Here is a 53,149-nt window from a genome sequence, read left to right on the forward strand (position 1 = left end):
CACAAGTTTTGACAATTTGCATAGAATCTTGATTCATACTCGGCCAAAAAAATCCTGCTCTCACAGCTTTGTGTGCCAACATTCGAGCTCCTGAATGACTGCCACAGATTCCTTCATGGATCTCTCGGAGGATATAATTACCTTCTTCTTTAGAAACACACTTTAAAAGAGGTAACATAAAGCCCCGTTTGAAAAGAATACCATTGTCCAAGGTGAACCGAGCAGCCTTTCGTTTTAATTGCACTGCCTTCCTCTTGTCTCCTGCAAGAACTCCCATTTCTAAATAACCAACAATCTCTTCTGCCCAGGCTGGCACGACTTCGATAGTTAAAACCATGACTTCCTCGGTGATGGAGGGTTGTTGCAAAATTTGTATTGGTTGCTCGGTTTCCCCCACTTCATCCTCGGTTGCTGAACCTAACCGGATTAAATGGTCTGCTTTCTCATTCTCTTCCCTCGGGATTTTAACAATACAGAATTTTTTGAAGGACTTTTGCATATCCTGGACTTTAGTCAAATATAGCTTCATTTTGCTGCCCATAGCCTCAAATTCACCACGAATGTGACCGATAATCACCTGAGAATCACTCCGCACTTCCACGAATTCTGCTTCCATCTCTTAGGCTAAGCCGAGCCCAGCTATTACCGCTCCATATTCTGCTTCATTGTTAATAGTCTTGAAGTCTAGTCTCAAAGAGCTTTTCAATTCCTTCTCGTCTGGTGTGACCATTACTACCCCAGCTCCACCTTTCTTCTTCGTAGAAGAACCATCAACATAAATTACCCACATCTTTTCATTTGGCCATGCCTCTAAGTCTTGCATGTTAGTGAACTCTACTAAAAAGTCTGCAAGTGCTTGGCCTTTGATAGCATTGCGCGACACAAAATGGATGATGAATTCACTAATCTCAATTGCCCAGTTGACTAACCGACTAGATAGATCCAACTTCCGAAGTACTTTTTTTAACGGATACTCGGTTAACACATTAATCGTATGGGCTTGAAAGTACGGCCGAAGCTTTCTAGATGCGATTACCAAAGCGAAAGCAAGTTTTTCTATTTGTACAAACCTCTCCTCAGCACCATGCAACACTTGGCTAATGAAATAAACAGGTTTCTGAACTCCTTCCTCTTCCCGAATCAAAGCCGCACTGATCGCGGTGGGAGATACAGCTAAATACAAATATAATAATTCTCCAGGGATAGTTCGGCTAAGCAGAGGTGGACTGGCCAGATGCTTTTTAAGCTGCTCAAATGCTTGTTCACATTCCTCAGACCATTCAAAAGCTTTCTGGAAAATTTTAAATAAAGAAAGGCATTTGTTTGTGGATCGAGAGACGAATTTGTTCAATGCCACGATTCTACCCTTCAACTGTTGAACCTGCTTTGTATTCTATGGAGATTGCATGTCTAACACTGCTTGAATCTTCTCTGGATTGGCTTCAATCCCTCGGCTTGAAACCATATAACCGAGGAACTTCCCAGATGAAACTCTAAACGCACACTTCGTAGGATTCTGCTTCATTTTGAATCGTTTCAATCTCATGAACGCCTCTTGTAAATCTGCCACATGACTTGCCTACAGCTTGCTCTTGACCAGCATATCATCGACATAAACCTCCATATTTCTCCCGATTTGTTCCTAAAACATCTTGTTTACCAATCGTTGGTAGGTAGCACCGGCATTTTTTAAACCGAAAGGCATAACTTTGTAGCAATATAAGCCTCAGTCCGTGATGACTGCTGTTTTATCCTAATCAGATGGGTGCATGAAGATTTGATTGTAACCAGAAAACGCATCCATGAAACTCAGCAACTCATACCCGGCTGTTGAGTCAACCAATGAACTAATATGAGGCAGTGGAAAACTATCCTTCAGGCAGGCCTTGTTAAGATCGGTGAAGTCCACACACATCTTCCATTTCCCAGAAGACTTCTTAACCATCACTACATTGGCTAACCAATCGGGATAGTGTACTTCTTCGATAAACTAAGCTTTGAGCAATTTGTCTACTTCCTCGGCAATTGCCATGTTTCTCTCAGGAGTAATTTCTTCATTTTTGTTTCACCGGTTTCACGTCTGGATTGATATTCAAATGATGAACAATGCCTTTAGGATCAATCCCCGACATGTCCTCAGGAGACCATGCAAAGACTTCTAGATTTTCCTGAAGGAAATGAATGAGAACTTCTCTAATTTTTGGAGTTAGTTGAGAGCCGATCTTCACAACCTTTCCTTCAGCTATTGGTATATCAACCAATGGCTCAGCTGGTTCTTTCTTCAACTGAATCTTCTTCTCATTACCCAAATGGCCGATCGTCAACAGTGCCGACTCTGGGCATTTTTTCAAAGATGTGTTATAACACCTTCTGGTGACAACCTGATCACCTTTAACCTCGCCAACCCCCTCGACCATCAGAAATTTCATCTTCAGATGATAGGTAGAGGTTGCAGCTTTTCAGTTGATTCAAAGTTGGATGACCGACGATGACATTGTACACCGACGGTCGGTCAATTACCAGAAATTTCACCATAATAGTGGACTATTTAGGGGCGGTTCCTACTATCACCGGAAGAGAAATCATTCCGATGGGTTGAACACATTCCCCTGCAAACCCTATCAATGGTGATAGGAAGGGCTTCAACTTCTCTGGGCCAATGCCCAATTGCTGAACAACTGTCCAATACAGAATATTAGCCAAACTTCCATTGTCCACCAGAACTCGGTGAACAACATGATTAGCCACTGTTAAAGTTATCACCAACGTGTCATCGTGTGGCATTGAAATGTCTTTCGCATCCTCCTCGGAAAATGTTAGAACACTCGGTTCCTGTTTCTGCACTTTGGAGGGTTTCTCAAGCAAAAAGATTTCTTCCATTCTTGCTTGCTTAACATAGGCTTTCCTTGCCGAGCTAGATTCTCCTCCGCTAGCCAAACCTCCCGAGATTGTCTGAATCTCACCAACAATGCTTTGGTTCTGAGGACTTTGTTGATTGTTCTGAGACATCCTCGGTTCATCACGTCTTTGCCTTTGGTTGCGCAAGCGATCATTGTTTTGCCTCGCCTGTTGACCCTGACTGTCCTGAAAATCTTTTTCTTTGCCCTTCTCCTCAGTAAAAAAATTCAATAACTTCCCATTTCTTTGGAATTTTTCAATCTCGAACCAAAGACTAATGCAATTCTCGGTATAGGGCCCATGATCATTATGGTATTCGCAGAACTTCTAGGTGCTGCGGTTTTAGGGCAGGGCTTTCATCTTTCCTGGCCATCTGAAGCTCGGGTCTTTCTTGACCTCCATGAACACCTTGTAAACAGTTGTATTTAAAGGTGTTCACCCCACATATTGTTGATGTTGGTTCTGCCTAGGTGGTAGCTCAATCTTCTTTTATGGAGTTCTTAAATTTCGATGATCTTTTTTCTTCTGTTCGACAAAGGCCCTTGGTGTTGCTCTAATTGAATCAGGAACAGGCTTACTCCCTTCAGCTTTGGACTTTATCAGAGCTGACACGGTTTCTTCTTGATTAATGAATTCTTCAGCTTTGTGGGTGAATTGCCGAAGAGTTCCCAAAGTCGGTTTCCGAGCTAATTCGGCCATCAATGGCCCATCAGCCTTTATGCCATGCATTAAAGCTAAAAGAACAGTCTGTTCATTCAGACTTTCCACCGTCAACTTCTCCCGATTAAACCATAACATAAAATCTTTTAAAGATTCGGTTTTTCCTTGCACGAGAGACAATAAATATGCTGGATTTTTCTTTCTTTTCCAAACAGCAAGGAATGGACCCAGGAATTGTTGTCCGAGAGAATCAAAATTATCAACAGATTTGGGGCTCAAGCCTCCGAACCACTCCTTAGCAACCCCTTTCAGAGTTAAAGGGAAAGCTCGGCAAGCTATTTCGTCTGGAGTATCGTGAAGAATGATATGAGCTCGGAAACTCTCCATATGATCGGAAGGATCTCCACTTCCATCATATTTATCAACTCGAGGCATCTTAAATTTGTCAGGCATCTTGAAATTTTTTACTCGATCAGTAAAAGGTAGATTGGTATGCTGCATAAGATCCTCGGTTGCAGATCAACCTTCGCCATTTTCGATTAACAGAACCATCTTCTCATACTTTTCTTTAAGATCTTGGACATCTTTATTTACAACAATCTCTGCAAGGTTTACATGGTATGACTGATCATGATGAGAATGGCTCCGCCGAGATTGGCTATGATGAGATTTTACATGACTAGATTCGCTATGATGTGATTTGTTACTATGACATACATCATTACCGGATCTCCCTCAGTGAGAGCCTTCTTTGGTTCGAACAGTACGATGGCTTCCTTGTATCGAACTCTCGGCATCTTGTCGAGTTGACTGGTATCAGGTTAACGGTGATGGCTCCCTGAACGCTTCTTCTCGCCTTTCTTCTCGTACTGGATCTTCTATAGGAGGTAACCTAGAGATGATTTCTTCATTTTGCTTCTTCATGGCTTCAATAGATTCAGCTATTCGCTTCATAAAACCTTCCAGTAAAGTTGTTTGAGGATTTGGCTCGTGTGATGTTCCAGGAATATCAGATTGAACATTTAGGATGGGGTGTGGAGGTGCATCAGGGTGTGGGGGTGTGTTCACCATGTCGGAATTTTTGAAATTAGTAAGAACCGATAAAATTTTGATTTCCCACAGACGGCGCCAAACTGTTTGGACAGTTTTCCGAATGCTGATGTGGAATGGGCCTTGTGAATGGCCTGATATTTGTGAAATCTCCTGACTATGAAATAACAAAGAAAAAGGATCAAAGCTGCCGGCGTTGTCCGGCAGGGGATAGCTCTAATGCCTAAGTTAGTCACAGTGTTTAAGAGAAATATAACTTCGAAGATGGTAGATAAGATTGGGAGAATAAAGGATATTTAATTTTGGAAAGGAATAGAAGTTACCAAAATCTGAGAGGGGACCCCCCTTTTATAGACATCGGGTTGTACCTGTTTACTTGACACTATGGACTTTACTGAGGATCCACGTGTCAAACAATATATATATTCAAAGAAGGATGAAAAAATATCATGCAGATATATCCACTACCGAGAGTAACACTCGGTAGTCCACGTAAGACTCGGCATACCGAGTCTTGGGACCGAGCGTTGTTTATACCGAGTTCAGTTAAGTATAAATTACGGAGCATAAGTTTGATGAACAGTAAAAATAACCGAACTTTAGTGATGGGCCAATGGATCATTTTACCGGGCCCAATGTAGCTGATCCATGATCCAACAATATATATGCCTCCACACTAAATGTTTCGGCCAATAAGAAGTATTTTTGTACAATTCAATAAATTTAACTTTTCTATGATAAAAAAAAAAAAAAAAAAATGTTCATAATTAAATCAGTTGAGGGATCTAAAGAAAAAAAGAAAACAAAAGAAAATAAGAGTTCCTAGAATACTTACTTGGATCAAGAAATTTGAGAGGGAAGTTTCTTTGCGATTTTCTTTTGAGAGATGGTTGAGAGAAAAATAAAAATGTGTTATGGAGTTGAGTGAGAGTATGCGTGTGTTTTGATGAGTGAGAGAAGTGAGAAAGTAAGCAGTTCAACCACTAACACATGGGATGGGTCAGCAACATACCTTCGTAGTAGCGACACATGAAAGACATTGTGAACTCTGGATAGATGTGGAGGCAATGCTAGTCGATAAGCTAACGAACCAACTCGCTCCAAAATTTCGTAAGGACCAATATATTGAGGGTTTTAATTTACCCCTCTTTCTAAAACAGGTCACTCCCCACAGCAAATTCCAAGTCTCTATGGCTATTATTCGCATAGCTTTTCTATCGGTTTTGAGTTTCGGTTAGTACTTGTCGAATCAATGCAATCTTCTTTGTAGTATCTTGGATTATTTTCAGCTCGGTCAATTGTTGTTCTCCAACCTCATCCCAATGAAAAGGTGATAGGCACTTCATTCCATACAATGCTATGTGGGGTGCCATTCCAATGCTTGTTTGATAGCTATTGTTGTAGGCAAATTCTATTAGGGTGATATACTGAGTCCAACTACCCTTGAAGTCTAAAACACATGCTCTCAACATATCTTCTAATGTTTGGATCGTTCTCTTTTATTGTCTATCAATCTAAGGATAGGATTTCATACAAAAACTCAACTTTGTACCAAAAGCAGTTTGTAAACTCTGCCAAAACCTGGAGGTGAAACACAGGTCACAATCCGAGATGATCGTTACTGGTACACCATGCAACCCTACAATTTCATCCACGTACTCTTTTGCCAAGCTCCCCACATCATAAGTTGTCTTAATGGGCAAGAAATGTGCCTGGCATTGTTCAATGATCCACTACTACCCAAATTGCATCTAGCCCACTTCTAGTCTTAGGCAAACTTGTGACGAAATCCATTGTTATGTGCTCCCACTTCCATTTAGGAAAATGGCTTAAGCGTTCCTATTGGCTTTTGGTGTTCCACTTTAACTCGTTTATAGGCATTGTTGTACGAATTGTGCTACTTCTTTCTTCATCATGTTCCACCAATAATGCTCCTGTAAATCTCGGTACATCTTAGTGCTACTCGATGTATCGTATACAATGATTAATGAGACTCTGACAAGATTATCTTCTTCAAGTCAGAATTATTAGGTACACACAAGCAACTTCGATACCTCAACGTTCCATCCCTCAGCAATATTAAAATCTGGTCACTCACCCTTACTAACTTCTTCCCCGATACTGATTAGTTCAGTGTCTGATAGCTAGGCAACTCTAATTTGCTAAAGCAAGGTTGGTTCCAAGGTTAAATTGCCAAGGTAGGATTGAACTTCCTTTATTGACATTTCTATGCCCACTCACTCCATATCCAAAAGTAATTCCTTCTGTGTGGTGAAAGTAGATGCCATCCCTCCGACTAACATCTTCCTACTAAGGGCATCGGCCACAATATTTACTTTTCCTAGATGATAGTTGATTGAACAGTAGTAGTCCTTGATAAGTTCCTTATGGGTGAAGGAATATTTTAGACTCTTATGATCTGTGTAAATTTCACAATGATCTTCATAAAGATAGTGTCGCTAAATCTTCAAGGCAAAGACAACAGCGGCAAGCTCGAGGTCATGAGTAAGATAATTGCGTTTATGAGTTCTCAGTTTTCTCAAGGTATAAGAGATTACTTTCCCATGTTGCATCAAAGCGCAACCCAAACCTTTATGCGAGGCATCGCTGTAGATCACAAAGCTGCCGGTTCGTGATGGGAGAGTAAGAATAGGTGTTGTAACTAATTAAGCTAATAATGGATTAAGTTCTTACAAATGTCATCAGTATTAGGCACCAAAACAATTATGTAATTTTTTGGGTCCAGTAAATATTAATGGATATATTTGATCCAATTTTTTCTAAGAGTTGGGTATAGTCAAGATAGACTTCTAGTTAAAACCTATGTGTTTAGCCTAAGGCTGATATAGTTGAATTTTATTGGTTCATGTGTTTAACAATACGAATCAAACTTTTTAGATACAATATCAGGCAATGGGAAATCATTAACCCTCTCTAAGTGTTATTCCATTGCATAATTTTGATAAAAAAAAATCTCTTACTTGTTTTATTTAAATGCCTATGTTATGTTAATTAAATGCTTATGCTAGCTTACAAGAATTTATGTGTTACAATAAATATTTGTATACGAAGTTTTTAAGTTAGAAAATTTATTTATTGTCACTCAATTTTTAAGGGTGCAATGCTTTCATTAATGTTTATTATGAAAGATGTTCCAATTCAGTTTTGCAAAGTAAGAGAAGTAAAACCCTCCAATATGTTGCCCAAAGTTAAGTTAAGAGAAAAAGAGTATAGGAAAAGAGAAAAGTTTTATAAGATGAGGCAAGACTGTGGAGGATAATTTTGGCCCAAGAATTCAGAGAAACACAGCAAGGTACCAGACCTAGTGATGGAAGCGCAACCCATTGAAGGACATTTGAGAAGGTGAGATCCATCATTTCTGCCAAGCTGAGTGCACCTTGAGTTAATCGCCTAGCCTAGAAGTCAAGTCTACGGCCACAGGCACTGCCATGGTCACAAAGGTCGCGCAACCCTAGTACGCATGGGTAACAGTGTACGTGGGCCCTACTATGAGAACAACTATATTAAGTAATTATTATTATTCGTTTGATAAGTATTATATGTTGTTCTATCTCCAAGAAAGTATTTTTCTTGGAGATTTCATAGAAAAACTCAGTGTTAAAGAAAATGAATTTAACTCAACCATTTTATGGTTGAAGATCTTCTTACTGAGCATTTCTTTCGCTTGCCCTTATTATGTTTTGTTTTCAGGGTATCAGCAAGACGGAATAGAATGCCGAAATGTAGACTTAGGAGGACCATAGACTCGTTTCTTGGACACATATATATATTTTTTTAATAAGTGCACTAGAACGGAGTATTCATTATTGGATTTTAAACTATGTTATTAGCCACTATTTTGTTTAGGCCGAATGTATCCGCACTTAAAATTTTAATATTAATTTCTTGTTATGTTTTTATATTTTTAAAAATTCAGCATTTAGATAATTGCTCTAATAGGCCTTATGATACTTTGCGTCTCTAAGAGTTCAGGTTAGCAAACCTAACCTTCACAGGTTGGAGGTGTTACAGTTGGTATCAGAGCAAAATATCTGTGAAGGTTAGGTTTGCTAACCTAATCTCTCATAGACGCAAAGTATCATAAGGCCTACTAGAGCAATTATCTAAATGCTGAATTTTTTAAAAATAAAAACATAACAAGAAATTAATATTAAAATTTTAAATGCGGCTACGTTTGGTCTAAACAAAATAGTGGCTAATAACATAGTTTAAAATCCAATAATGAATACTCCATCCTAGTGTACTTATAAAAATAAAATAAAATAAAAATAGAAAAAATGTTACATGAAATGAATTTATTGTCCTCCTAAGTCCCTATTTCAGCCATCTATTTTGTCTTGCTTATATCTGAAAACAAAACATAATAAGGGTGAGTGAAAGAAATGCTCTGTAAGAAAATCCTCAACCATAAAATGGTTGAGTTAAAATTCATTTTCTTTAACATTGACTTTTTCTATGAATCTCCAAGAAAAATACTTTATTTTCAATAGAACAAGTAATGCTTATCAAACGAACAATAATCATTACTTAATACAGTTGTTCTCATAGTAGAGCTCATGTACCTTGTTACCCATGCGTACTAGGAATGCACAACATTTGTTACCATGGCAGCGCTTGTGGCCACATACGTGCCTTTTGGGACAGTGGATTAACGTATGGTGCACTCACCTTGGCAAAAATGATGGATCCCACCTTCTCAAATGTCCTTCACTGGGTTGCACTTCCATCTCTAGTGCATGTACCATGCTACGTTTCTCTAAATTCTTGGGCCAAAATTATCTCCCCCACAGTCTTTCCCATCTTATAAAACTCTTATCTTTTCCTTTACTTCTTTTCTCTTAACTCAACTTTGGGCAATATGTTGCAGGGTTTTTACTTCTCTTACTTTTCAAAATTGAATTGGAACATCTTTCATAATGAACATTAGTGAAAGTGTTGTAGCCTTAAAACTTTGAGGGACAACAAATAAATTTTCTAACTTAAAAACTTCTTATACAAATATTTCATGTAACACATAAATTCTTGTAAGCATATAAAGAACATAACATAAGCATTTAAATAAAACAAGTAAGAGATTTTTCATCAATATTATGCAATGTAATAACACTTAGACAGGGTTAAGGATTTTCCCTTACCTGGTTGATACTTTCGTACCGTTAAATACCTGAACCGATAAAATTTAGCTATATCAGCCTTAGGCTAAACACGTAGGTTCTAACTAGAAGTCTATCTTGACTATACCCGACCCTTAGTAAAAACTAGATCAAATATACCTATTAATATTTACTGGACCCAAAAAATTACTGAATTGTTTTGATGCCTAATAGTGATGACATTTGTAAGAACTTAATCCATTATTAGTGCTTGGCTTAATTAATCTAACAAAATATTTTTATTTTATTTTATTTATTTAGAATCCAAATGGGCCACTTAACACATGGCTTTATGCCATATAAGTTTATGCAAATCTTCTATTTTTTTCATGACAATAGTTCTTTTTAAAAAATAAAAATAAAAACAAAAAATGTTACCCGCATCCTTTTTCAAATGGGTCATGTACATAATCCGCTTTTCAAAAAGGGCCATTTATATGCCTTAACATATACATATATAGTCGGCTTTTCATTCTTGTATATATTTCCTTCACAAATCATGTTGTAGATCGACTAATAACCATACAGGCCCAGCACATGATTTTATCAACTAGCTCATCCTTATAATTTCTTACGAGCATTTGAAATAAGAACATTATTAAATGCGTCTACTCGGTTCCCAACAAACTTCATGATGTTTGTCATTTTAATCTTATGTTTTTATTTTCAAAACCAGATGTTGTACTCTCTATTTAAAATATGTATGTATGAATTTATATATATATATCTTATGTTTTTATTTTGAATTCTAAGAAATCCTGCATTTTTTATTTTATAGATTTAGATATAAATTCAAAATTTAAATAAGCTGAAACAACTTGCATTACGAAAAATTGCATGATTTGTGGAATATTTTAAATTTTTATAAGTGTCTATAGTTAAATTAACAAATAAAATATTTGACAATTATAATGCAAAATAAAATTTTATTAATTCATTCATGGGCTTTTGATCAATGTGTTTAGCCTAATAGATATGATATGACCTATGTGTTTAGCCTAAGGCTGATATAGCTAAATGTTATTGGATGAGTTGGTTAACAATACAAATCAGCCTTTATATCTGCAGTTTCAGGTAAGGAGAAGTCCTTAACTCTTTCAAAGTGTTATTCCTTAGCATAATTTTTATGTAAAACTTCTTACTTGTTTTATTTAAATGTTTATGTTGTGCTAATTAAATTGTTAGGTTATATATTAATTTATAAGCTTACAAAGATTTATATGTCACTTTAAATATTTGTATCAGAAGTTTTCAAATTAGAAAAATTGTTTATTGTCACTCGAAATTTGAAGGGTATATCGTTTTTATTGAGGTTCATTATGAGGTAAATAAAATTTAATTAAGTAAATAAAATTCTACCAACTGTATGTGGGATACTTCTCATCTTTTTAATATGAAACTGAGATGTTACAATATTAGTCATCCCCATTGGTCCCCTCCCCAATCCTCCCATCCAACTTGAGTCTTACAAATTTCATAGTAAATTTGTAAAAGTTGGGCAGGAAAAAGACTAATGAAAAAGAAAATAATCATTTATCAAATGCAAAAGGCGACATGAGGCATGAGGGCAAGGAAATGTTTGATGAATTTAGGTCTCCCACTATTATGGGGCAATTGGTTTCCTTTTATTAACTATAGCTTACACGTTTCTGTGTGGGTACTCTATATCTAATCATTATTCATACCATTTGACACCAGGGTTTCACAGCTCATAGACTTGGATGCAGAATCAAAATAAGGGCATGCGATACCAGGTCAGGGGACACAACACCAAAAATTCAAACAAATTTTATTATTAATCTTTGGAAAATTGTTGAAAATTTTATAAAGAATCCACTTACATGACTTTCAATTGTACTTCCTTTCATATTTTAATGCCAAGTTTTATTCGATCATATGTCATTATTTAAAAATGTTACATATTACAATTACCTCATTTTTATGAGTTATGCCTGAATGTGATTATGAATGAGAGGAGCTGATCACAAAGTTTTATGGTATATTATACCATTATAGAAGAGCTTACAAGATCATATGAAATATTACATGTACATTCATGTTCATAAATGTTTAACTCTGGGGCACGATTATAGTCATGATCGGTACCACCTTGGTAGCATGGCAAGCACACCGAAGGACAATTATGAGAAGGTGTGTGCTATCGACTGGGTGACTTTCATCTAGGGAAGTTTCCAACCCAGTAGCTCTCCCCTGTGACGACAGGATGAGCATATAGGTCCTTTGGGACAAGCCAACGTGCGCCACTCATGGTAAAATTGCAGTGTCGAGTCAAAGGGTGAAACAGCTATTTTGAAAGAAAGGTAAAAGGAAGTGCTTACTACCACATTGGTAGCATGGCAAGCACACCGAAGGACGATTATGAGAAGGTGTGTGCTATCGACCGGGTGGCCTTCACCTAGGGAAGTTTTCAACCTAGTAGCTCTCCCCTGTGGCGACAGGATGAGCATATAGATCCTTCGGGACAAGCCAACGTGCGCCGCTCATGGTAAAATTGCGGTGTCGAGTCAAAGGGTAAAACAACTATTTTGAAAGAAAGGTAAAAGGAAGTGCTTACTCATTTTATAACTAGCTATTATTGCTTTAATTGTAATCATTTTCTTAATTATTGCTGTACATGATTGAGATTATGACATAAAAATTTGTATAGCATGTTTATAACATCTTGGTGTTGTGGCTACTTACTGAGTTGTTGAACTCACCCCTGCTCCCTATACATCTTTTTCATATTGCCCTATATATCGTAGTACTGAGGACAGGGGTACCGGTGGGCCTTTTAGTTGTTAAAGACCCGATCATCTGGCCCAACGGCTGGGACACTTAGACTTATTGCTTTGTGGACTAGCAGGAGCAATAGCAGTAGAAGTGTTTGGGACTCCATTCTATAAAGTAGATCGCTTGGGAGGAGCATATACTGTAACTTTATTGCTTATGAGATTATTAAATACTAGCACATTATGTGTTTGTGATTTCATAATGTGAGTTTATACTACGTTGGTGATGTTATGTTTTTGTGGTGATCATATATAGGAGAATTCTTATTTTTATTAAGAATATATTACAATTGCTCCCAGTCGCTTTACCTCTAGAACTTCGGGCGTTTCAATACGTAGACGAGTAGCCAATTTATATGCTTATTTTAGTGGACTATTGTTGTAGTGATGTGTGGAAAATTGTGTATTTATGCCTTTTGTGGTGTATGTGATGAGAAATAAATGATAAAATTTTTCGAAAACTTTGAAGGAAATTAAGTCTTTATTTTTCAACATCAATTGTTTATGCTTCTCATTCGGTGATTAGTTATCATAATTTTCTTGTCTTGTTGTTCTTACTAATTACGTGACTTCTCTTGTATACTCCTTGTATACATAAAACATCTTACCTTTTTTTAATAATATTTCGATTACTTATAACAAAAAGATAATAAAAATTCTTACAAAGTAGAGAATTTATTCCATGATATTACAAATCACAAGACGAAGAGTAGGAGTAGGAGGAACAAAAGTTACATTGGAGGACTCAAGTCTGAGTACAAATCCTCCCCTTGTTGATGCCCAAACAACCCCCTCTCCAACACCCACTCTTCAATCATTGCCTGAGAATGCAATGCCTGGTCAGTAGGCACAAGATGCCCTGCCCCTAAAACCACAACATTACTCAAACTCCCCCATTTCTGTACATACCCAGCAAGCTCTCCTTTCACCTTCCAAACCTTCCTCTCCGCCATTACAAACTCCTCAATCCCCTCCCATTTCATCGTCTTCACCCAAGCCTCCGTTGAAACCACTCCATCCCTCAAATCAAAATGCCCTTGATACAACAGCACCCTGCTCTGCTTCACCAGCGCCTCCACCATATATTTCATACTCTTCATCACATCGTCGTGCAGCGCATCCCCAACGATGTCGCTGCACTCCTGAAAAGCCACCGATTCGTTCGCCCCCAAGGCCCTCATCACCTCCTCGCTTTGTAAAAGTTCGGTCACCATTTCTGTCTTGTATGGAGCTTTCCGAGTGAAGTCGTATAATGTCGCCAACCCTGTCATGTTCTGCAACAAACGAAGGACCCCTGTTCTAGCATTTGTTGCCTCGCTCCAATTCCTTGATTTTGTCAGCTCAATTGCCTTCCATTGCGCTTTCTCCAGCTCCCTCTTCTGCCTCTCATTGATCAAACCAGAAAAGTGAGCATTCACGGCATGCGTACCCACTTGGGTCACCGGGTCGGTCAACCCGTTTCCAATAGCAACGCCTGCTAAGTTGACCCGCTCGGACGCCGGCAAATCGGCATTCTTCCTGATAATATAGTACCCAATTGCCGGAACATACTTGCCTGCGTAGCTTTCACCAGTGATGTATATCGGCCGGGACTTAAGCGATCGGTCCGATTCAATAAAGGAAGTGATCGCGGAGAAAAGATGCTTGGCAACAGAATGTTGATCTCTTGGGATTTCTTCGGGTGTGGTGGCAATGCTGAATCCGGTTCCAATCGGGTTATCGAGGAAAAGAAGGCCGAATATGCGGTTCCAAGAGCCTGGATTGGGTTCGAGAGCAAGTGGGTCGGATTTGGCCTTGTGGAAGTTGACACGCCAGGGGCCGAGCTCGAGGAAGTTACCGATCATGGAGGAGCAGCCTGGGCCGCCCTGGAGCCAAATAAGAAGAGGGGTTTGGGAGAGCGGTGAAATGGGTTTCTGGGCTTCGTAGAAAGAGTAGAAAATGGCGGAGCCGGTGGTGGGGTTGACGGGGAGGTAGCCTGATTTGGTGGGAAGAGCTTCCTTTGAATAGGGAGTGGTCGAAGTGGGCGATGATAGAGCTGGGATGGGGTGGAAGAAGGAGAAGAGGAAGAGGAGGAGGATGGAGTAGGAGCCTGTTGACTCCATTACTGTGGAGAGCTGCCTGGTGAGGAACCGAGACATCTGACAAGTGGTTGTGAATATTTGTAGAGGTGTAATGCTATATATAAAGAAGATTAAAATTCTTGTTGTCTTAATTTTAAATATGATTTTTTTTTTTATCCCATCTTATAAATTAATTATTATATTTATAAACTTATAAGGATTTTATATAAATAAATGGTGGACATTATAAATTTAATGATTAATTTATTAAATTTATTAAAAAATATAAAAAATATGTAGACAAATTATTAACACTAAAATTTTTTTGAATAGAATTATTATTATTTAATTTTAAATTATTTCCACATGACATTTAAAAACAATAAAAAAATAAAATAAAACTTTAATCCTTTGGGAGTTCATGTGCTAAAGCCATATAGAAAAACCAAAACTGTCAGCTTTGGGAATCTTTTTTTGTTTAATAGATTCACTTTTCGAACTTTTTTTTTTTTTTTAGATCACTTTTCGAACTTAAAGCATGTAAAAAGTTAAAAAGAGATGTTCCGGAATCCGGGATTGTAGTTAAATTTTTGGTGTAATTATCTTTTGCTCCCTTAAATTACCGTGTCTTGGTATTTTTTTTATGAACTATTAACTATAATATTTGTCCCCATCCAACTACTATCTTATGACACTTTTTTCCTCTTTGATCAGTTAAAGGGGTTAAATTTAACGCTTAAGAGTCATGTGACTTGCATGTGCCATTTTAAATTTTTTTTCCTTCCATTTTTGCCCTCACTTCAAATTTTTGGATTAGGATTTGCATAAGCGTCATTTTATTGATATGAAGTGATGGCAAAAATGGAAGGTAAAAAATTTAAAATGGCACATGCAAGTCACATGACCATTGACCGTTAGATTTAACCCTTTTGATTGACAAAAGGAAGGAAAGTGTCAAAAGACGGTAGTTTGATGGAGTCAAGTGTCATAATTGGTAGTTCATGAGGGAAAAGTACAAAAACGCTGTAGTTCAGGGGGTAAAAAGTAATTACTCCTAATTTTTTTTTAAATAAAAAAGAACTTTTAAAAAAACGTGCTTCTTCTTAAAGAATAAAGTTAAATGTTAATTTCTTTATTTTTTATTTTTATTTTTAAATGATATAATTTTTAAAACTACATTATTTATTTATTTTTTTAAAGACGACTCGACGGCAGAGAAAACTGTCAGCGAAGATTACTAGGCTTTGGACCTCTTTTTTGTTTTTAGTGGGGTGCGCAAGTAATTACTCAAATTGCAATTCGAACAAATAATTTTATATTTTTTTTATTGGAAATAATGTTAGATATTCATATAATGTTTATTTGTCTAAATAATTTTTAAATTGCTAAATCAGTTATTCATGTATATATATATATATATATATTTATATATATATATTCAAACTATCACTTTATTTAATTATATTATGCAATGTAATAACACTTAGAAAGGGTTAAGGATTTTCCCTTATCTGGTTGATACTTTTGTACCGTTAAATACTTGAACCGATAAAATTTAGCTATATCAGCTTTAGGCTAAACACGTAGGTTCTAACTAGAAGTCTATCTTGACTATATCCGACCCTTTGTAAAAACTAGATCAAATATACCTATTAATATTTACTGCACCCAAAAAATTACTGAATTGTTTTGATGCCTAATAGTGATGACATTTGTAAGAACTTAATCCATTATTGGTGCTTGGCTTAATTAATCTAACAAAATATTTTTATTTTATTTTATTTATTTAGAATCCAAATGGGCCACTTAACACATGGCTTTATGCCATATAAGTTTATGCAAATCTTCTATTTTTTTCATGACAATAGTTCTTTTTAAAAAATAAAAACAAAGACAAAAAATGTTACCCGCATCCTTTTTCAAATGGGTCATGTACATAATCCGCTTTCAAAAAGGGCCATTTATATGCCTTAACATATACATATATAGTCGGCTTTTTCATTCTTGTATATATTTCCTTCACAAATCATGTTGTAGATCGACAAATAACCATACAGGCCCAGCACATGATTTTATCAACTAGCTCATCCTTATAATTTCTTACGAGCATTTGAAATAAGAACATTATTAAATGCGTCTACTCGGTTCCCAACAAACTTCATGATGTTTGTCATTTTAATCTTATGTTTTTATTTTCAAAACCAGATGTTGTACTCTCTATTTAAAATATGTATGTATGAATTTATATATATATATCTTATGTTTTTATTTTGAATTCTAAGAAATCCTGCATTTTTTATTTTATAGATTTAGATATAAATTCAAAATTTAAATAAGCTGAAACAACTTGCATTACGAAAAATTGCATGATTTGTGGAATATTTTAAATTTTTATAAGTGTCTATAGTTAAATTAACAAATAAAATATTTGACAATTATAATGCAAAATAAAATTTTATTAATTCATTCATGGGCTTTTGATCAATGTGTTTAGCCTAATAGATATGATATGACCTATGTGTTTAGCCTAAGGCTGATATAGCTAAATGTTATTGGATGAGTTGGTTAACAGTACAAATCAGCCTTTATATCTGCAGTTTCAGGTAAGGAGAAGTCCTTAACTCTTTCAAAGTGTTATTCCTTAGCATAATTTTTATGTAAAACTTCTTACTTGTTTTATTTAAATGCTTATGTTGTGCTAATTAAATTGTTAGTAAAACAATGAGACACCAAAATGGTAGTTTATTATTGAATGAGTAATCACATAGGATGTCTTACACATATATACATGTATACAGCAGTATAACAAAAATAGAAAACAAAACACTGATTGCTAATTACATGGGATTGACTCTAATTCCTTCTTTATCTTGATTATTCTCTTTCCTTTTTATATGAGCTTGAGCAGCACGTTAGTGTATCAAATCTTGGACAGATTTGATATGTATGGATCTTTCCTCATTGGCTTGTTCACATCTTTCCTTTCTTATTGAGATATGATACTATTGACAACAACTGGCATGATCTTCTTTTTATTGCACGAACACAGTCTGTGAGGATTTATTCTCAACTTAGCCTTGGACAACACATTCCAAATCAGGTGTAGCTTGAGTAACTGATGGAGGTGTATCACAGGTTGCAGTATGTATTCTAACAGCCCCTCGCAAGCGAATGGGGGGAACCACCATGAGCTTGGACTTGAAGAACAAAAATTGAGTAGAAGAAAGTCCCTTTGTAAAAACATCAGCAATTTGATCTCCAGAGGAAATAAACTTAACTGTGATATCACGGTTCACAACTTTCTCACGTACAAAATGGTAATCAACTTCAATATGTTTTGTACGGGCATGGAAGACCGGATTTGAGGCCAGAGCAATAGCACTAACATTATCACACCAAAGGGTAGGCACGGAGGGAAGAGGAATACCAAGATCTCTAAACAACATACGAATCCAAAACAAATCAGCAGTTGTAAGCGCTAAAGCCTGATATTCGGCTTCGATACTTGAACGAGAGACAATAGCTTGTTTCTTAGCACTCCATGAGACAAGACAATTACCAAGAAAGATGGCAGAGCCAGAGGTGGATTTACTATCATCAGGGCTGCCAGCCCAATCAGCATCACAATAGGCAGACAAAGTAAGAGGGCCCTTGGTGTAGAATAGTCCATGATCAACAGAATTCTTCAAGTAACGTAAAACACGTTTGGCAGCCGTCCAGTGAGTGGTAGTAGGAGAATGCAAATGCTGACAGAGTTGATTGACTGCAAATGCAAGTTCGGGCCGGGTCAAGGTGCAGTACTGAAGTGATCCCACAACATGCCTATAAATGGATGGATCAGGAAGAGGAGACCCATCAAATTGGGACAGTTTGCTGCTGGAGGAACAAGGAGAAGTGGACGGCTTAGCTCCTGTCATTTGAACACGATGTAAGAGATCCGAGATGTATTTTGCTTGGCAGAGATGAAGGCCGACATCAGTCCGTGTAGCCTGAATACCAAGAAAGAAGCTAAGTGGACCAAGATCCTTAAGTGGAAATTCCTGCTGTAACTTGGAGATGAGTGACTGAATTACTGCAACATGAGAACCAGTGAGTATAATATCATCTACATAGATAAGCATGAACAACCGAATGCTCCCATGAGTAAAGATAAATAACGAGGGATCAACCAATGAAGCTATAAATCCAAGTTCAAGCAAAAATGAAGATAACCGATGAAACCATGCCCGGGGAGCTTGCTTGAGACCATACAAAGATTTGTGTAGCTTACAAACAAAGTCTGGATGTAGCTTGTCGACAAACCCTTGAGGTTGTTCCATGTACACTTCTTCCCCAAGATACCCATGTAAAAATGCATTAGAGATGTCCAATTGTCGAATAGGCCAATTAAATTGAACAGCCAAACAGAGAATGATACGAATAGTAGAGGGTTTGATCACAGGACTAAACGTTTCATTATAATCAATACCACATTGTTGTTCAAAGCCACGGGCTACCAAATGAGCCTTAAACCGCTCAATAGAACCATCAGGCTTTTGTTTAATCTTGTAGACCCACTTGTTGCGAATGATATTATGATGCAAAGGTCTTGGACACAAGGTCCATGTGTCATTGGAAACCAAGGCTTGATATTCTTGAAGCATAGCTTCCTGCCAGCGTGAATCAGCAGCAGCTTTAGTAAAGCTGCTGGGCTCCTTCTCGGTAAGAATAGTATGAAAGGAATGAAAGGGTGTTTAGTAGAGTGATAGAGTTTGAAGTTGGTAAAGGGTTTAGGTTTAAGGGAGCCAGTTTGGGAGCGGGTAGTCATTGGATGATGAGGTAAAGGTACAGATTGTTGAGGAGGAGGCAGGGACGGAGAAACAACAAGGGAGGTATCAAGGTGATCAAGAGGGTGTGAATTGAAAATGGGGGAGACAGATTCAGTGTGGTCTAATGGAAGGGTGAGGGGTATAGGGGAGGTAGGTGGGCTTGTTGGGATATGAGATGAGGGAGGGGAAAAGGAAGTAGATGGTGAATGAGGAGTTAGGGGCGGATCCAAGGGTGCAGGTACATGAGGAGAAGCAGGAGGTGGGTTGATAGTTGAATGAGGTGTATCAGTGGGTGCAAGTGATGACTGAAATGAGGATGGCAAAGAGAAACTTACCGGGTTGAGCAAAGGAATATCATTCTGTGCAATGAGCTTGGAGGGTAGCAGCATGGCATCAGGTTCCTTGGCTGGAAAATTACTCTCATCAAACACCACATGTCGAGAAAGGTAAACTTTGTTGGTGGTGGGATCAAGACACTTATACCCTGCATGATGATAACCAAGAAACAAGCATGGCTTTGACCTATATTCAAGCTTGTGTAGACCATGAGGACGCAAGAGAGGAAAACATTTACACCCAAAAACCCGAAACCGTTGGTAGTCAGGTGCTTTCTTATATAATTTAGAAAAATGGGATTTGAAGTCTAGAGTGGGAGTGGGTAGCTGGTTGATTATATATACAGCAGTTATAAAAGCATCAACCCAATACTTGTTAGAGAGATGAGCATGCGCAAGGAGAGTTAGGCCGGTTTCTAAAATATGTCTCAATTTTCTCTCAGCAAGCCCATTTTGTTGAGATGTGTGGGGACATGATTTTCGGTGAATGATCCCATATTGGTTAAAGAATGATTGAAATCGAACTGAGTTATATTCTCCACCACCATCAGACTGAAATTGTTTAATGGTGGTAGAAAATTGGTTTTCAACCATGAGTTTAAATTTGACGAATTGATCAAAAACTTCTGATTTGGCATATAAAGGATAAATCCAAGAGAAGCGCGAAAAATCATCAATAAACACCACATAATACTTGTAACCACTCACAGAGGAGACGGGTGAAGTCCACACATCTGTGTGGATTAATTGAAGGGGATGAGTTGAGACACGGTTGGATGGATGGAAGGGTTGTCTTTTGCTTTTGCCCAACTTACATGAAATGCAAACATCACTTTTATTCATATTATGAAAAGACAAGGGTAAAGAAAAATTCTTAATAACACGTGAAACGATATCAAAGGAAGGATGTCCTAATCGAAAATGCCATCCCATTGAGGATGTCTTTATTCCAAGAAATGCAGTGAAGGAGTGATGATCTCTAAGAGAGGATTTGTGAAGCCGAAGGGGGTAGAGGCCATTCTCACTTCTGCCCTCCAGCAGCACCGCATGAGTCCGGTAGTCCTTCACATAAAAATGATGAGCAGTTAGAATAAAATAATAATCATTGTCCATACAGAAACGTTGAATAGATAACAGATTGGCAGTGGCTTGTGGACAATGAAGAACTTTATTAAGATGAAAAACAAAATTAGAGGGAGATTGAAGGGTTGTAAGACCAGTATTTGTTATTGTGAGCCCAGAACCATTACCAACAGCCACTGTATCATCACTCTGGAAAGGTTGTTGTAAGCTCAAGTACTCTAGGTCATTGGTGATCTGGGCATTGGCACCACTATCAGCAAACCAAGGTTGTTCTTCAGTGGCGGCATTAGTTTGAGCCACCATAGCAGCCAACTGAGGTGGTGGATGCTTGCCTTGATAAGCATAATCCATGCGGTGGAAACAATCCAGTGCTTGATGACTGATTTTTCCACAGATTTGACAAGAAGGCCTACTGCTGCGAGTAAACTGGTTGTCATATGCTCCTGGACGAAAGGCCAAAGGACTTTGTCCTCTATTGTTGTATGGTGGCCTGACAGGGTGGCCAGATGCAGGGGAGTACCCATACTGCCGAGGGTGAAAATTGTTTGATCTTGTAGCAAATGAATAGCCATGTTGACGAGGAGAGAAATTGGATTGAGAACCCCGTGAGAGAAATTTCATGGGCTGCTGTGATGGGGTTTTGTTCCTCTGCTGCCAGTTGCGGTCACCTGTAGGTTTGTTAGTAAACAAGGCAAAACTAGCTGGGTCTGTAGAATGAGTTTGCTGCTGCTGCAAAAGTGTCTCATGATTGAGTAAAAGATCACGAAAGACATCAAATTTCAAAGTTTTGTCATGTGTAGCCATTGCATATGAAGTAATAAAATTAGTGAAGGAAGGATTCAAACCACCAATGATAAATGAGATGAGATCCTCATCAGCAAGAGGACTACCAACTATAGCCAATTGATCAGAAATCCCTTTGGCAGTCTGAATAAATTCTGCACAGGTTTTATTTTCTTGGCGAATGGTCTGAAGTTGGCGTTTCAACTGAGTGATGCGATACTTGGATTGGGACGCAAATCTGTTTGCCAAAGAGTCCCAAACTTCTCAAGATGTGTTGAGTCCAAAGACAGTAGACACAACATTTTCAGACAAAGTTACAAGGATCATACTAAGAAGACATTGATCCTTCTTTGTCCAATCCACAAATGCTAGATTAAGTACTTCTTTACCTTCACTATTAGGAGGTAAGAATTGAGGAGGGCAAGGCTCTGAACCGTCAACTATGCCCATAAAGTCATGACCACGAAGGATTGGCCGGAATTGAGACAACCATGTTGGATAGTTAAGGTTGTCAAGCTTAATCTGAACTGTGGGAGTGGGATTTGGAAAAGAGAAAGCAGTGCTGCTAGAGGCGGCCATTGAAGGATCGAAATTCAGCGTTGGCTATAAGGCTCTGATACCATAAAACAATGAGACACCAAAATGGTAGTTTATTATTGAATGAGTAATCACATAGGATGTCTTACACATATATACATGTATACAGCAGTATAACAAAAATAGAAAACAAAACACTGATTGCTAATTACATGGGATTGACTCTAATTCCTTCTTTATCTTGATTATTCTCTTTCCTTTTTATATGAGCTTGAGCAGCACGTTAGTGTATCAAATCTTGGACAGATTTAATATGTATGGATCTTTCCTCATTGGCTTGTTCACATCTTTCCTTTCTTATTGAGATATGATACTATTGACAACAACTGGCATGATCTTCTTTTTATTGCACGAACACAGTCTGTGAGGATTTATTCTCAACTTAGCCTTGGACAACACATTCCAAATCAAGTGTAGCTTGAGTAACTGATGGAGGTGTATTACAGGTTGCAGTATGTATTCTAACAGGTTATATATTTATAAGCTTACAAAGATTTATATGTCACTTTAAATATTTGTATCAGAAGTTTTCAAATTAGAAAAATTGTTTATTGTCACTCGAAATTTGAAGGGTATATCATTTTTATTGAGGTTCATTATGAGGTAAATAAAATTTAATTAAGTAAATAAAATTCTACCAACTCTATGTGGGCTACTTCTCATCTTTCTAATATGAGATTAGGGTGTTACAATATTAGTCATCCCCATTGGTCGCCTCTGTAACGACCTAGATTTTAAAACTCTTATTTAAATAATATTAAGTAGATTAAAAATATAATCGATAAATTAGAACAATGATATGTGGATTAATGATATTAAATAACTATTTAGTGTTAAAGGTATATTACATTGATTTTTGACCTCTTATGTATATTACTTCAATTCTAAAAATTTAGCTTCACTAATATGTTTATGGGCATAATCAAACCCAATCTAGTGAATAAATTATTTATATTGGTGTTTAGCGAAGTCATAAATTAATTTGAAGCTTTTCAGTTTTTTAGCCTAAAAAGCAGTGTCTTAATTTTCATACTGTCTAAATGAGATTAAAACTGCTAAAGAAAGATACCAAGGCTAGCCACCTTTGTTGAAAGCTTAAAGTCTTCTAGTAATTATGGTTATAGTATATATCATGATTATAATGATTTAATAAGACAAGTGGCCAAGTGGGAATGCAAATAGTTAAAGCCTAAGTTGAATTGGAAACTTTGTATAGGCCAAAAATAGACTCAAACAAACTCGGATGAAGTCGAACCGAAAATATAAAATGTTTGTCTCGGAGTCCTCTATCTACTCTCAAAATTTCATGTCAATCGGAGTAGGTTTGGACATTGAAAAATGGATCGGAATACACTGCCCTCATTTTGGACGAAAATTATAATTGGTATAGAGCATGAAATATGGACTAGGTTCATTCTTTTGGTTAAATACATCTCAACCCTTAGATGAAATGTGTAAAAATAAATCCTAACCATTCATTCTCTTATAAATAGAGCCTTAGCTAAATTCACTTTCACTTAAGTTTTTACAATCTTAGAACAAGTAAAATTGTTTGCTCCTCCTTTCATTTTATTTCTTAGTTCTAGTCAAATACCATATAGCCTAGATCTTTCTTGTAGTGTTCAAGCGTTTTTCTAAAACTAGCTACCTAGAGAAGATTTGGTGGAGTTTTACTTCTAAAGGATTATTGGGTAAGTGTTTCTTGTATAAATATCATAATTTATTGCTTTTATTACTTGTCCTCATTTAATTGTTTAAAGACCCAATAAGCGTATAATGTAAAATAAAGTAATGGATACAAGTGAATTAATAATAAAGAGTTAGTGGACAAAATCAATTAAGGACTTATAATATTATCTATAGATTATTTACTTTACAGTATTTACATTCAGTCATTTCTTTTATGTCATTTAAATTTCTGTTCATATTTCTGGCGATAAGGACCATTTGATCTCATCTCCGAAATATGCATTATTTACATTCAGTTATTTCTTTTATGTCATTTAAATTTCTGTTCATATTTCTGGCGGTAAGGACCATTTGATCTCATCCCCGAAATATGTATTATTTACATTCAGTTATTTCTTTTATGTCATTTAAATTTTAATTCATATTTTTAGCGGTCATTCCCAGAATATGAATTCAGTATTTACATTCAGTCATTTCTTTTATTGTCATTTAAATTTTGATTCATACTTTGGTAGGTACGGACCATTGGTCTCATCTCCAAAATAAGAGTCATGTTTTATATATATTATTTATAATACTTGTTTGTATTTAGTGATACTGGCCATTAGCCTCGTCACCAAAAATGAATTCAGGCATAAAGCTAGTTATAAGTAACTATCTTAGATTAATATAATAAAATGAGTAAGTAAAGATGAAGTGACGGATAATAGATAAATATAAAAGACGAGGGTCTTTAAGCAATGATATTATTGGAGAATGAACTAAGTATTGTTTGTATGTATGTATTATATGCAGAAGTGGAGCAAAATACTACACTAAGGAGAGTAAGTATGGATATACTTACTGAGTACTAGCTTTGTTTTATTGTTATAGGAATTCTTATTTTGTCTTATTGATATAATTTTGCAATACAACTGCTGCATAATGTGTCTAATAAAATGGCTGATAAGATAGCCACCTTAAGAACAAGCTGGGTGGATTGCCGCGAGGAACTGTCGGTATCTCAGTGGATGGGGGTATATAACCGTCCAACAGGCCTAATATATAACTAAGCTGGGACGGTGTAGTTGCCAGCACCAAACAGGTAAACCTCTAAAGTGTGAGGGACATAACGGACGTAAGCGGGCTGAGAGCTCATGAGAAGAGGTCTGAAGAAAGATTATCATAAAACACAAACTAATCTGTCATTACGCTGCATTTACAACTCATTCATTATTATATATTTTAGTCTTTAATCTTATTTGTTCAAACTAGTCTTTTTAGTCTTTATATCTAGGAAAATAGATTACTCACTTGTTTGCCTATGTAAATATGATAACGTCATCTTTACATAGATCTTGATGCAGGGATAGAAAGTGAGGACGATGGTCATTTTACTGGTTTTGATGGTTGATAGACCATCTGCTACAGGATTTATGCTTACTCTATGGAGCAAGTCTCATTTATGTTAATTGCTTTTATTATGTATGGTGATTTGTGTAAACTTAATAGATATTACTATGTTAATTTAGGTGCCGTCTGTGGCATATATTTGGTACACCTAGTGTGTACATATGTTGTAATGAAAACCATGTTTCTATTTTATTTAATAATATATCACCTCGAGGTATTTCAGTCAGCTCAACTGTGTTGTGTAAGTTATTACTAGGTCATAGAAAAAGAAAAAAATATACATACTCCGCTGTAAGATTGTATTTTCTAAAGTTGCAGCGTCACGACTTCGATATTTGCTAGTTCAAATATCGGGGCGTTACAGCCTCCTCAATCCTCCCATCCAACTTGAGTCTTACAAATTTAATAGTAAATTTGTAAAAGTTGGGCAAGAAAAAGACTAATGAAAAAGAAAATAATCATTTATCAAATGCAAAAGGCAACATGAGGCATGAGGGCATGGAAATGTTTGATGAATTTAGGTCTCCCACTATTATGGGGCAATTGGTTTCCTTTTATTAACTATAACTTACAAGTTTCTATTTGGGTACTCTATGCGCTAATCATTATTCATACCATTTGACACCAGGGTTTCACAGCTTATAGACTTGGATGCAGAATCAAAATAAGGGCATGCGATACCAGGTAAGGGGACACAACACCTAAAATCCAAACAAATTTTATTATTAATCTTTGAAAAATTGTTGAAAATTTTATAAAGAATCCATTTACATGACTTTCAATTGCACTTCCTTTCATATTTTAATGCCATGTTTTATTCGATCATATGTCATTATTGAAAAATGTTACATATTACAATTACCTCATTTTTATGAGTTATGCCTGAATGTGATTATGAATGAGAGGAGCTGATCACAAAGTTTTATGGTATATTATACCATTATAGAAGAGCTTACAAGATCATATGAAACATTACATGTGCATTCATGTTCATAAATGTTTAACTCTAGGGCACGATTATAGTCATGATCGGTACCACCTTGGTAGCATGGCAAGCACATCGAAGGACAATTATGAGAAGGTGTGTGCTATCGACTGGGTGACCTTCACCTAGGGAAGTTTCCAACCCAGTAGCTCTCCCCTGTGACGACAGGATGAGCATATAGGTCCTTTGGGACAAGCCAACGTGCGCCGCTCATGGTAAAATTGCGGTGTCGAGTCAAATGGTAAAACAACTATTTTGAAAGAAAGGTAAAAAGAAGTGCTTACTATCACATTGGTAGCATGGCAAGCACACCAAAGGATGATTATGAGAAGGTGTGTGCTATCGACTGGGTGACCTTCACCTAGGGAAGTTTCCAACCCAGTAGCTTTCCCCCGTGACGACAGGATGAGCACATAGGTCCTTCGGGACAAGCCAACGTGCGCCGCTCATGGTAAAATTGCGGTGTTGAGTCAAAGGGTAAAACAACTATTTTGAAAGAAAGGTAAAAGGAAGTGCTTATTCATTTTATAACTAGCTATTATTGCTTTAATTGTAATCATTTTATTAATTATTGCTGTACATGATTGAGATTATGACATAAAAATTTGTATAGCATGTTTATAACATCTTGGTGTTGTGGCTACTTACTGAGTTGTTGAACTCACCCCTTCTCCCTATACATCTTTTTCATATTGCCCTATATATCGTAGTACTGAGGACATGGGTACTGGTGGGCCTCTTAGTTGTTAAAGACCCGATCATTTGGCCCAATGGTTGGGACACTTAGACATATTGCTTTGTGGACTAGCAGGAGCAATAGTAGTAGAAGTGTCTGGGACTCCATTCTATAAAGTAGACCGCTTGGGAGGAGCATATACTGTAACTTTATTGCTTATGAGATTATTAAATACTAGCACATTATGTGTTTGTGATTTCATAATGAGAGTTTATAGTACGTTGGTGATGTTATGTTTTTGTGGTGATCATATATAGGAAAATTCTTATTTTTATTAAGAATATATTACAATTGCTCCCAGTCGCTCTACCTCTAGAACTTAGGGCGTTTCAATACGTAAATGAGTAGCCAATTTATATGCTTATTTTAGTGGACTCTTGTTGTAGTGATGTGTGAAAAATTGTGTATTTATGCCTTTTGTGGTGTATGTGATGAGAAATAAACGATAAAATTTTTCGAAAACTTTGAAGGAAATTAAGTCTTTATTTTTCAACATCAATCGTTTATGTTCTCATTCGGTGATTAGTTATCATAATTTTCTTGTTTTGTTGTTCTTACTAATTAAGTGACTTCTCTTGTGTACATAGAACATCTTACCTTTTTTTAATAATATTTCGATTACTTATAACAAAAAGATAATAAAAATTCTTACAAAGTAGAGAATTTATTCCATGATATTACAAATCACAAGACGAAGAGTAGGAGGAGTAGGAGTAACAAAAGTTACATTGGAGGACTCAAGTCTGAGTACAAATCCTCCCCTTGTTGATACCCAAACAACCCCCTCTCCAACACCCACTCTTCAATCATTGCCTGAGAATGCAATGCCTGGTCAGTAGGCACAAGATGCCCTGCCCCTAAAACCACAACATTACTCAAACTCCCCCATTTCTGCACATACCCAGCAAGCTCTCCTTTCACCTTCCAAACCTTCCTCTCCGCCATTACAAACTCCTCAATCCCCTCCCATTTCATCGTCTTCACCCAAGCCTCCGTTGAAACCACCCCATCCCTCAAATCAAAATGCCCTTGATACAACAGCACCCTGCTCTGCTTCACCAGAGCCTCCACCATATATTTCATACTCTTCATCACATCGTCGTGCAGCGCATCCCCAACGACGTCGCTGCACTCCTCAAAAGCCACCGATTCGTTCGCCCCCAAGGCCCTCTTCACCTCCTCGCTTTGTAAAAACTCGGTCACCATTTCTGTCTTGTATGGAGCTTTCCGAGTGAAGTCGTATAATGTCGCCAACCCTGTCATGTTCTGCAACAAACGCAGGACCCCTGTTCTAGCATTTGTTGCCTCGCTCCAATTCCTTGATTTTGTCAGCCCAATTGCCTTCCATTGCGCTTTCTCCAGCTCCCTCTTCTGCCTCTCATTGATCAAACCAGTAAAGTGAGCATTCACGGCATGAGTACCCACCTGGGTCACCGGGTCGGTCAACCCGTTTCCAATAGCAACGCCTGCTAAGTTGACCCGCTCGGACGCCGGCAAATCGGCATTCTTCCTGATAATATAGTACCCAATTGCCGGAACATACTTGCCTGCATAGCTCTCACCAGTGATGTATATCGGCCGGGACTTAAGCGATCGGTCCGATTCAATAAAGGAAGTGATCGCGGCCAAAAGATGCTTGGCAACAGAATGTTGATCTCTTGGGATTTCTTCGGGTGTGGAGGCAATGCTGAACCCGGTTCCAATCGGGTTATCGAGGAAAAGAAGGCCGAATATGCGGTTCCAAGAGCCTGGATTGGGTTCGAGAGCAAGTGGGTCGGATTTGGCCTTCTGGAAGTTGACACGCCAGGGGCCGAGCTCGAAGAAGTTACCGATCATGGAGGAGCAGCCAGGGCCGCCCTGGAGCCAAATAAGAAGAGGGGTTTGGGAGAGCGGTGAAATGGGTTTCTGGGCTTCGTAGAAAGAGTAGAAAATGGCGGAGCCGGTGGTGGGATTGACGGGGAGGTAGCCTGATTTGGTGGGGAGAGCTTCCTTTGAAAACGGAGTGGTCGAAGTGGGCGATGATAGAGCTGGGATGTGGTGGAAGAAGGAGAAGAGGAAGAGGAAGAGGAGGAGGATGGAGTAGGAGCCTGTTGACTCCATTACTGTGGAGAGCTGACTGGTGAGGAACCGAGACATCAGAGAAGTAGTTGTGAATATTTGTAGAGGTGTAATGCTAAATATAAAGAAGATTAAAATTCTTGTTTTGTCTTAATTTTAAGGGTTAAATATTAAATACCTTGGGTTTTGTTGTTTTATTTTCTCTCTTAAGATTTGATTTTTATTACAAGAGGTTCATGTGGTTTTAATAATAGACTAAATTAATCTTCTGTCGGTTGAGCTTTAGTTGACTTAACGAAAATTCACGTGAATCAATGAAATATTGATACGTAGCACATATTTATTTATTTTTTTAAAATTAAAAAATAATGTATTTTAAAACAAAAAAAAAATAATAGAAAAAAAAAATTGGGGGTGGATCTTGGCTCCAAGGGGGTCGCTCGGCCACTCCATTGGGCCTTGGCCACCCCCACTTCATTTTCAATAAGACAAAAATATCATTACAAGTTCAAAGAAAAAAAGAAAAAAGAAAAAAAAAAAAAAAATCCTCTCAAACTACCCTTCGATTGGCTATATTTTCAAACTTTCAATTGTGATAATGTCCACTACATAAACTACCAAAAATTGACAATGTACCTCCCAAGGCCAACAAAACCGACCCTAAATTTGTTTTAATAAGATAAAGATATTCCAATAAATTTGAAAAACAAATTATTTGTTTTCTTGAAGAAAAAAAAAAAAAAAAAAGAACGATTGTTTTTAGATTTTCAATACTTCTTGTTTTTTTTTTTTCAAAATGTTTTAATTTTTAATTTTTTTAGAAAATTATTAAAGGTATTTACAATATTGGGGTAACATTGTTAATTTTTTGGTAGTTTAAATGACACATTGTCGCAATTAAAAGTTTAAAAATGACATTGACAATTGGATAGTAGTTTAGGGGTATGCGAATTTTTTCCAAATAAAAATAAACAAAAAAATTAATTAAAAAAAATTAAAATGATTCCCTTGGTTTTTCATTTTGTTTCTTTTTTTTTATTTTTTATTATTTTTAGTTTAAAAAAGACAAGGATACAATTAATAATTTGAAGAAAGATTGATAATAAAATAATAATTTGGACCCTATCTAAATCGTTAACCACATGAGTAAGTAAAATGGTCCCACAAAGAGCCGTGAACTTTGTCAAGTAGTCGGTCAATGAAGCTAAAGTCTAACACGTGTTGCTTGATTTAAGTTTTTCAATCCTGTACGGTTGGTGGGTTCTGGAAAATTAGTCTTCTTCGACAAAATTTCTTAGCAATCCCAAGTTGTTTTTTATTTTGTCCCACCCTCTTATTATTAATGCAAAACATATAAATAACACTCTTGAAGTTTTATATGATTGTTAATTTAGTCCTTGTATTTTTATAATAATACCTATTTAACTCTTTCAAACTACCACTTCAATGACAATCTATCCCTAAACTATTAATTTCGACAATTTAACTCTCAAATTACCAAAACAATGACAATGCACCCTCCCAATGCTAGCAAAATGATAAAATTACCCATATATAATTTTTAATAAGACAAAAATACCCTTAAAATTTTGAAAGACAAATTAAAATTTTGTATTTTTATTTTAATTTTAGTAAGGGTAATTTCGTTATTTTTTTTCAAAATTGAGACTACATTATCATTGTTTTAATAGTTTGAGGGGTAAATTGTTGCCATTGAGAATTTGAGAGGCAGATTGTTAATGGAGTGATAGTTTAATAGGGTTAAATGACTTTACCCATATTTTTAACTTGAACAATTTAACCCTTACAAGTTGTATTTATGACAAATCAAATGAATAGAAAAAAAATGCACATTGCATTCAGAAAATAAAAATAGTATGAGTAATTTCTATAATTTCAAAAAAAAAACAAAAAAAGAAAGTAGATTTTCAAGTTTAACAATGCCAACTATTAAAAAGGTAGCATATTATTGTTGAGTATTAAATATATTTTCATCATGTTCTTTACTCTTTATTTTGTTAAAAAATTTTAACTTAAAGAACTGTCTTTCGGTTTTTTAAAAGAAACAACAATGCAAAAAAGAAAAAGAAGCTTTTTGGAAGAAAAATATATACTTGTTTTTATTTATTTTTCTAATTGAATAAAGAAAATGGTTATAAAGGAGGGGTATCATTTTCAATCTTGATCCAAAAAGAATAGAGAGTGGACGATCCTAAAATCGAAAGATTGGTTAACTCCTCAACGACAGACCCAAAACGAACTAAAATAGTATAGAAATACAAAAAATGGTAGGAAATGAGTCAAACAAGTGACAAAGTCCTTTCAAGGAGGTGCACAAAGTGGTTCAAAAAAAAGGCACAAATTAAGGCGAACCAACATGAGCCCTCACTTAGAAACATTAACAACCATAGAAGGATATTGAAGCTAAAGAGTTGCCACCAACTCTTCAAATTTGCAACTTTTTTTATTTTTTTATTTTTTATTCAAAGCGGGAGAGAGAGAAAAGGGAAAATTTGCACTTCAATGATTGAAGAACTTTGCAAATAGAGACCAAGAAGCAAGTGAGCTGTTTGAGAAAGTAGAGTAGAATGGAAGACACAGCACAAATAGGTGAAATTCCGTTCAGGAAATAATTAGGTTTTAATTTTTTTTCTTCTTAAATTAACCTGGGGTCCAGATCATTTGGGAAAAGATATTTAAGTCTTTAACATTTCTCATATAAGAACCATATATAAATCTCATGTTAAGTAATGAAAAATTTTTTTGGAAAGAAGATGCTGAAGTTGGGGAAGAAACCAAAACGGGGACAGGGGAGCTAAAAGATAAAGAGCATGTCTCAACTCACTTAGTTCCAAAGAAAAGTTGATTATATATTATATCTTAGAATCATGGTCATTATTGGGCTATGAATATCATGCCACCCTATTAATCATCCCAGTAAATGTTCATCATAAACTAAGGCCTAATGATTGAAAAGTGCCATAAGCTGAACAAAATTGTTCCCAAATGGTAATAAGCATATCAAAATAGCAACTTGCATTTCAAAGAAGATAATTAGTAAAAAGGAGTGAGAAAAGAAGAAAAAAAAAAAAAAAACAGTAGCTGAGCATTCGTTACACCGATTAAAAACTCATGTAAAAGAGAAAGAAGCATTTCAGCTTCTCCGTGGAGCTCACATACTAATATCCAGAATGGGCGCCAATGCTTGTTATTCATGAGGTTAAACTTTGTAAACGAAGTGCATATAATAATACCAATTTACTGGTCATAGCAACAATTTGTTGTAACCTGCGGAACCAAAAAATCTGCCGATTTCACCAAAGTCGAGCAATTCAAGAAAGAAATAAAATGAAATAACCCATGTAAAGCAGATTTTTGAGAAGTGAAGCAAAATACAAAATTGAAATTCAAGAAAGAGAGAACCCATTACCCATGAACCAAAATTGAAAATATCCTCCAAATAATGAATACCCAGAAGCAAGAAATTCAAGAAAGAAAGAACCCTTGAATCAGAATTGAAAACTGAGAACATTTCTAAAGAGATAAAGTAGATATCAGAGAAAAGGTAAGAAATTTAAGAACACTTACGTTACAGGTGTTGCAGCAGCTAGGACGTTGCTGTTCGGCGGTGGCGGAGGAGAGGGCATTGGCATGGGGGTGGTGGTGCTGTTTCTTTTGTCTAGGAAGTGATAGGGAATATGTTGGACGTGCTCTCTTTTTGCCGATGAGCAATATAGAATAGATAAAGATCATGTGTTTTCGTAACATTTGCTTTTAATGTTCTAAGCCGACATGTCACCTTTTTATTGGAGGACACAAAAGACTTAGTTTGTGTCAAGTCCTTATAGAAGTTATTGGCATATATAAAACATGCGTTGAAATCAACTTTGATAATGGGTTAACTTGAGTTGTTAGATGGGCTGGTTAGTTGTGCAACCCAACTTGGGTAGCATATAAGCAGCAGTTCAGATAGTTAGTAGGCACGGAAAGAGTTGAGTATTTTCCTTTTTCGGTTCATTGGAGGTACTGGCTCCTCCAAAGCCTGTGTAGCAGATATTCATATTCTAAATCATTCCTGATTTCATTCTTCATCACAATTCTATACAATTCCATAAATAAAAATAATTCATTTCAATACTCAAATACATACAACCCAGAAAATAGAAAATACTGCCAGAAACTATAAAGATCTTTCAGTATTATCAGGGCTAGATTATAACTTTTTGAAATCTGAAATTTGGACAAACAATTGGTTTTCTTTTATTAACTATGGTTTACAAGTTCTTTTATTAACTATAGTTTCACAGCTTATAGTAATTTGTCAAAGATTTGCCGTCCAATTCCTTTTTGAAAAACCTGGTCATGAAGTCTGTTAACGTGAATTGCCGGTAAATTGCAGGTTTCTCTGGTGATATCAACTCTGGCAGCGGTCCATACAGGTCCTCTCTACTGCTTGGGTTGAAGAAAACCGCCAGCGAGACCCGCGGTTCATTCTTGGAGTTGGCCAACACTCGGTGCTCTGCACTTTTGTATTCTTCGTTGGAAATAATCTGAAGAGAGAAAAGCCTTAACATTCAGTTTCTTTACAAAAGCCTCTGTCTATGCTACTCAAGGTTAGCACCAAATATAAAATCTTAACTAGCCCTTCTGAATTTGGATTAAGGTATTAAATTATTATTTATCCCAAAAATTTAACATATGATTTACTCATGTAATTAATATTCTAACACTTCTTCTCATGTAATGGCCCAAATTCTCGATCAACAAGTGAGGCCACATATGTAGAATATTTTAATTGAAATAAAGCAGAATTGTGAAGTTAGGGTTTTATTATCATAATATTTGAGAGCACTTAACAAAATAGAGTATATAGTTAGCTGAAGCAAATAAAAACTTAACCTAATAAGTTATTTAATTAATATTTTAGCATAATTCATGTTATTGTCCAAGTTGTTTATCACATACACTATTTGAGAGCACATACAAAACAGAGCATATTTTTTACCTGAAGCAAATCCCCAATGTTAATAACAAGAGCTCCAGGGACAGGTTTAACATCCAGCCAAACCCCATCATGCTTAACCTGCAACCCACCAACATGATCCTGCTGCACCACCGTTAACACCCCTGGATCAGTGTGATACGCGAGCCCAACCGTCAGATCAGGCTGTGGGCAGTTAGGGTAGTAGTGGCCCACCATCACTCTCCCTTCCAAACATGTCATCTCATTCAACCTCTTTGCCTCCACTCCCAGCCCCTCACAAAGCAGCCCCACCAAGAGCTCTCCCAGCCGTTTGATCTCTCGGTCCCACTCAATCACCTCCTTTCTGCATATCTCAGGGATTTCATCCTCATCCACCACCTTCGGACCCAGTCTTATCTGGATGGTGTCCCTGGCACCATTATCGCATTTTTTGAGTTAAAATTACGACCATAAAGAAATGAATTTCGAGGATTACGGTAACCAATAGCATACCTCCAACTGGCGGCTTTAGAATGATACAAGTCGACGTTGGACATGTAGGATACACCGGTGCCTATCTCCCTCCTGTAGAACCGTTCCTTCATCTCCGTCGGTTGCTCGTGAAACCCCTTGATGGAGGCCATCGTACGGTCCAGAACTCCCAACGGGACACCGTGGTTGACAATCTGGAAAAACCCGAAGCTGGAGGACGCGCGCCTGATTTCGTCGACGATGACTGACCGCCGTGCATCCGAGTCCACCCCGGAGAGATCGATTGCGGGGATGACGAGATCGGATCCGGACCGGACTTCGGATCCGGGTTTGAGGTCGGAGAGGGTCTCGGGTGGGTGAACGAAGAAGCGGGGGATGGTTGTGATGCCGGAGTCGACAAGGCCTTTCACTCCGACCTTGGAGTCGTCGAACCGCTTCACCTCCTTGGCTCTGTCGTAGTTCTGGGTTGCACACGTGACGGTTGTCGTTTTGGGACTAGGGTTCCGACCTTCGGATCCACGTGGGTTCATAATTTCGCGTCCAAATCGGGTCTGGAACAGAACAGAGTTTCCGAAAGCGGACATAATTTGCAACCTCTGGAGTGTTGATTCTATTTCTACAAGGTTTTATTTATTATTATTATTTTTATTTCTTAAACGTTCTTATCCGGACTTTTTAGTTGGGCCCTTGCGTATTGCTTCTTCCTAGTTCTGTACAAAAAGACAAAAGAGGGCTCAACCGTTCGTTGGTCGTTAGCAAGACTTGCAAGATACGGCTTGTGTTTTCTCCTTTTGATTTTATCGGAGAACGTCCACATAATTCTCAAATTATCACCTACTTAATAATCTCTTTTCAAACTTTCAACTAAAAAAATGTCATTTTTTATATAAATTACTAAAAAATTATCAATATTTTTCAAGCAAAAGTATCTTTTATTTTTTAATTTTAATTTTTATTTTATTAAGAGTTTTTTTATTTACTAAGTATTAACAATTTATTTCCTTTTATTTTCTTGGGGGCACTCGATTTGGATTTGACGACTCTGGAGCCCATATTTGACAAATAAATACAAGTTGAAATAGTTGATTGAATAAGTGATTGGGAAACTGACAATCCAAGCATTTGGGTCTTTTCTGTGATAATTAAGTGCGCGAACAGGCTTATGTTACTATCAAAGTTTATGAGAAAAGGTACTTTTTTTTTTTTTTGGTCTTTTTCAATACAATATCTTTAATAATTGCCAAAAAATAAAAAAAAAACAATGTCTTTCATAAGTAATTCAAAACACAATTCAAAAAAAAGTAATTCAAAACACAAGATATCTATAAAACACACTCAAAATTACTTTTATTTTTATATTATATTAATTTTATTTTATTTTTTTATTTTTTTAAAAAATCACCATCTAAAAAGCATTAAAAGATGGAACCTTATATTAGACCTGATTTTAGGTTTACCTACAATTTTTGTAACCATCGGTGAACAATACACGAAATTAATGAATTAAGAATTTTGCATAAATTATTTTATGTTAAAACAAATAGAGCATACAATAATAAGATCGACCATAAACAAAATTAATAAATGAGTCTGTAAAGGATAATGATAATCCACCGTGATATACATAGCAAATATTCAAATTCAAATAGATTCTATCTATTATAGATAAGCTCTCTTCTTATCATATTAGATAGACTTCTCAGGATAGATTTTGAATTGTAATTTAAATTATAATCCTTATCTTTGTAGATTAGTCAGAATTTAAATATGTAATTTTGTTCTATAGATACGTACAACCTACGACTCAATTGAGCAAGGCAAAACAACCATTTATATTATTCACATGGTATCAGAGCTAATTATGACTAAATTCTCTCAAATGGCTTCCGCTTCATCCTCTTAATTCGATTCAACACCCACTCTCCATAGCCTTCAAAATTGCTTCTAGCACAAGCTCAAAAACGATAATTATCATCTTTGGAAAGCCCAAGTTGTCCCTCAATTGAAGGGTGTTGACGTCTATAGATTTGTAGATGGCTCTAAACTTGCTCCACCAAAGCAAATATCCACGACTTTTGCAGCTGGCGTCGTCACTGTTGCTAACAATCCAGAGTACAGCCATTGGAATTTTCAGGATAATCTAATCCTTGGAGCTCTTATTTCCTCCATAGAGAAATCTCTTATCCCTCATGTGGTTAATTGTCCGACCTTCCGAGAAGTCTGGACCACACTTGAGCGTATGTTTGCTTCGCAGCCGCAAGACAGAGGCATGCAATCTCATTTTCAACTAGGTACCTTAATTAAAGGCAGTTCTTTCGTTGTGGACTATTTCCACAAATTCACAAATCTTGTGGATACCCTAGCGGCGTTGATGAGCCCTTAAGTGATTTTGAAAAGCAATCCTTCCTCCTCAAAGGTCTTGGCAGTGAGTGACTCTTTTGTCACTTCGGTATATACTCGAGCAGATCCTCTCTCCATTGAGGAGCTCTGTGGGCATCTTCTTGCGCATGAACAACGTTTGGAACACAATCAACCTACGGTTGATCTCTCCACCGCTAATGTCAATTTTGCAGCTAAATGTGGCTCATTCCGTGGTGGTCGTGGTGGCAGATCTTCGTATTTTTAGAATTTTGGCAAAGGTTATTCCTCCAATTCATCCCATCACAGAAACTACTGAGGCAGGGGGTGTGGTAGTGGCCCCTCATCATATTCTCACTCTCACCCTCTAGTGTGCCAACTTTGCCATAAGCCAAGCCATGATGCCATTGACTGTTATCGTTGCTTTGATCAAGCTTTTCATCGGGACTCAACAGCAAATTATCAGGCTTTTTTTTCGACTTCTTTAGCAAATTTTGACTTGGCATGGTACTCGGATTTTGGAGCAACTCACCATCTTACTTCAGATTTAGCAGATCTGGGATTTGGCTTCTATGCGGTAGTTCTCATTACTGCATACCTGCGTTTGCTCAAAACGCAAACGCATATGCGGTAGTGAGAACTACTCACTTTTGGGCACTAAAAAGTGAGTTTCTTTTAAAAAATAATAAATAAATCATTAAAAATTATATTAAAAAAAAATCATTAAAAAACTAAAAATATTAAAAAATTAAAACAAAAAAAACTAAAATGAAAAAATAAAATATAAAACCCAAAGGGGTGGCTCCAACCACCCCTTGCCCAAATGAGGTGGCTGGCCACCCCATTTGGGCCACCACCCTTTTTGGGCCAAGACGTGGCTGGTCTGGGGGTGAACGAACCACTCTTTGGCCATTGGGGGTGGTCCCAAAGGCAAATCCCACCAATCATTTTAGCTCCTATTTCTACTAAAGAGTGAACTTTCGTCCCTCCACAATCCCCCAGCTACAGCGGACCATGATATCTCCTCACCTCGTGCTCTTTGGGGTGTCCTTAGTGGTGGGGTTTTTGGTGATGAAGGTGGATCTAAAAGGCTGGAAGGACAGGCAAAGCCCCATGCCCAGGTGGAGGTTCAGGATCATGTGGGTAACCAGGATATGTGCCAGGCTTATTCTCTTCTCTTTTGGGTATGTTGGTATTCTGGGCTTTTTTTTTTTTTTTTTGTCGTTTGGGTTTTGGTTATGCTCTGTTTTTCGTTTGGTTGGTGGAAAACTGGAGGAAAGCACAGAGAATTACCCAAAACTGAGCACTAATTCATTCTTCCTTAATACTGAGAATTACCTAGAAATCAAACAAGAGCAGGACCCCAATAAAACTCACAATCTTTCCAAAACCGACATTTTCTTTCCATTCCCCAACATTTTCACAGCAACCAAACAGAATATCCACAAACTCAAGCTAAATCCAAAAAATCAATAGAAAGAAACCCCCAAATTGAATACCAATATGAAATAGGACCTGGAATTTATACCAATTGAAATGGAGTTTTGAGTTTAGAGGCCTCCAGGTTCCGGCAATGGTTCACCAGAGCACGCCTGCAAATCCGGCCATTTCCTGCCAGAACGGGGCTGATCACAACCGCTCAACACTGCCCACAGTGCCACCTCTTCCTCTCTCTCTGCCTCTCAGTTCACTCTCTCTCTCTCTGAAATCTATCTAGTTCTCTCTTCGTCTTTGTTTTAGTTTTTTAAGTATTATTGTTTTATAATTTTTAAGTCTTAATGAATTTTATATTATTTGTATTTTAAAGCTAGTTTGTAAAAGTGGAAAACGGTTCCGTGTTTCCACTACCGCATGCAAGCCAGATCCGCAAATCTGAACCTCAATGCTGAGACATATCCTAGATCTGGGCAAATTCGCATGGGAAATGGTAATGGTGTGTCTATTGAACACATTGGGGACACACATCTCTCCACACCCACAACCTCTTTTCTCTTACGTAATGTTTTACATGTTCCTTTAATCACCAAAAATCTTCTTTCCGTACACAAATTCACACTTGATACTAATACATATATTGAGTTCCATCCTTGGTATTTTTTGGTGAAGGAATAGGGCTCCAAGAAACTTCTTCTTCAAGGCGTGAATGATAATAGTCTCTATAAATTACCTACATCCATGCAGCTCCACTCCTCAGGTCAGTCGAGTCCACCTTCCTCCCATTTCGTGAAGTCCAGGTCGTCTTCTTCTAGCAACAGGTTCGGTCGTGTTCCTCCCTTGTCCTCCAGCTCCATCTCGGCGTTGGTGGGAGAACGCACTTCATTGGTGAATTGGCACTCACGCCTAGGCCATCCAACATTACATTTATGCTCTATAGTCCTAGCAAAATTTAATTTACCTTTTTTCAAGAGTCCTGACTATTTGTCTTATTCTGATTGTCTTATGTCCAAAAGCAAGCAATTATCCTTTCATTTATCCTCAACACGTGTAACTCAACCCCTAGAATTGATTTACTCTAATGTATGGGGTACTTTTCCTGTGTATTCTTCTGCTGGAAATAAATATTATGTTTCATTTTTAGATGCCTTTAGTTGTTATACTTGGCTTTTTTCCATGAATAACAAGGGTGATGTTTGCGTAATATTTATTCAGTTTCAGAAAAATGTCGAATGTTATTTTAATTCCAAAATTAAAATAATTCAATCTGATTGGGGGGGTTGAATACTGCTCACTCTCCAAAATCCTAGCAAATCCAGGCATCTCTCATCGTCTCTCATGTCCTCATACGCATCAACAAAATGGTGCTGTAGAACGTAAACATTGTCATATTGTTGAAACTGGATTAGCCTTACTTTCTCATGCCTCCGTCTCCCTCACATATTGGGACGATGCTTTTCAAACAGTTTGTTATCTCATCAATCGGATGCCTACACCTCTTTTAAAAAATTTGTCACCTTATGAATGACTTTTTCATTCTCAACCAAATTATTCTCTCTTACGTGTTTTTGGGTGTGTCTGTTGGCCAAATTTAAGACCCTATAACTCTCATGAGTTGCAACCCTGTTCCCTTCCATGCATTTTCTTAGGCTACAGCCTACGTCACAAAGGATATCGTTGCCTTCAAATTAAATCTGGTCGTTTATATATATCTCGAGATGTTATTTTTTAGGAAAAGAAATTTCCTTTTCGAACAATTTCTAGCATCTCATCTCAAAATCCTTCTAGCTCATTAGTCTCATCAACTACCACATATCCTACACAATCTTTAAGCCATTCCTCTCCTACTCTCATGCAATCTCTAGACCCACTATATAATACACCTTCTTCTCTCCAAAATCAAGAAACCCACGTGATCCATCCTACTCCTTTAGACAATGACAACACCCAACAATCCCTAACAACTCTCTTGGATAATGACAATATTCAACCCTCAAATCACGTGCAAACCCCTCTATCTCACTCAACCGAAATTCATGTACAACCAAACACTCAATCCCAAAATCACGTGCACCTCTCCTTTCCCAACATGTCTTCTTCAACCTATGAACCTAGTGCACCTTCATCTTCTGTTGCCCATAATACCCATCCCATGGTTACTAGAGCCAAAAACAATATAACCAAGCCCAAGGTGTTCACAGATGGCACTTCCAGATATCCTATTTCTCATGCTTTGCCTGCTACAGGTGCTATAAAAACCATGGAACCGACTTGTTATTCTTTGGCCGTTCATGATCCAAATTGGAGACATGCCATGAATTCCGAGTTTGATGCATTGCTCAAGAATAATACATGGTGTTTGGTTCCTTCCTCTCAAGCAAAAAATTTAGTTGGGTGCAAATGAGTATTTCGTATCAAACGGAAGGCAGATGGTTCCATTGAATGTTACAAGGCACAGTTGGTGGCTAAGGGGTTTCATCAACAAGCTGGTGTTGACTACTCTGAGACATACAGTCTAGTGGTAAAACCCACAACGGTACGTCTTGTTCTTTCAAGTCGCTGATATCTTCACCAAGTCGTTATCTTTTCCAAGATTTTCTACTCTATGTGACAAGCTTTGGGTTGTTTCACCCCAACTCAGCTTGAGGGGACGTGTAAAGGTAAAGGATAATGATAATCCATTGTCATATAAACAACAAATATTCAAATTCAAATAGATTGTATCTATTATAGATAAGCCCTCTTCTTATCATATTAGATAGTCTTCTCATGATAGAGTTTGAATTGTAATTTAAATTATAATCCTTATCTCTGTAGATCAATCAGAATTCAATTATGTAATTATGTTCTATATATACATACAAACTCAATTGAGCAAGGCAAAACAACCATTTATATTATTCACAGAGTCAATAAATTTAAATTAAATTACATTTTAGCTTCATCTACACTCCATTCTATTAATAATTAATATTGACGCTTAGTGAGGAGGCTTTATTATGTTATTTCTTGGAATGTAATTTTTTTTTTTCATTAATTGTCACATGCTTGTTTATGTAAATAAATTTTATTGGACATTAATATTATTTTGATTTGGTTGAAAAATGTGACATTCGGCCCAAATGTGAGTTAAAAGGTCTAATGTAATAATATAGTTATATTGGAGCAGGAGCAGGCAGGCCCTGCTATTGAAAAAAGTTGAAGGAAATTGTGTGAAAAAAGAGTTTAATGTAAATACTTTAAACTCATTCTAGTATATCACATTGAAGTCTATTGAATGATCTCTTTACTGATATAGTTTGACAGTTGTCAGTAAAGTAATTGATTTTTTTTTTCTTCCTTTTTTGTAAACAAGTAATTGAAATATTTAATACAATTAAACAAGTGCTTTTTTTGTTTTTTGTTTTTTGACATGTCCACACAAGAGGGGGGAGGGGGATTTGAACTAGTGACATCCACTTCATGAGGAGTGGTCCTAGCCGATTGAGCTACATCTTGAGGACTAAACAAGTGCTTCTATCGTTATGTTCTTCTGTCGGTCGTTCATGTGGAAGCAATTACTTCTCTTTTTTGGTCATAAAATAATTTGAGACGTACTACACATTCTAAATTTTCTTTTCAAAAGTTGGTTATCAAATGATGTTCATGAGATTTATTATTTTGAAAAGTGTGTCACCAACTCATGAGATGGTGACACATCATTTGGGAACCAACTTTTAAAACAAAAATTTGGGATGTTTAACATATTTTTTACGTAAAATAGGGATAGGGTTAAATATAAAATTGAGTAATGCTACAAGTCCCTTTTGTGTTCCTCTTGTGTCCCTCTAAGAATGTTGTAGCTATTGATGTGTGCCAAATATTGCATATTTGGACCCCTTAACTTACATTGGTTAATCTTTTAGCTGTGTCATAATCTAATGTTTTGTGTTTTTAATGTTTTATAGGTTGTTGAAGAAAAAATGCAGCTTTAAAGAGAAAATGCAAAGTTTGGAAGAAAGCTGAAAAATAGCTATCCAAGGTAGGATTGAGTGCACCATCCACCACTCGATCCCAGATGGGTTGCGCTCGAGCACACCCACGACCACAAGACAGTAGCAGCGCGCTAGTGCTGCGCTGCAGAGGATGGAACGCAAGCACGAGTGCGATCGAGCGCACTGGCCATGCGCTCGAGCACACTCGAGCAAACAAAATGTGGCAAAGACTCCTTTTCCAAACCAGATTGGGATTTCAGACTTCTATTTGTACTGGAAGACAGACCTCCGAATTATCTAGATTTACTAGGGCTTCTAGGACTTTCCTAAGCCTATAAATAGACCTTTTTGCATTCAAGAAAAATCAGACAAGTTTGGAGAACAAAATTCACGGCTTTTCTCTCTTTAGTTTAGTTTTTCTTGAGGTTTTAGGTTTAGGTTTAGATTTTATTTTTATGTGGAGCTAAATTTCCAACTAAGCTTGGGGATGAAGCCTCACCGATGAAGAAAAAACAGCACTTTTACGTAAGTCTTTATTTATCTGATTTTATTGGGTTTAATATTTCAATTGTTTTACTTATTTTCAATGTGTGGAATGATCCTTGGATATCTTTTGTGATTCAAGGATACACTTGATGATTTGAGATAATTTCACATAATTGATTGCTTTATTTTATTTGCCTAAAAATTGGGTATTCCTTATGATTTGTTCTAAGGATACATTTTGGTATTTCAATTAAAATTCAATATCTTTTGTGATTTACGGATACATGTGATGACTTAATTGATATTGGATTCCTTTTGTGATTTGTGCAATAAATGGATACATGGGATGGTTTTGATTAATTATTTGAAGCATAGTAAAACATATCTAAGATTTTAATTGTGAGAACTTTAGATTAATATTGATGAACATGGAAGTATGTTGTTATGATTCGGTAAGTGTGGGTTCCCAATCCTTAGTATTTTATCTCTTAGTTTATTTTATTTAGTTTATGTTATGTCTTTTTTTCAAAAATTCCAAATCAAACTCTTTTGGGAACTAGGTTAGGATAAAATTAATTTATATATAAGTTGTGCTTTCAATAACACAATTCCATGTGGGTTTGACCTCGCACTTGCAAAATATTATATTTCAAACGATTCGTGCACTTGCGAGTATATTAAAATTTGCACAACAAGTTTTTGGCACCATTGCCGATGAATTGTTTGATTTTTGAATTCAATTTATGTCTAAATTGATTTTATCTTTCTACTAGTTATAATTAGGATTTTATTTTTCTGCAATTTGTTTTGTTCCTATTACTAATAATAATAACAAAAAAGAGTTTCCTTTTTTTTTTTTTTTTTTGTGTTTTCTTTTTCCCTGTTTTGCAGTTTCTGCCGCAGCTCTATCCGCACATCAACGCAAGTGCGATCGAGCGTAGTTGCAGCCAAAGCAGTAGCTAGTTCAGTTGTGCGCGCTTGCACTCGACAACCCTCTGCGTAAGCTCGAGCGCACTAGGAACACTAGACAGATCAACACGCCTGGGCTCGATCCTATTCACGCCGCGCTTGAGCGCACCCGCGCAGCAGACAGCACCAGCAGAGGAGTGCATGCATGCAGTCGCAGCACCACTGACGGATGAGCGCATCTACGCTCTATCCCACCTAGCCTGCGCTCGAGCGTACCTCTGCAGATTGCACCAAGACAGATCAGTACCTGAATTTGCCAAATTTAATTTTGGTCCGTTTTGTGAGTTTTTAAGTTTTAGTTTTTAATTTTTGGTTATTTTTGCTTAGTTTGTGTTCATAGTAATTTTTGATTGAATAATTTTTGTTTTTGTTTATTTTTTCTAAAAAAAAAAAGGAAAAAAAGAATGGTTCATGTTTTATGTTGGATAGTTGCATGCTAATAAGTGAGAGTGATCATGTATCCTTGGGTACAATATGGTTCGACTAGTGGCAAGGTACATTCTCCAAATGCTCAAAAGAATGAAGGTCTTTTTGGTGAAAGTAGGCCCGAAAGTTTGCAAGCTGATATCGCTGCTTTATCTGACAAATTAAACCAAATCATAGGAGCTAAATTTGCCCCAACCCATTTTTCTCACACTTACACACCACATGAACCACGTTCATATTGTTTCAATCCTTATCATCAGGTTAGCAATTGTCTAGCATTTGGGCAATTTTCTAATTTTTCATATGAGCCAATAAACAGTAACTTCTCCAGCTCAGGATTTGATTCAAATTCCAATTATTACAACCCAGATTGGAACAACCAATATGATTTCTCGTGGTCAGCTTAGGCTACAGGAAATTATGTTCCCCAATTTGATGAATTGCACCATTCAAACTATCCACAGTTCGGTCATCAAGCTCAATCTCCTGCTTATCAATCCACCACTCAATTGCCACAGCTTGCACCATAGTCATCACTGGAAGACACACTCAAAGCATTCCTACAAGAATTGCGACAATCCACTCAAGAAATGCAACAATCCACTCAAGAACTGAAAGAAGCCATGCAAGAGATCACAAATGCCAACACTCAAGCTACCGTTGGGTCAACTTGACCCAATAAGTCAATATTGGGACAATGCAAGCATAGAGGATAACAATGAAGAAGAAGAGCATCAAGGTCAGCTGATGGCTAAAGGACAATACATGAATGATGAGGATGAGTCTGAAAATTCTTATCATGAGAACGTCCAAGCTAGACCAGACCAGAGCAATCGTTCTATTCTTTAGTGGACTGATGAGGATGAAATTGTGGATAACAATGAGGAGGAAGAAAAAGGGGATCAAGTTGAGCACCCTGATCAAGTTGAGCACCCAAAGCAAGTGGAGCACCCAGAGAACAATGAGTCCCCAACAAATCCTGATCGGTCGAGTGACATGCAAGTGAGTACTGAAGCTCTAGCCTACATCACTATTCCTCTTGAGACACATCAAGAATCCAAAGCTTCATCACCTGAATGTCTCAAAGAGCCATCTTATGTCCAGATACTCAAGGACTTGTGCACACAAGCACACAAATCTAGGAACCACTTTCCTAAGAAGATCTGTCGAAGCAAGCAAGTCTACATAAGATGGCGAAACATCATTCCAAAGGGCTATGAAGTTTTGGAGAAAAAAGGGTGGAAGGAATTGGTTGGACATCCGCATGATCGGGGGAAGCGCTGTAAAAATTCTCTTCCAGTTTATTTTTTGCACTTCACTCCAGAAATTCTTTCTTTCCTATTTCATTACATTTCGTTTTTTTTTTGTTTTTGTTTCTAACAACAATTAGTCTTTTGATGTTTTGTTTCTGTGAAAAAAAATATTGCTGTTAGTTTTGTTGACAAGTGTTTTGGTGTTTAAGTTTGGGGGACGCTGATAAGTGCTAAAATATACATACTTTAGCGCCTTAATTTTCATATGTTAACTTCTTAGTTCTGTTATTTTGTGTTGTTTTACTTCCTTTTTGTGTTTTTGTCTGTTTTTAGGTGTTTGAAGGAAAAGGAAGCATTTCTGGAAGTTTTGGACTTAAAGAGCAAATTGTGGGAAAAGCTAGAGCAGAATCAAGCACATTAGAAGTAGGCTCGAGCGCATCTGCACTCGAGTGCATAAGAGGGACGACCGAGCGCACACCAGCGATCAAGTGCAACCCTTTGGGATCGAGCACACTTGGGGCACCCAGCTGCAATAGAAGTCTTTTTCCACTTATAACTTTGATTTTAGAAGCCTAATGGTACTAAAACTTAAACCTACGATTTTATTAGGTTTTCTAGGGTTTCTAGGTCTTTTTAAAGCCTATAAATAGACCTCTAGGTCTCTTAAAAGAATACACAATTCCAAAGAGGAGAATTTGGAGCTGCTTCTAGGAGTCAATCCGGTTTCTTCTTTTATTTTATTTTTAATTTTAGTTTCATTATGTGTAGCTAGCCTTTTTGTTTGGGGCTAGATTGAAGCCCTAATCATGTCTTTTTGGGATTTCGGGGCGCTTTTGTTACAATTATATTTTGGTATATTTAAATTGGTTATTTTATGGTTAATTGAATTCCTCATATGAATGTGCCAGATCATCATATGCATGTGTTTGGATGTGTTAGTTAAGTCAATTTGGATGACCGAATCCTGGGTTTAATAAAATGACAAAAGAATCTCATCACGGGTTCTTGGGGTTATCAACATGGAGAACCGGGAGTAGATACCATGCCCTAGGCTTCATGTGTTTGAGGATTTCTATAGATTTATGCTTCCCTAAAGAACAACTTAGTAGATACCATGCTAAATCCTTTAGGGAAGAAAAAAATTAGAGTAGTTACCATGCCTAATTCGTTGCTAAGGGAGATCAATAGCTTAAGGAGTAGATACTACGCTCTTAGGTTGACAAACATTAAATATACCAGTATGATTGTGACATTGGCATATTATTTCTTAATTAGTCTGATTAGTGGTGGATGTCGAAACCCTAACGCTTTCATTATTTTATTTCTTCTCAATATATCAATCTTTTGTGACAATTCTGATATTTAATTTGGAAAATAAATTCTAAATAAAATCAACAATCCTCGTGGGAATGATCTCGTACTTGTACCCTATACTATTGTTTTGATTTCGTGCACTTGTGAGTAAAACTTACCAAGTATTTGCTTATTAATTTAGGTGGGTATTTGGCACAACAAATTTTTGGCGTCGTTGCCGGGGATTGTTTAATTTTGTTTAGATTTTTTTTCCCATTAGTTTATTTTATTTTGTTTTTAATTTTAGTTTTATTGTTTCTGATTTCCGTATGTCTAGTCCTGTTTTGTAGTGGTGCGATCGAGCGCGCTGCTGCAGGGAGTTGAAGCTGTTGTTTTCTTTTGTTTTTATTTTTGTTTTCATTTTTGTTCCGCACGAGTATGATCGAGCACACCTCACAGTTCGATTGAGTGCACTCGTTCAGCACACTTTGTGCCAGCGGTAAGTAGTTCTTTTTATTTTTTTAGTTTTGTTTATGTTTTTATTTTCTTTTTGTTATTTAATTTTCTTTGTTCTTTAATCATGCAGAGAGACAATCCACCCCTAGTTCAAGGCTGATAAAAAATTCATTATGTCCCCAAATCCTCGACCAGCTATCATGCATTGATTTCCAGCCTATTGTGTAGAGCGATTACCAGTTATTGCCACATATGCTCAAAGTGGTTCCATACTATAGAGGCACACCTACAAAGGACCCATATCTGCATTTTCAGCATTTCTTTGATCTATGCAGAACTCAGAATATCCAGAGTTTAACTCTAGAAGGAATCAGGTTAATCGTTTTTCCTTTTTCTTTAAAAGATAATGCAAAGTTATGGTTCAATTCTTTGGCTGCAGGTTCTATTCATAACTGGGAAGAGATGGCCACAAAGTTCTTAAAGAAGTTTTTCCCAGCCCATAAGACAAGGAGATTGAGGAGGGAAATCCTGACCTTCCAATAGAAAGACGGGGATATCTTCTTCGAGGCATGGGAGCACTTTAATGGGCTACTTCTTAAATGCCTACGTCACAACGTATCTTAAGACGATCAGGTACAAGCCTTCTATGAGGGTTTAAATGATTCTAACAAAGATCTTGTAGATTTAGCTTGTGGTGGCATGTTAATGGAGAAGAGTAGTGATGAAGCCAAGGAACTCTTTGAGATCATAAGTGAGAACTCCTAACAATTCTCATTCAGAGGGAAACAAGGACTCAAAGGAAAGGGCATACACGAAGTGGGCACAACTGGTGGAATTCAGACTCAATTGGCCACCATGGAGAGGAAGCTGGATATGATAGTCAAAACCATGACTACTTATAGCATTGCCCCATTCAAACAAGTGGCATAAGTCGAGGTATGTGCAATATGTTCCCATTCTGACCACACCAGTAAGTCTTGTCCCATGTTCTCAATTGCAAATCAGGAGCCAGCAGACTATGTGGACTAAGACAGTGACCTCCACCACAAGTAGCCAAACCAAAGCTGGAGCCAAAAAAGAATGGCCTTGAGGGTGCCATGATCCAGTTCGTGAATGCGCAGCAAAACACTAATGCTCAAACCAGTCAAGCCATTCAGAAACTAGAAGCAACAACCAATCAAGCCATTCAAAGATTGGAGGCGCAAGTAGGGCAGATGGCCAAAGAGTTGAGTGAAGGAGAGAGGGACGAATTTCCAGCACCTAATCCATGAGGCCACAAGCAACTAAAGGTTGTAACAGCCCTCAGAAGTGGTAAGGTCATTGGTAACAAGGTGGGAATTGATGAGACAAGACAAACATCTCTAGCTGAAGCCACAACTTCCAAGGTAAGTGAAAAAGAGAAGGTGACTGCACCACCCTTCCCCCAGAGGTTAGTAAAACCAAAGAAAGAAAGCAACTTTTAAATATCTTAGAAACTTTGAGAAAAGTTGAAATAGACATTCCTTTATTAGATGCAATTCAACAAATTCCTGCTTATGCTAAATTTTTAAAGGACTGTTACACTCATAAAAGGAAGTTTCAAGATCATGAAAAAGTGTTTTTAACAAGAGAGGTAAGCGCGGTGTTGTCGGGAAAGTTGCCACCAAAGATTAAAGATCCAGGCAATTTCATTATTCCTTGCACAATAGGTAATCGGCTGATTGAGCATGCATTATTGGATCTAGGAGCAGGTATCAACCTAATGCCGTATACCATGTATGTGACATTGGGTTTGGGGAAGTTGCAACCAACTTCAATCACCTTACAATTGGTAGACGGAAGTATTAGAAGACCGAAAGGTATCTTGGAGGATGTCCTGGTTCAGGTAGATCGATTTATCTTACTTGTGGATTTCATTGTCTTAGATATGGAAGAATACCCTATGCTTTTGCCCTTGCCTATTATCTTGGGAAGACCCTTTATGTGAATGGCAGATACAAAAATTTGTGTTAAAAAGGGTACTATAAGTATGAAGGTAAATTGGGAGAAAATAGATTTCAAAATTTTTGATGTATTGGAGTTACCTCAAGATAACCTGAATTCTTTTAATGCCTGTCTAATTCAAGATGCTGTTAAGAAAGTTTCTCAGGTCGATCATATTGATCTGCCTCAACCTGTGGACATTTGGAGTCACCCTGCAATAGGAAAAATTCATTCTCTTTGGTTCAAGAGAAGAAAAGATTGAAGCTTCAAGTTTAGACCGCAGTGAGATGAGTACAGTCTGGCTGAACACGTTAAACTTAGCACTTATGGGAGGCACCCCACAGCATATCCTTTTTATTTTTCTATCTGTTTTTCATTTTATTTTTGATGTTTATTTTTAGTTTTCCTTTTTATTTATTTTAGTGTTTTGTTTTCGGGGAAAAGTGTGCTTGCGTTCAAAGTTTAGGGGTGTGCTATGAGCCGTACCATTCCAGCCAGTTTCCCCCATCTTCCGGGTAAGATATTTCCATGTTGTCTACACATTGAGGACAATTTGTCATTTAATTTTGGAGGTATAGGAGACACTTACACACACTTTGTCCCTAAATTTGTGGAAAAAAGTGCATGTTCATGTCTGTCTTAAAATTTTTGTTAATCTAAGAATTGTGATTTGATTGTCTTTAGTGAGTTTAAAATTTCGAACATATGATCTGATGATGAAGTTTTTGAGTTTGGTTACTTACTTGAGGCATCTGAGAATTTACTTGTTTGATTTAACACTAGCACATCTTTTGTGAGGTATGACATTTAAACCTGATGTCTTTGTCTTGGGTGAACATGGGTGATTTATCAAATGAATACTTTGGCAGAAGTTAAAAAAAAAAAAAAAAATGATCAATTTTAAAGTTCTTCACGAAGTAACTGGACCTCTTGCCTCATTAAGCAATGAGTGTTCACGTCAAAAGGTGAAAGTTTTGAATTGGTTAATGTCAAGGCTAGTTTAGTTCTATAGCCTTTTTGACTCAAGATAGTAAGTCCTTAGGGGTGTTTTTACACCTGGTGCCCTAAAACCATATGGTTTGGGATGCATTGACTTAACACTCGCTACATGAGTCAATTAGAAAGCTTGAGAGAACCAAACATTGCACAGCCTGACTAAAAAGAAAAAAATAATAATTTGACTCCATGCTTAGGTTTTCATTTTGATAAGGATCCCAGTGAAATTTGAGATATTGAGATATTGCACACTGGAACTTCTTGGAAGCTTCATATTTATGTGTTAGTTCACCTTTCACCATTTTGAGCTTGTGATGCATTAGCTTGACTTTTGTAAGTGATTAAACTTTAAAATTCTGATTCATTGTGAAGATGAAGTTTATCTTTTTAAGCTTGCTAATGAATGAAAATCATGGTTTTAAGTGATACTTCAGTTTTGGGGACAACATGAACTTTGCATACTGTTTGTGGGTAACATTTCTGTTAAGCCCTCACGAGACTTCACTCGTCCTACTAGGGATGTCTAGGAGTTTAAAGGGCTTGTTGCATATGTTAAATTCAATCATGTTTCCTACGATAGTGGAGATAGAGTAGTTTTTGTTTTAGTTTCTTTTTATTTTTAGTTTAGTATTGCTAAGGGACTAGCAATATGTAAGTTTGGAGGTGTGATAAGTACTAAAATATACATATTTTAACCCCTTAATTTACATATGTTAACTTCTTAGTTTTGTTATTTTTTGTTGTTTTAGATTCCTTTTGTGTTTTTGTCTGTTTCTAGGTGTTTGAAGGAAAAGGAAGCATTTTTGGAAGTCTTGGACTTAAAAGCAAATTGTGGGAAAAGCTGGAGCAGGATTGAGTGCACTAGAAGTAGGCTCGAGCGCATAAGAGGGACGATCGAGCGCAACCCCTTGGGATCGAGTGTACTCAAGGCGCCCAGCTACGATAGAAGTCTTTTTCCACTATAACTGGGATTTAAGAAGCCTAATTGTACTAAAACTTAAACCTATGACTTTATTAGGTTTTCTAGGGTTTCTAGGTCTTTCTAAAGCCTATAAATAAACCTCTAGGCCTCTTAGAAAAATACACAATTCCAGAGAGGAGAATTTGGAGTTGCTTCCAGGAGTCAATCCGGTTTCTACTTTTATTTTATTTTTAGTTTTAGTTTAATTTTGTCCAGCTAGTCTTTTTGTTAGGGGCTAGATTGAAGCCCTAATCATGTCTTTTTAGGATTTCAATATTGGAGCCTTTGTTACAATTATATTTTGGTATATTTAAATTGGTTATTTTCTGGTTAATTGAATTCCTCATATGAATGTGCCTGATCATCATATGCATGTGTTTAGATGTGTTAATTAAGTCAATTTGGATGACTAAATCCTAGGCTTTATAAAGTGAGAAAAGAATCTCATCATAGGTTCTTGGGGTAATCAACATGGGGAACCGGGAGTAGATACCATGTGATGAGTGCCAAATATTGCATATTTGGACCCTTAATTTGCATTTGCTAAGCCTTTAGCTTTCTTATTTTCTAACGTTTTTGTTAGTTTTGGTGTTTTAGTGTTTTGCACGTTGCTAAGGGAAAACTACAAGATTATTATGAAAGATGCAAAGGAATTGAAAAATTGCAATTCTGGGAAGTGACGAGCCCAGCACTGAATGCTCGAGCGCACGTCCACATCAGCCCAAAAACGTAACGCTTAAGTGCTGCACTATAGAAGACCTGGAGACCCGAGTATGCTCGAGCGCACTTGGTGTGCTATCGAGCGCACTTACGCTGACCTGACAGTGCTGAAACCCTTGTTTTTAGTTTAAATACCCATGTTTTCTTTTGTAAACACACGTTGGGAGGCGCCGTTAGGGCATATTTTTGACCTTTTTGTCGTTCTAGAGCTCTGAGTACGTTTTTCTTTGTAGTTTATTTATTTTAATGTTGTCAATTGAATTAATCATGTTGTTTTTAGTCATGAGAGGGTAAATCCTTCAACTAAGGTTGAGGATGAAGCCCTGCCAATGATTTACGTTCATACTTTCATGTCGTTGTTCATACAATTCCGTCATTTAATAACATTTGACGTTCTATTTTATTTCAATTATTTGAGTAAATTCTTCTGATTGAATGTTTGATTATTAACAATGCAAAAAATTGGACATTCGATGTGTTTCATCTAACGGATATATCGAATCTTTCAATTTAAATAGGATATCCATTGTGATTCGTTGATTAAACGGATACATTGGATGATTTGGTTTAAGTTGGATATTTGTTGTGATTTGTACAACGGATGGATTCAATGATTCTTTTGATAGGATTTATAAAAGAAAATAGAACATGTTTAGGTTTTTATCGTTCTTTGGATGTATGAACAAAAATATGAAAGTGTGTCGTATTAATTTGGTGAGGTGGATTTTGAAAACCTTAGTAATTTTATTCATTTGATTTACAATCGTTTTTATTTATTTACTTAGTTTATATTCATTTTTGCAAGAAAAGTCACAAACAATTTGGAACTAGGTTAAAATAGGATTAGTCTAAAAAGAAATTGAATTTCAGAACACAATTCCCTGTGGATCGACCTCGCACTTGCACAATCTATATTGCACACGACTCGTGCGCTTGCGAGTATCATTTTAAAACTCACAACAAGTTTTTGGCGCCGTTGCCAGGGAATCGTTTTGCTTGTGAAAATTAATTTTTGTTTAAATTAAATTTGTTTTTCTACTAGTTATAATTAACATTTTTGTTTTATTTTCTTTTTGGAATTTCATTTTATTTTTATTTTATTTGTTTTTGTGTTTTGATTTAATAAAAAAAGGGGAAAATTACAGTTTACCCCTCCAAAGTTGACAGCGTTTTTCAATTCAAACATCAAAGTTTCAATTTTTGGCAATCCACCCCCACAAAGTTCCAATTTTTTTTTTCAATTCGACCAATATTATCCCAAAATTCCCATATTGCCCTTGATTTTTATTTTTATTTTTATATTTTT

At 36.8% G+C, this 53,149-nt stretch overlaps 5 protein-coding genes and 1 non-coding gene across 6 annotated transcripts; 1 reads left to right on the forward strand and 5 right to left on the reverse strand.

Moving 5' to 3' along the window:
* Positions 1-3,387: 3,387 nt before the first annotated feature.
* Positions 3,388-4,011, reverse strand: LOC132178164 (uncharacterized). The gene has a single exon (XM_059590618.1). The coding sequence runs from the start codon at positions 4,009-4,011 to the stop codon at positions 3,388-3,390; it is 624 nt and encodes a 207-aa protein (XP_059446601.1).
* Positions 4,012-13,215: 9,204 nt separating this feature from the next.
* Positions 13,216-14,720, reverse strand: LOC132178580 (serine carboxypeptidase-like 50). Its single transcript, XM_059591024.1, has one exon. It carries the CDS (start codon positions 14,710-14,712, stop codon positions 13,306-13,308), a length of 1,407 nt encoding a protein of 468 aa, XP_059447007.1. The 5' UTR covers positions 14,713-14,720; the 3' UTR covers positions 13,216-13,305.
* Positions 14,721-27,678: 12,958 nt separating this feature from the next.
* LOC132177854 (serine carboxypeptidase-like 50) lies at positions 27,679-29,180 on the reverse strand. Its single transcript, XM_059590328.1, has one exon. The coding sequence runs from the start codon at positions 29,176-29,178 to the stop codon at positions 27,766-27,768; it is 1,413 nt and encodes a 470-aa protein (XP_059446311.1). The 5' UTR covers positions 29,179-29,180; the 3' UTR covers positions 27,679-27,765.
* A 3,980-nt stretch (positions 29,181-33,160) lies between these two features.
* Positions 33,161-35,182, reverse strand: LOC132177678 (1-aminocyclopropane-1-carboxylate oxidase homolog 4-like). Its single transcript, XM_059590104.1, has 3 exons — positions 34,577-35,182; positions 34,106-34,493; positions 33,161-33,650 (listed from the first exon to the last, which is right to left on the reverse strand). The coding sequence occupies exons 1-3, from the start codon at positions 35,137-35,139 to the stop codon at positions 33,402-33,404; spliced, it is 1,200 nt and encodes a 399-aa protein (XP_059446087.1). The 5' UTR covers positions 35,140-35,182; the 3' UTR covers positions 33,161-33,401.
* Positions 35,183-47,714: 12,532 nt separating this feature from the next.
* On the reverse strand, positions 47,715-47,821 carry LOC132180151 (small nucleolar RNA R71). Its single transcript, XR_009440045.1, has one exon. It is a non-coding gene; the product is annotated as a small nucleolar RNA R71 (small nucleolar RNA).
* Positions 47,822-48,301: 480 nt separating this feature from the next.
* Positions 48,302-51,018, forward strand: LOC132178165 (uncharacterized). Its single transcript, XM_059590619.1, has 4 exons — positions 48,302-48,409; positions 48,494-48,633; positions 48,777-49,068; positions 50,941-51,018. Exons 1-4 carry the CDS (start codon positions 48,302-48,304, stop codon positions 51,016-51,018), a joined length of 618 nt encoding a protein of 205 aa, XP_059446602.1.
* Positions 51,019-53,149: the final 2,131 nt, after the last annotated feature.

The sequence above is a fragment of the Corylus avellana genome, chromosome ca4, assembly GCF_901000735.1.
Source record: "Corylus avellana chromosome ca4, CavTom2PMs-1.0".
Classification (NCBI taxonomy): domain Eukaryota; kingdom Viridiplantae; phylum Streptophyta; class Magnoliopsida; order Fagales; family Betulaceae; genus Corylus; species Corylus avellana.

Coding starts and splice junctions, on each gene's coding strand:
- LOC132178164 (XM_059590618.1), bottom strand. CDS start 4,011: ATGCCTGACAAATTTAAGATGCCTCGAGTTGATAAATATGATGGAAGT.
- LOC132178580 (XM_059591024.1), bottom strand. CDS start 14,712: ATGTCTCGGTTCCTCACCAGGCAGCTCTCCACAGTAATGGAGTCAACA.
- LOC132177854 (XM_059590328.1), bottom strand. CDS start 29,178: ATGTCTCGGTTCCTCACCAGTCAGCTCTCCACAGTAATGGAGTCAACA.
- LOC132177678 (XM_059590104.1), bottom strand. CDS start 35,139: ATGTCCGCTTTCGGAAACTCTGTTCTGTTCCAGACCCGATTTGGACGC. Junction 34,494..34,576: donor TCTAAAGCCGCCAGTTGGAG/GTATGCTATTGG, acceptor TAATGGTGCCAG/GGACACCATCCAGATAAGAC. Junction 33,651..34,105: donor ACATTGGGGATTTGCTTCAG/GTAAAAAATATG, acceptor TTCTCTCTTCAG/ATTATTTCCAACGAAGAATA.
- LOC132178165 (XM_059590619.1), top strand. CDS start 48,302: ATGATCCAGTTCGTGAATGCGCAGCAAAACACTAATGCTCAAACCAGT. Junction 48,634..48,776: donor GCACCACCCTTCCCCCAGAG/GTTAGTAAAACC, acceptor CACTCATAAAAG/GAAGTTTCAAGATCATGAAA. Junction 49,069..50,940: donor TGGAGGATGTCCTGGTTCAG/GTAGATCGATTT, acceptor GTCTGTTTCTAG/GTGTTTGAAGGAAAAGGAAG.